Source organism: Lithobates pipiens, unplaced genomic scaffold (genome assembly GCF_037356315.1).
Source record: "Lithobates pipiens isolate NorthernLeopardFrog02 unplaced genomic scaffold, aLitPip1_a1.2 Scaffold_27, whole genome shotgun sequence".
In the NCBI taxonomy this organism is placed as follows: Eukaryota; Metazoa; Chordata; class Amphibia; order Anura; family Ranidae; genus Lithobates; species Lithobates pipiens.
The window spans coordinates 21,097,152-21,165,946 of record NW_027507788.1 but is presented as its reverse complement, the minus strand read 5'-3'; the positions used below and the strand labels follow the sequence as shown (position 1 = coordinate 21,165,946).

Sequence of the window (68,795 nt, the reverse complement as noted above, 5' to 3'; positions counted from 1 at the left end):
ACCATCTATGGCCGGCTTGATGGTCTATCCTGTAGGATTTATATTTATGCTTTAACTGATCTCACTCCAGTGTTCATATTTTTCTATCATGCTAGTGGGTAGGAAACAAAAGTAGAACATAGGGGTTAATTTACTAAAGGCAAATAGACTATGCACTTTGCAATTGCTCCAGAGCTTAGTAAATGAGGTAAGGCTTCACTTTGTAAAGAATACCCAATGACCTGCAAGGAAAATTTACAAAAAAAAATGCAGTTTTGCTTGCACATGATTGGATGATGGAAGTCAGCAGAGCTTCTGATCATTTACTAAGCTCTGAAGCAACTGCTCTTCGAAAGTGAACAGTCTCGTTGCCTTTAGTAAATCAACCCCTCTATCTCTTATGCCATCTTTCCTGACAATTTAGCACCAGAGACAATAAATTGATCATGATAATCATATGCGCTAGCAAAATCAAAACCCAAGAAACAGATTATCAGTCCTTAGCAGTGGCGGCTGGTGTTATTTTTCTTTAGGGGGGACGGCAAACAGCCACCTCCTCAGTCGGTCGGCGGCTGCGGCGGTGGCAACCCCCTGGAGGACAGTCGGGAAATCAAAGCACCGCACTTACCCCATCTAGGAAGCAGGCAAGCGGTCAGCATGTCTGGTGTTTCTTCCTCCTTCTATGCTGTGGATTACAGCAGCTTCCACCGTGCATCCCCCCTCCTCCTCCTAGGAGTCCAATAGGATCAACTGACTTTTCAGCCAATCGGGAAATGGGTATTAGACCCGCAGAGAAACGATTCAGCGTTAGAAAAGTGAACATTCATTTGCTTTTCTAACACACCTGGGTGGACTCCGAATGCAAGCTCTGCGCCACGAGTCACCCTATTTTGAAACCTATTAGAGCCTATGGCTCTAATCAAGTGCTTCAAAAAAACAAAAAAAAACCACCACTGACCACTGTAATTCATGCGCCTAAAAGGGGACGGACGCATGAATAGAGGGTGACCGCGGCGGTCGTGGATAGATTCATGCTATGTATGGATCCATCCATTATATATATATATATATATATATATATATATATATATATATATATATATATATATATATATATTTAGGCAGTGCCCATGTGCCCTTAATGGGGGTCCTTAGACATGGAGTTGATTTTCTAAAGGCAAATAGACTGTTGCCCTCTGCAAGTGCAGTTGCTCCAGATCTTAGTAAATGATCAGAAGTTCTGCTGACTTCCATCATCCAATCATGTGCAAGCAAAAATGCATTTTTTTTTTCCTTGCATGTGATTGGGTATTATTTGTGAAGCCTTACCTCATATACTAAGCTCTGGAGCAACTGCATTTTGTATGCGCACGGGAGTGGCGTCTCGCAGCTCCGCCGCTGTCATTCGGCAAAGCCGCGATGACGTCACTACCGCGCATGCGCACGGGAGTCGACAAATGCGGCAGCTCCATTCTTGGAAATGCCGCGCTTAGTGCGCCTGCGCGCCGCTGTCTACGGCACATGCGCCCGCGTTTTCGGGCAAATATCTCCTAAACCATATAGGTTTAGGAGATATTGCTTGGACCTACAGGTAAGCCTTAATCTAGGCTTACCTGTAGGTCAAAGTGGTTTGTAAGGGTTTACAACCACTTTAAGGGCTGAACACAGTTTTGAAGCTTTTAACATGTGATAGTAAAACTGTACAGATCATCGCCGCTACTTATTATTTATAACTTGTTTTTTTTCAGGACAAGTTAAACTTTCATTTGGTGGTAAAAAGTAATGAGTATATCCCTTTTTTATTATTATTATCAAAGGAATATTGGCACAAAATAGTACAAAAAAAAAAAAAAAAAAATATATATATATATATATATATATATATATATATATATATATATATATATATTTTTTTTTTTTTAACCACTTGCTTACCGGACATTTAAACCCCTTTCCTGTCCAGACCAATTTTTAGCTTTCAGCGCTGATGCACTTTAAATGACAATTGCGCGGTCATACAACACTGTACCCAAATGATTTTTATAGTTTTTTATGCCCCACAAATAGAGCTTTCTTTTGGTGGCATTTGATCACCTCTGAGGTTTTTATTGTTTGTTAAAAAAATTTAAAAAGACCGAATTTACATTTTATTTTTATTTTTTTGTTATAAAATTTTGCAAACGGGTAATTTTTCTCCTTATTTGATGTACACTGATGAGGCGGCAGTGATGGGCACCGATAGGTGGCAGTGATGGGCACTGATGGGTGGCAATAATGGGCACTGATCGGTTACACTGATAGACAGCCCTGCTAGGTGGCACTGATTGGCACCACTGGTGCGCATTGATAGGTGGCACTGGTGGGCATTGTGGGCAGCGGCAGGTGGCACTGGCAGGGAGTACTGGTGGCACAGATGAGGTATAATTGCCTCTTCCTCTTGGGGACGGATGTCCCTTGCAGATAAGCCAGGTGATCGGCTATTTTTTCTCCTCACGCTGTTACCGTGAGGAGAAAAAAAAAAACGATTACCTAACTTTTGTTTACATCATGCGATCAGCTGTCATTGGCTGACAGCTGATCACGTGATAAGGGGCCGGGACCGCACTAGAGGCACACACTAGAGATGTGCATGATGGAAACTATGGATGGGCGAACGGTTCGGCCCGAGCATTTGTCTGTTTGGCCATTTGCCGGACACCCAAATTTGCAGGGTGTTCCCCCCGACGAACACCCTACAATAACTGAGTGCTGCACAGTGCATTCTGCGCCCTGATTGGGCAAAACTTTGCCCAATCAGGCACAGTGTAAGCTGGTTGTTAACCACTTCAGCCCTGGGAAGATTTGGCTGCTGAATGACCGGGGCCATTTTTTTGCGATTCGGCACTGCGACGCTTTAACTGACAATTGCGCGGTTGTGCGAAGTTGCACCCAAAAAAAGACGCCATTTTTTTCCCACAAAGAGAACTTTCTTTTGGTGGTATTTGATCATCTCTGCGGTTTTTATCTTTTGCGCTATAAACAAAAAAAGAGAGACAATTTTAAAAACAAACACAGTATTTTGTACTTTTTGCTATAATAAATACCTCCATTTTTTTTTTTAAAGCACATTTTTTCCCAGTTTAGGCCGATATGTATTCCTCTACATATTTTTGGTAATAAAAATTGCAATAAGCATATATTGATTGGTTTGCGCAAAAGTTATAGCATCTACAAAATAGGGGATAGATTTATAGCATTTTTATTATTATTATTTTTTTTTTACTAGTAATGGTGGCAATCTGCGATTTTTATCGAGACTTCGACATTATGGCGGACACATCAGACACTTTTGACACCTTTTTTGGACCATTCACATTTATACAGTGATCAGTGCTATAAAAATGCACAGATTATTGTAAATATGTCACAGGCAGGGAAGGGGTTAACACTAGAGGGCGATCAAGGGGTTAAGTGTGTTCCCTGTGTGTGTTCTAACTGAAGGGGGGAGGGGACTGGCCTAGAGGAAATGACAAGTCATGATTCCTAGCTATCAGGAACTCAAGATCCATCTCTCCGAACAGAACAGAACAGGGATTTGTGTGATTACAAACACACGTCCCTGTTCTGCCTCTCGTGCTCGCAATCGCTCGAGCCCAGTGGTCACCGTGACTCCCGGTCACGAGCATCGCCACCCCTGCCCCCGGTGGCGCACGCCTGCTATCCCACTTAAAAGGACTGACGTATAGCTACGATGGTTCGCGGGACCGTGCCGACCTGCCACTGTATAATGACGACCGGTTAAGCGGTTAAGGAGTTTGGCCGAGAATCCAGCGGCGGCATCCTTGACAACCAATGACTCATCAGCTGTCAATGGGTTTCTCCGCTGATAGCTGAATAAAAAAAAAACAGTGACGGTAAAAAAAAAGAAGAATAAAACAGTATGGGGGCCTGCAGGCCTGGTATGGATCTGGAGGGGACTCCCACCCCAAAATCCATACCAGACCCTTATCTGGGTATGGCAGGTCAGGAAATGAGGGGGAGATCGAGTGGCCCCCCTCCTGAACATCCTCCTGGGCTGTGGTTGTCGGGGTCTGTGGGATTATTAGAATCTGGAAGCTCACTATAACAAAGGGGCCCCCAGATCCCGCCCTCCCCCATGTGAATGGGTATCGGGCCCATCATACCCTTACCCATTCATCAAAAAAGTGTACAAAAGTAATAACCACACAAGACAATTTTTGACAAATCCTTTATTAAAAAATAAAATGTGGTTATTATTTTTGTTCACTTTTTTGGTGAACGGGTAGGGGTACAAAGAACCCAAACCCTCCTCCCCCGCTCCACCCAAGACCTTCTGCTCACTAGTTCCCTTGTCTCCTCCTCCCATGCTCATCTCCAGGACTTCTCCAGAGCCTCTCCCATCCTCTGGAACTCACTTCCCCAATCTGTCCGGTTATCTCTTACACTGTCCACTTTTAGGTGACCCCTGAAAGCTCATCTCTTCAGGGAGGCCTATCCCGCCTCTCCAGCTAACAACCAAATCTTCTACTACCCTCATCAGTTCATCCCTCACAGTCCCTACTTTTTGTTTCACCACCCCTTCCCTCTTAGATTGTAAGCTCACAGGGCCTCTCAAACCCTCTTTTTTTTAAGTTGTACTGTTGGTGTAATGTCTCCCTTTATATTGTAAAGCGCTGCGCAAACTGTTTGCACTATATATATCCTGTATAGTGATGGCCGAACGGTTCGCCCGGCGGTCGTTTCGCAGCGAATTTCGGTCGTTCGCGGTCCGCTCGTTCGCTCGCTTTTTTCTGTCGTTCGCCCCGGCGGACTTACGTGTTTAATGTGTAAAAGAACTTTGACCTATGATGACACGTCTATCATGGGGTACAGGACAGCCAATTGAGACATGACAGCACATGGACACTAGGACATTCCCCCTAACCTATAAATACACCCGATCCGGTGGCCATTTTACATTCTTTCTTCTGTCACTATAGGGAAAGGTTGCTGTGTGGAGTAGGGACAGATAAAACGCTAGCTATTTGGTACACAAAAGTTCTTTTCAGGACTGGTATAGGTGTTAGGTGTATATAGGTTTGCTGTGCTACTGATTCTTGCAGCAGCCTGAGTGTCTTTTGTCAGTTTAGAGAAAGGGAAAGGACGGTGTGTGCTACAGGGAGAGTCAGTTTAGTCGTCATCATCATTATCATCATCATTAGCTGTTACTATCAGGTCCACAAAAGATCTATTCCAGTAACCACTAATTGTTCCAGGCTCCTCTTTTTTGCCACTTTGTATAGGGACAGGAAGGAAGCAGTGTGTCAGGCAGTGAGGGTCAGTTTAAACACTTGCTGTTACTATTAGTTCCACAAAGGTTCTTTTCAGGACTGGTATCAGTGGTATGGTAATAGGCTTGTACACGTATAATATTCTTTCTTCCAAATATAGAAAGAATATTATACTTGACTGCTGCCCTTCTGCTGCAGTCTGCTAATCATTCACAACTCACTTGTTCCACAAAGCTCTTTATCAGGACTGGTAACTTGGTCTGTGTAGGGTGCTACAGTACATAGGGTTGAGTGAGGTACAGTCTGCTGTTCTGTAAGGACCACTATCGGTCCACAATAGATAGGGTTGAGGTGCACCACTGCTGACCGCTGCCCTATACTGCAGCAGTCCTTCATTGGTATAGGGACTGACGTACAGTCTGCTAATCACTAACACACAACCTGCTTGGTCCACAAAAGTTCCTATAAGGACTGGTAACTTGGTCTAGGGTGCTACAGTACATAGGGTTGAGTGCGGTACAGTCTGCTGTTCTGTAAGGACCGCTATCGGTCCACAATAGATAGGGTTGAGGTGCACCACTGCTGACCACTGCCCTATACTGCAGCAGTCCTTCATTGGTATAGGGACTGATGTACAGTCTGCTAATCACTAACACACAACCTGCTCTGTCCACAAAAGTTCCTATAAGGACTGGTAACTTGGTCTAGGGTGCTACAGTACATAGGGTTGAGTGCGGTACAGTCTGCTGTTCTGTAAGGACCGCTATCGGTCCACAATAGATAGGGTTGAGGTGCACCACTGCTGACTGCTGCCCTATACTGCAGCAGTCCTTCATTGGTATAGGGACTGACGTACAGTCTGCTAATCACTAACACACAACCTACTTGGTCCACAAAAGTTCCTATAAGGACTGGTAACTTGGTCTAGGGTGCTACAGTACACAGGGTTGAGTGCGGTACAGTCTGCTGTTCTGAAAGGACCGCTATCGGTCCACAATAGATAGGGTTGAGGTGCACCACTGCTGACCGCTGCCCTATACTGCAACAGTCCTTCATTGGTATAGGGACTGACGTACAGTCTGCTAATCACTCACACACAACCTACTTGGTCCACAAAAGTCCTTATAAGGACTGGTAACTTGGTCTAGGGTGCTACAGTACATAGGGTTGAGTGAGGTACAGTCTGCTATTCTATAAGGACTGGTATCGGTCCACAATTCATAGGGTTGAGGTGCACTACTGCTGACCGCTGCCCTATACTGCAGCAGTCCTTCATTGGTATAGGGACTGAGAGCTTTGTCACAGGGTCATTTAAAAAATGACAGGCAGAGGAAGAGGCAGGCCCTTCCGCAGGGGTGGTAGGGGTAGGGCAGGAGCAACAGGCTTGAGCCAAAGTGGGAAGTTGCAGAAGGTGCGTTCAATTACTTTAAAGGACGCACCAGACTTGGTTGAATGGCTCGCTCAGCCTTACTCTTCTGCACCCTCCTCATCCTCTCGATCTGCACCCTCTTCTTCACTCTCTGCTATGTACACCCCCAAAGACACTACCACCAACAACACCACCACAACCACCACCACCACCACATACCTTCCGCTTGAGTCACTGGAATTATTTTCCGATCCATATCAAGAGGACATTTCTGATGCGCAGCCACTCTTGGTATTGGATCAGGAAGAGGAGGTAGCAACAACCGCTACTCAGCAGTCTGACGACAGTACCCAGATCAGCCCAAGGAGGAGGTTGGTCCCCGGTGTTGCTGTCTACTCCGAGATCTCTACTTATAGCGGTGGGGAAGGTGACGTTGATGATGACGTGTCTAGTGATGTCACGTGGGTGCCCACAAGAGAGGAAGAGGAGGGGAGTTCAGAGGGAGATATGGACCAGCAGATAGGGAGGAGAAGCAGGAATAACTTACATTGCACAGGAGGGACAAAGCAGACTGCAAATGTATCAGGAGCGAGTCATCGACCATGTACGGTCACATCTGGTGCTCCCAGGACACCGGCACATGGCTCCGCAGTGTGGGCTTTTTTTAACGTGTCCGCTGCTGACAATAGCGTTGCCATCTGCAATCTTTGCAGTCAACGCATTAGTCGCGGTAAGCCCAACACTCACCTAGGGACGACCGCCTTAAGAAGGCACATGAGCAGCCATCACCGAGCCCAGTGGGAGCAACGGAACACACAAAGCCACACTGCAGGCTCTCACTGTCCAGCCTCGTCTTCTACTTCTACTTCTCCTCTCTCCTCACAATTGTCCTCCACTCCACCTTCCATCACGCCAAGCTCACGTTTTTCTGCAAAAAGGCAGGCTTCTGTGGGCCTAATGTTCGAGCGTAAAAAAATGATGACGCCGGATAACCCTCTTGCCCAACGGTTGACGGCTGGCTTGTCAGAACTCATAGCCCACCAACTACTGCCATATAAACTGGTGGACTCGGAGGCCTTTCGCAAATTTGTGGCCATTGGAACACCACAATGGAAGGTCCCAGGAAGGAAGTATTTCTCAGAGAAGGGCATCCCAGAGCTATATGGCCATGTTCAGCGGCAAGTGAATGTATCTCTGGCACACAGTGTCGGTGCCAAGATACATCTGACCACAGACACGTGGTCTAGCAAACACGGGCAGGGAAGGTATATCACTTTTACTGCCCACTGGGTGAACCTTCTGACGGCCGTCAAGCATGTAACCCGTGGCACCCGTGTAGATTTGGTTTTACCGCCACGGATTGCATGCAGGCCTGACTCTTCTTCTCCTCCTCCTCCTACTCCATCCTCCTCCCTCTCCTCCTCAGCTGCCTCCTCCTTTTCCGCTGCTAGCGTCTCTTCCGCTGCACCGCCCAAGCTCCCCAGAACCTATTCCACATGCCAGGTGAGACGTTGCCATGCCGTTCTGCGTCTGTTGTGCCTGGAAGCCAAGAGCCACACTGGCCCGGCACTCCTTTCAGCTTTGCGTTCACAGGCAGATCAGTGGCTAACACCGCTCAGTTTGACAGTTGGTAAAGTGGTGTGTGACAACGGTGCCAATCTGCTTAGCGCATTGAAACAGGGAAAAATCACGCACGTGCCATGCATGGCACACATCTTAAACTTGGTCGTGCAGCGATTCCTTGTCAAATACCCTGGGGTCCAGGACATCTTGCGGCAGGCAAGGAAAATCTCGGCCCATTTCAGAAGATCTTACACGGCCATGGCTCGCCTTGCTGACATTCAGCGGCGACACAATCTGCCGGTCAGACGTCTTATTTGCGATTGCCCGACGCGATGGAACTCAACCTTCTATATGCTTGATAGGCTGCTCCAGCAGAAACGTGCAGTTAACGTCTACCTGTATGAACTCTGCGAAAGAAACGGTTCTGGGGAGCTGGGGTTTTTTTCACCGCGCCAGTGGCTGCTCATGCGTGACGCATGCAGACTTCTGCGGCCATTTGAGGAGATCACCAAACTGGTCAGTCGCAGCCATGGCGCCATCAGTGACATGGTACCTTATGCCTTCTTTATGGAGCGTGCATTGCGTCGTGTCATTGATCAGGCTGTGGAGGAGCAGGAGCGGGAAGATGAGGAAGTCGCAATGCTGGATGAATTCCCAGGGGGGGCTACTCTATCTGAGACAAGTCAACAACAGGAGTCTGAAGAGGAGTCAGAGGAGGATGGAGCCGGGGCGGATGAGGAGGAGCAAGAAGAGCGTGCTTTAAACCTTTCTGGGATCCCTGTTGTGCGTGGATGGGGAGAGGAGAATGAAGAGGACGACATTATCCTGGATGATGAGCAGGAGCCAGGCCACCACACCGCTTCCACTTTAGTGCAAATGGGGGCCTTCATGCTCCAGTGTTTTAATAGGGACCCCCGTATAAAAAGCATAAGGGTCAAGGACCAGTACTGGGTGGCAACGTACTTAGACCCCCGGTACAAACACAAAATGGCAGAAATGTTACCGCCGTCGCAGAGGGCTGTCAGAATGCAGCACTTCCAGGCCTTGCTTCGAGAAATGCTGCATTCTGCTTTTGCGTGCGCTGGCAGAGGAGCAATTCCCACTCCCAGAGAAGGATTTGCGGGTACCAATCCAACAGCGCCTGCAAGAAGAGGCCGGTTTGAAGATGTGTTGGTGACTTCGGATATGAGGTCATTCTTTCAGCTGACCCATCGACAGGTGTCATCCGGATCCAGCATCAGGGAACGCCTAGACTGTCAGGTGTCCGACTACATTGGGTTAACGGCCGATGTGGACGCTCTGAGGAGTGATGAACCCCTGGACTACTGGGTGGGCAGGCTTGACCTCTGGCCAGAGCTTGCCCAATTTGCAATCGAACTGTTGGCTTGCCCCTCATCCAGTGTCCTGTCCGTAAGGACGTTCAGCGCAGCAGGGGGGATCGTGACCGATAAGCGTACTCGCCTAGCTCACGACAGTGTTAACTACCTCACATTTATAAAAATGAATGAGGCATGGATCTCGGAGGAATTCAACACATGTGACCAGTAGACCATGTATATGTCTATAAACAATTTTTTTAATCAAGCACACAGACCTTCTTTCTTCATTTGGCTCACTTCCTTGTCCCAAAAAAGCACACCGTACTATATGCCCCTACCCTCCTCTTTGAAGAGGTTGAGCAGTGTCATATTTCTACTGGGGCTGCTTATGAGGGGATCACACCATCCCTGTGCTGTGCTGACCTCCTCCTGGGGGTTCTTATTATGAGGGGATCACACCATCCCTGTGCTGTGCTGACTTCCTCCTGGGGGTTCTTATTATGAGGGGATCACACCATCCCTGTGCTGTGCTGTGCTGAGTTTCTCCTGGGCTTGCTTACTATGAGGGGATCACACCATCCCTGTGCTGTGCTGACTTCCTCCTGGGGGTTCTTATTATGAGGGGATCACACCATCCCTGTGCTGTGCTGAGTTTCTCCTGGGCCTGCTTAGTGCTTACTATGAGGGGATCACACCATCCCTGTGCTGTGCTGACTTCCTCCTGGGGGTTCTTATTATGAGGGGATCACACCATCCCTGTGCTGTGCTGACTTCCTCCTGGGGCTGCTTACGGTGCTGCTGTCAGTGCTGTATATCACGGTGCTGGTGTGAGTGCTTAATGTCACGGTGCTGCTGTCAGTGCTGTATGTCACGCTTCTGATGTCAGTGCTCTCTATCACGGTGCTGTTGTCAGTGCTGTATATCACGGTGCTGATGTCAGTGCTGTATGTCACGCTGCTGATGTCAGTGCTCTCTATCACGGTGCTGCTGTCAGTGCTGTATATCACGGTGCTGATGTCAGTGCTTAATGTCACGCTTCTGATGTCAGTGCCCTCTATCACGGTGCTGCTGTCAGTGCTGTATATCACGGTGCTGATGTCAGTGCTTAATGTCACGCTTCTGATGTCAGTACTCTCTATCACGGTGTTGCTGTCAATGCTGTATGTCACGGTGCTGGTGTTAATGCTTTATGTCACGCTGCTGATGTCAGTGCCCTCTATCACGGTGCTGTTGTCAGATGTCTCTATCACGGTGCAGGTGTCATTGCTGTATGTCACGCTGCTGGTGATCATCTCCTGCACCCTCTTCTTTGCCTACCCTGGTCCCTGACCTTCCCTCTCCTCCATTGCCTTCATGCGCTCCACAGTCCTGAATTGTCAGAACAATTTCCCATATAAAAAAAGAATGCTTGTAATTATCGATCCCAAATTCACCTCATACATGTATTATGTCATTGGCCATGTGGTGGGACTATGTTTTCCCTGCTAATAATTACCTCGTGGCTGCAAATTCGACCTAAAGGTTTGAAATGTTCGCCTCCCATTGAAGTCAATGGGGCCCGCCGCGAACGTTCGGTTTCGCGAACGGTCGGCCTTGTTCGCGGTCCACGTTCGCGAAACGTCCCGTTGGAGGTTCGGGCCATCACTAATCCTGTATAATAATAATAATATAATAATATGTAGAAAAGCATGCTTGTTCTGTGTTGCATATTGCATTTTACCGAAAATTACAGTGCTGCAGACTGAAAAGGAAATGTCATTTTTAATATCATTCAATTATAATATGGCGCTATATATGCTATATTATTCTTTTTTTTATTTGCTTTTTTTTTTTTTTTTTTCTCGAAAGTGGAGTTACCCTTCAAGAACATTGATAACAGATGAAGTCATTAGTTGGGGAAATATTAATTGTGCTATACAGGCATACCTCACTTTTAAGTACACAATGGGGATTATTTACTAAAGCTGGAAAGTGCAAAATCAGGCTCACTTCTGCATAGAAACCAATCAGCTTCCAGGTTTTATTACCAACGCTTCATTGAACAAGCTGGGGTTAGAAGCTCATTGGTTTCTATGCAGATGTGAGCCTGATTTTGCACTTTCCAGCTTTAGTAAATACCCCCCTTTGAGTACTTAAAAGTGGGGTATGCCTGTATAGCGTTTCAGGGCTGGTTTAACGTCCGGAGGTTGATATTGCAGCTATTTTATTCTAGTGTAAGCTTCTATGTGGTTACTAAATACACTTCCTTTTCACACTTAACGTGACCAGAGAAGAATAGAGCACGAGAGAGAGCATAACTGGAAATAAGAACAACATATACAGGTATGTACTACTCCCTATTGTATTCAAGATTTAACAAGTTATGGAAAAGTTTTCCCCAGTGGGGCTTTAAAACAGCAATATGACAGAGTCAGATTAGTTATTCTTAATTAATATATAAAAAGTAATTTATTTAGCAAAAATTCTATTATCTAGCATAATTGAATACAGTATATACAATATAAAATCTGGTACAAAATTCCACTCTGCAATTAACAAATACATTTAAGAAAATTGTTACATTACATAATGTTGTATAGTATATGGGTCCCCGATGCGTTTCGACCTGTATGGTCTCTTCAGGGGGCCAAATGGATCTAGAAGATATGACATATATTCAAAATTTGAGGAGACATGTCGTTGTTAGTCACCATATACTACAACTATACAACATTATGTAATGTAACAATGTGCTTAAATGTATTTGTTAATTGGAGAGTGGAATTTATATTGTATTTTGTACCAGATTTTATATTGTATATACTGTATTCAATTATACTAGATATTAGAAATTTTTCTAAATAAATTATTTTTTATATATCAATTAAGAATAACTAATCTGACTCTGTCATATTGCTGTTTTAAAGCCCCACTGGGGAAAACTTTTTTGGCCTTTAGATGTTCATTAACCACTTCAGCCCCGGACCATTTAGCTGGCTTAAGACCAGACCACTTTTTTCGATTCGGCACTGCGTCGCTTTAACTGACAATTGCTCGGTCGTGAGGTGTGGCTCCCAAACACAAATGACGTCCTTTCTTTCCCACAAATTGAGCTTTCTTTTGGTGGTATTTGATCACCCCTGCGTTTTTTATTTTTTGCGCTATAAACAAAAATAGAGCGACAATTTTGAAAAAAACGCATTATTTTTTACTTTTTGTTATAATAAATATCCCCCAAAAATATATAAAAAAAAGTTTTCCCTCAGTTTAGGCCGATACGTATTCTTCTACATATTTTTGGTAAAAAAAATCGCAATAAGCGATTATTGATTGGTTTGCGCAAAAGTTATAGTGTTTACAAAATAGGGGATAGTTTTATGACATTTTTATTAATATTTTTTTTTTACTAGTAATGGTGGCGATCAGCGATGTTTATTGTGACTGCGACATTATGGCGGACACATCGGACATTTTTGACACATTTTTGGGACCATTGTCATTTATACAGCAATCAATGCTATACAAATGCAGTCATTCCTGTGTAAATGACACTGGCAGTGAAGGGGTTAACCAGGGGGTGGCAGTGTAGGGGTTAAGTGTTCCTAGGGGCGTGTTACTAACTGTTGGGGCCTGGGCTTTCTTATAGTGAACACTGATCTCTGCTCCAATCACAAGGAGCAGAGATCAGCTTCACTTGTTGCTAGGCAGAGCTGGGAGATGCTATTTACAACGGCATCTCCTAGTTCAGCCACCCCGTGAGACGATTGTGGGTATGCCCGCGGCGATTGAGTCCGCGGGACCCGCGACCGGACTCACGGGGGTCTCGACCGGCACGCAAGTGCACCGCCGCCGGCACCCTCACGATGGCATGGCGGCAAATTTAAAGGGACATACAGGTATGCCCATTTGCCTACCCATGCCATTCTGCCGACGTACATCGGTGCGTGCCTGTCGGGAAGTGGTTAAGCACTTGCCTACCTGAGCAATTGTTTCTAAAATCTGCAATTTTTGCTAGAAATTACTCTCTAGAATGAATCCCCCTCCCAAAAAAAAAGTAAATATTGTCTGGGAGCAGAGACCCTGGAGAATAAAATGGGGGTATAAATTATAAAGTCCAGTGCTACCCTATCCGGTGTATTAAAAGTGGTTAACTGCTGTTAGCACCGATTAGCTACTCCGTGGCTAATGTGTAATGAATGTCAAATAGTGTGGGTGCTGCATCGTTGATGTAAGTTATCTCACTGTGATCAATATGCACAATACATGATATAAGTGCCAAAAAACTATATATAATTCCTAAAGCAATCATTTAACATAAATAATCCATTAAAATGATGCTTATCTCTGTGTGTGAGTCCACAGGCATATCTGAAAACAAGTGTATTTTTTGGCATGTATTGTATTGTATATTATCCACTTTCAGACTGGAACAATTTGCTGGTCAAAGACCAGACCACTTTTTGCGATTCGGCACTGCGTCGCTTTAACTGACAATTGCGTGGTCGTGCGACGTGGCTCCCAAACAAAATTGACGTCCTTTTTTTCCCACAAATAGAGCTTTCTTTTGGTGGTATTTGATCACCCCTGCGGTTTTTATTTTTTGCGCTATAAACAAAAATAGAGCGACAATTTTGAAAAAAACGCATTATTTTTTACTTTTTGTTATAATAAATATCCCCCAAAAATATATAAAAAAACATTTTTTTCCCTCAGTTTAGGCCGATACGTATTCTTCTACATATTTTTGGTAAAAAAAATCGCAATAAGCGATTATTGATTGGTTTGCGCAAAAGTTATAGCGTTTACAAAATAGGGATAGTTTTATAGCATTTTTATTAATAATTTTTTATTATTTTTTTTTTTACTAGTAATGGCGGCGATCAGCGATTTTTATTGTGACTGCGACATTATGGCAGACACATCGGACATTTTTGACACATTTTTGGGACCATTGTCATTTATACAGTAATCACTGCTATATAAATGCAGTGATTCCTGTGTAAATGACACTGGCAGTGAAAGGGTTAACCAGTGGGTGGTAGTGTAGGGGTTAAGTGTTCCTAGGGGAGTGTTACTAACTGTGGGGGGGTTGGGCTTTCATTTAGTGTACACTGATCTCTGCTCCAATCACATGGAGCAGAGATCAGCGTCACTAGTTGCTAGGCAGAATAGACAAATGTTGTTTACACAGCATTTGCTCTATTCGGACGCTCCGTGAGATGATCGCGGGGATGCCCGCGGCGATCGAGTCCGCGGGTCCCGCGCCCGGACTCACGGGGGTCCCGACCAGCGCGGGAGCGCGCCGCCGGCGGCGCGCTCCCGATGGCAGGGCGGCAGCGAATATTGGACGTACCTGTACGCCAATATGCCTGCCCGTGCCATTCTGTCGATGTACATCGTCGTGCGCTGGTCGGGAAGTGGTTATCAAACACTTATTGTTAGTTGAAAATACAGTAAAAATTATTTTAGTGCAAACAAACATTATCCCACTTTTTTGGTAAGATATAAAAGATGGGGTCGTGTCAAGTAAATAGATATCAAACCTCTTGTGAAATCCCCAAAAAAACTTTGGTACCCAAAATTCTCCACTGGCAATGTTTTAAAATCCATTTACAGTTCAGAATTAGCCATGAATCATGGCCCTGGAATTATTGTTCTCTCTCTCTCCAACATTTACAAAGATACCTCATGTGTGGTGCATGTGATGTTTACATACACACTCTCCTCCTATACTGTGCTTTTTTTTATATAGGGTGTGTACAGGGGTGAGACCCTTGCTCCTGTACCACTAGGGGGTGCTTATCCTAACAGATGTTACATCCTCAAGAAGGGGGCAGGATGGACCTGTGAAAACTATTATAAGCTTTTGGCATAGATTGCACCACATGTACAAATGGCCTAAAGGTATGGGAGGATCATAAATGCATATTTTTAAAATTGGATTTCATTAGAATTCTGAAATAGTGTTATAACGGTGAACTAACCATTTAAGGGTCGATTCACTAATGCCGCGTACACATGACCGGACTTTCCGGGCAGAAAAGGTACGGCGGAATCATTTCATCGGATATTCCATCATATGTGGGCTTCAGCTGACTTTTTTTTTTTTTTCAAAAAATCTGATGGACCTAGAAATAGAACATGTTTTAAATCTTTCCGACGGAATCGATCCATATCGGTAAAACCGTTTGTCTGTATGCTATTCCGATGGACCAAATACGACGCAAGGGCAGCTATTGGCTTCTGGCTATTGAAGTTCCTTTTATAGTCCCGTCGTACGTCATCACGTTAGACACAAACAGACTTTGGTGTGCTCATGTATAGGCAAGTCCGTTTGGTCGGAGCTCCCTCGGAAAAACCGCCAGAGTTTATTCTGACGTAAAGTCTGGTAGTGTGTATGCGGCATTAGAGTTAAATAATCACAAAAAAATCGCAAAATACCGCATGCGGTAAATAAGTTGTGAGAATACAATTCACAAAGAATTTTGCAATAGATAATGAAAGCAGTATTTTCGAGCATTCAGTAATTACCGCATTTTCCCATGCGCTAATTTATTGCATGTGTCAAAGGTTAAGGTTTGTTTAACCACCTCAGTACAGTGCACTTAAACCCCCTTCCTGACCAGATCAATTTTCAGCTTTCAGCGCTCTCACAGTTTGAATGACTCAGTCATGCAATACTGCACCCATATGAAACTTGCGTCATTTTTTCCACACAAATAAAGCTGTCTTTTAGTGGTATTTAATCACTAGTGTTTATTTTTTATTTTTTGTGCTATAAATAAATAAAAAAAAACGTAAATTTTGTGAAAAAAATTCAGTTTTCTTTGTTTCTGTCATAAAATTGCTAATTAGTAATTTTTCTTCATATATTTTGGCCAAAATTTATACTGCTATATATCTTTGGTAAAAAATAACCCAGATTAGTATATATTATTTGGTCTTTGTGAAAGTTATAGAGTCTACAAACTATGGTGCCAATCACTGAAAATTGATCATATCTGATCAGGCCTTCAGTACATCAGGTGTATCTCATTTCTTGAGACACTAACAAGTCAGGAAAGTACAAATACCCCCCGAATGACCCCTTTTTAGAAAGTAGACATTCCAAGGTATTAAGTAAGTAGCATGGTGAGTTTTTGCAAGTTGTCATTTTTCCCCACAATTCTTTGCAAGATGAAGATTTTTTATTTTATTTTTTTACAAAATTGTCATATTATCAGGTTATTTCTCACACACAGCATATGCATACAACAAATTACAGCCCAAAATACATTCTTCTACTCTTTCTTAGTACGGCGATACCACATGTGTGAGACTTTTACACAGCCTGGCCACATAGAGAGCACCAACATTGAAGTAGTACCTTCAAGCGCTCTACGAGCAAAAATGATGCATCTCATTTTACAGCCACCTATTACATTTGTGAAGGCCCTGGAGTACCAGGACAATGGAATTGCCCATAAAATGACCCCATTTTGGAAAGCAAACACCCCAACGTATAATCTGTGAGGCATACTGAGTCTTTTGAACAGTTCATTTTTTTTCCAGAAATTTTTGGAAAATGTGGAAAAAAAGTAAAACGCATTTTTTTTTACACAAAGTTGTCAATTTATAAGATATTTCTGACACATAGCATGTATATAGCAAAAATTACACCCCAAAACACATTCTGCTACCCCTCCCGAGTATGGCAATACCACATGTGTAGGACTTTTACACAGCCTGATCACATAGAGAGGCCGGACATTGAAGTAGTACCTTCAGGCTTTCTAGGAGCATAAATGACACATCTCATTTCAATCCTACCCATCACACTTTTGAAGGTCCTGGAGCGCCAGGACAATGGACAAGCCACACCCCCAATCGCCGCTCTTCACGTGCCCTTGTCAACAGCTATCAAAGTACCTGTCATCACCCATCAAAGTACCTGTCATCACCCATCACAGCCCATCTGAGTACCCGAGTACCTGTCCCAGCCCATCTGAGTACCCGAGTACCCGAGTACCTGAGTACCTTTCACAGTCCATCTGAGTATCCGAGTACCTGTCGCAGTCCATCTGAGTATGCGAGTACCTGAGTACCTGTCAGCCCATCTGAATACCCGAGTACCTGAGTACCTGTCACAGCCCATCTGAGTACCTGAGTACCTGTCACAGTCCATCTGAGTACCTGAGTACCTGTCACAGCCCATCTGAGTACCGGTCCCAGCCCATCTGAGTACCCGAGTACCTGTCCCAGACCATCTGAGTACCCGAGTACCTGTCACAGCCCATCTGAGTTCCCAAATACCTTAGTACCTGTCACAGTCCATCTGAGTACCCGAGTAGCCGAGTACCTGTCACAGCCCATCTGAGTACCTGAGTACCTGTCACAGTCCATCCGAGTACTTGTCACAGTTCATCTGAGTACTCGAGTACCTGTCCAAGCTCAACTGAGTACCCGAGTACCTGAGCACCTGTCACAGTCTATCTGAGTACCTCTCACAGTTCATCTGAATACCCGAATACCTGTCACAGTTCATCTGAGTACCCGAATACCTGTCACAGTCCATCAGAGTACCCGAGTACCTGTCACCAGCCCATTGGAGTACCCGAGTACCTGTCACCAGCCCATCGGAGTAACGGAGTACCTGTCTCCAGCCCATCAGAGTACTCGAGTACCTATTTGCAGCCCATGCCTCATAGAATACACGTTGAGGTGTTTGCTTTCCAAAATGGGGTAATTTTGGGGGTAATTCCATTGTCCTGGTGCTGCAGGACCTTCAAAAGTGTGATAGGTAGGAATGAAATTAGATGTCTAATTTATGCTCCTAGAACGTCAGAAGGTACTACTTCAATGTTGGGCCATTGTATATCCCCAGGCTGTGTAAAAGTCTCACACATGTGGTAACCCCATACTCAGGAGGAGTAACAGAATGTGTTTTGGGGTGTAATTTTTGCTATATATATGCTATGTGTTAGAAATATCTTATAAATAGACAACTTAGTGTAAAAAAAAAAAAAAAAATGTAATTTTCTTTCCACGTTTTCTGAAGACTCGTGTAAAAAAATTAACCATTCAAAAGACTCCTAATGCTTCATAGAATATACTTTGGGGTGTTTGTTTTCCAAAATGGGGTCATTTTGTGGGTAATTCCATTGTCCTGGTGCTCCAGGGCCTTCACAAATGTAATAGGTTGTTAGGAAATTCGAGGTGTAATTTATGCTCCTAGAACGTCTGACGGTGCACCCTGCATGTTGGACCTCTCTGTGTGGCCAGCCTGTGTAAAAGTCACCCACATGTGGTATCGCCATACTCAGGATGAGTAGCAGAATGTATTTTGGGGTGTAATTTTTGCTATGTACATGCTTTGAGTTAGAAATATATTATATTTCTTATTATAATAAACTGACCACTTTGTGTAAAAAAATATGTTTTAATTTTCTTTCCACGTGTTCCGAAGTCTTGTGGAAAAAAATTAACTGTTCAAAAGACTCATTATGCCTCATAGAATAGGTGTTGGGGTGTTTGCTCTCCAAAATTGGGTAATTTTGTGGGTAATTTCATTGTCCTGGTGCTCCAGGGCCTTCACAAATGTAATAGGTTGTTAGGAAATTAGAGGTGTCATCCTGCATGTTGGACCTCTGTGGCCAGCCTGTGTAAAAGTCCATACTCGGGAAGAGTTGCAGAATGTATTTTGGGGTGTAATTGGAAGTATACATATGCTGTGTATGAGAAAAAACTTGTTATTATGACAATTTTGTAAAAAAAAAACAAAAAAAACATTCTTCTTTTTCCCAAGAATTGGAGACAAGGAACTTCAAAAAACTCACCATGCCTCTTAATAAATACCTTGGACTGTCTACTTTTCAAAAAGGGGTCATTTAGGGGGTATTTGTACTTTCCTGACATTTCAGAGCCTCAAGAAATGAGATAGGCCGTCAGTGCATCAGGTGTGATCAGATGTAATAAATTTTCAATGATTTGCACCATAGTTTGTAGACTCTATAACTTTCAAAGAGATTAAATAATATCCAATAATTTGGGTTATTTTTACCAAAAAGATGTAGCAGTATAAATTTTGGCCCAAATTTATGAACAAAAATGACTTATTTGCAAAAAATTTTTTTTTCAAAATTTCCGCTTTTTTTCACTTATGTCGCAAAAAAATAAAAAACCCAGTGGTGATTAAATACCACCAAAAGAAAGCTCTATTTGTATGAAAATTTTTTAAAAATTTTGTTTAGGTACAGTGTTGCATGACTGAGTAATTGGCATTCAAAATGTGAGAGCGCTGAAAGCTAAAAATTGGTCTGGGAAAGGAAGGGTGTATAAATGCCTTGTATTGAAGTGGTTAAATAATAAAACATATCATACTTACCTCCATTGTGCAGCTCGTTTTGCACAGAGTGGCCCTGATCCACGTCTTCTGGGGTCCCCCCGGTGGCTCTCGCAGCTCCTCCTCACATTAGATAACCCCCTCGGAGAAACGCTCTCCTGGGCGGTTACTCTGTGGGTGCACTCCCAAGTCCATCATTCAGCATCCATAGCCTCCAAATGTATGAATCAGCCCCACCCCCTGGCACCTGCATCATTGGATTTCTTTGACAGCAGAGGGAATCTATGGATGTGCTGCTAACAATCTATCCAATCAGGACACGAGACACCGGCAAGAGCTGGAGTGCTTGTTCTCGGCAAGAGCTGGTGTGCTTGTTCTCGTTGCACAAATTTTAGGGCTCGGGTAAGTATAAGGGGGCTCGGGGACATTGCTGTATTAAAAAAAATTCACCGTAATGCATATGCATTAAGGGTAAAAACGGAGAGGGTTTACAACCCCTTTATGGGGGCAAATCCTTCCGAGGCTTAGTGGTTAAATTGCAAAAGATTGCATTTGAAAAGCTCCATAGCTGTTAACTCCCTCTCACTCCAACAGTAAATACCGCAATGGTTACCGCCACCAAAAGGGTAATGTTAAATATCAAACCTTTTTTGAGTTCCTGTTCCTTTTGGGAATTGGACTTGCTTACTGCGATATTTACCGACCATTTTTTTTATTACCGCAAAATCTTTATTTTTATGAATTGGACTTTATTTACCACATGCAATAATTTATGCAAACGAGTAACGTGATACCCTTATTGCATGCGGTAATGTTTAGTGAATCGACCCCTTAAAGTTATAAAAAGAAAAATACAGGAACAAAATGTGTACATAACATCAACATTCATAATCTTTTTCTCTATGCAGGCTGAATTTGTTTCTCTAAAATTGTATTGCAGTAAACACCGTGATGAGCTTGAGTGATATGGACAAGTTCCTGTTGGTTCTCTTCGTCTCTTTTTTACTGAGTGAGTTTTCAAGCAATCTTAATTTTATTAAATGTATTTTTTTTCTTTTTATAAACCACCGCTAGGATGAGCTATAAGAAACAGTATGGGGGCTTTTTTTTATATTCTGGGCTACTTTTCAATCATATAGACCAGGGTTGTCCAACCTTTTAACCATCCTGGGGCAAAGAGGAAGAAGAGGACGGGCCACACATAAAATAAGGAGAGCTGGTGAGCAGAAAAACTCAAAAGCAAATCACAAGTTAACGATCACTGATATAGATAATATATATCTTGATTGTGCTACAGATCTATGGAAAAGGAGTTGCTGCCCACATCCCTATATCAGATATGAAATAGAATAATTTCCTCTATGGGACTTTAAAAGGCCAAAACTCCTTGACAATCAAAATGTATTTGAAATATATTCATCTTTTTTTATTAGAAAAGTTAAAAGTTAAGAAATATAACTTTAAAAGTCAAAGTCGGATGCATAAATATTATACAGGTGAAATAGCAAAAGGAAACATGTATATACAAAAAAAGTAACCACTTTAACTCTGACAACTTTGTCAAACCTGACAAAATTAAAGTGCTTACTTTGTATATACCTTTACTTTTGATATTTCACCTGTATAATATTTATGTATCCGACTTTGACTTTTAAAGTTATATTTCTTAACTTTTAACTCTTCTAATAAAAAAAGATGAATATATTTCAAATACATTTTGATTGGCAAGGAGTTTTGGCCTTAGAGGAAATTGTTCTATTTCATAATTGATATAGAAAATGTACCTGCCTGATTATTAAAACTTCATTTTTTGTGTAATATTTTTTATTAGAAAAGTAAAGGAGAGTAACATAAAGCTTGTGTAATATTTGGGACATTGTTCTTGATAAACTAACACATCAGTATCTGGTTTGATGGATAAAGAAGGAATTCTCAAAGTGCTCCTCAGATATTTTGGTTCTAATTTCGCACTTCATGTTCTTCAACCTTGAAAATACTTGCTCACAAGTGCTGCCGAAAACTGATGACATGAATAGGGCACGATTGTGAAGAGTGGGATATTTTTCTTTGGGAAGATACAATTTATGAAAGTCCACTTAAGAGATACTGTCATTTTTTTCTTTGGACGTAAACGCATTTTTACAAAAAGTAAAAAAAAAAGAAAAAGAAAAATTTTGAAGTAAGTTTACGATTTTGCATTGGGAGGCATTCATAGCCGTCTTTATAGGAAGTATTCTGTACATCAGGGGTGTCAAACTCAATTAAATTGTGGGCCGTATCAGCATTGGTTGGCCTCAAAGGGCTGGCTGTATCTGTAAGACTAAATATTCACAGCATCCCCTGCCCCCCTTACATCAGGTGTCAAGAGTCCCCCACCATCAGAAGTCAAGTGTCCCCCACCATCAGAAGTCAAGTGTCCCCCACTCTCCGCTACATTACTGTGCACCCCCCTTACCTTGTGCTGCTGTGGGGCGGAGCTGGGAATCAGAAAGTGCAGTGTCTAGAGCAGGGATCTGCAATTAGCGGACCTCCAGCTGTTGCAAAACTACAAGTCCCATCATGCCTCTGCCTCTGGGTGTCATGCTTGTGGCTGTCAGAACCTTGCTATGCCTCATGGGAATTGTAGTTCTGCAACAGCTGGAGGTCCGCTAATTGCATATCCCCGGTCTAGAGGATGATCAGAGGAGGGCTGGACTCTACTGAATGCTGAGACCAGGGGAGGTGAAGAGGAGAGGGTGCTGCGGCTGCACAGAGAGGCATAGGATCTGAAGGAAGTGTTCTGTCTTCCCCTTTGCTGTTGATTGCTGAGACGGGGAAGGTGGGGGGAGGCAGATTTAAGTCTCTTCATAGCTGCATGGAGAAGTGTTGGATCCGGCAAAGGAGTTCTCTCTGCTACTGACTGCTGAGACAAGGTGAGGGCGAGACTAGAGGGTGTCACAGCTACAGAAGAGGTATGAGGGCCACATAAAATGGCCTGGATGATCGGATTCTGCCTTTTTAAAAAAAAAATGTGTACATAATAAAGAAAGGTTGGAAATTTTCAGCCTAATTTTATGGATATTTGTCATATCTGCACAACAAATGTTTTATACATACAGGAGGTCCCTTATATTTGAACTCAGGGCAAAATAAACAATGGCATATAGCAATGGTTCTTAACCTCAGTCCTCGAGTACCTCCAGCAGGCCATGGTTTCAGGTTTTCCTTTACTTTGCACAGCTGCCTTAAATCAATTTAAATGACATGGTATTGATAGAGCTATTTTATTTAAGGGAAGTTCCCAAAACATGGTCCGTTGGGGGTACTTGAAGATTGAGGTTGAGCAGGGCCGTCTTTAATATTGATTGGACCCTGGGCAAAAATGTTCTTAGGCCCCCCCCATGCAATTTCGCTCTCCACCTTCTCTGGGACATACAATAAATAGCAGCTAGACTTAAAATCAGGTTACTGTATCAGTTCAGGCAGCGATTGTGATTGGTTGCCAGAGGTTACAGCATATCATTACTGCTTACTGACTGGTTGCTAGAGGTTACAGCACTCCTTAAGGCTCACTGATTAGTTACTAGAGGTTGCAGCACATTTCTGCTTGTTAATTGGCTGCTAGAGATTACTGTATAGTAATACTGCTCACTGGTTGTGATAGGTTACAGCACATCTTCTCCTCACTGCAGGGGGGCATGATATACCTATGAATGCTGCCTTTATTTACATATCAATGCCGTTGGCCTCAGCTAGTGATGGAAGAACTTCCAACGGGACGTTTCGCAAACGCGGACCGCAAACGCGGCCGATAGTTCGCGAACCGTAACGTTCACGGCGGGCACCATTGACTTCAATGAGAGGCGAACTTTGCAAACCTACAGGTAAAATTTGCAGCCACAAAATAATACTGGCCAATGACATAACACATGTATGAGGTGAATGTGGAATCGACAACTACAAGCATTCTTTTTTTATATGTGAAATTGTGACAATTCAGGACTGTGGAGCGCATGAAGGCAATGGAGGAGAGGGAAGGTCAGGGTAGGCAAAGAAGAGGGTGCAGGAGATGATCACCAGTAGCGTGACATACAGCAATGACACCTGCACCGTGATATACAGCACTGACATCAGCAGCGTGACATACAGCAATGACACCTGCACCGTGATAGAGTGATCTGACACCAGCACCGTTATAGAGAGCACTGACATCAGCAGTATGACATAAAGCACTGACACCAGCACCGTGATATACAGCACTGACACCTGCACCGTAAGCAGCCCCAGGAGGAAGTCAGCATAGAACAGGGATGCTGGGAGCCCCTCATAATATGCACAACAGAGGTAGAGCCCCAGGAGGAAGTCAGCAGAGCACATGGATGGTGGAAGCGCCTCATAATGAGCAGCCCCAGGAGGAAGTCAGCACAGCACAGGGATGGTGGGAGCCCCTCATAATAAGCAGCCCCAGGAGGAAGTCAGCACAGCACAGGGATGGTGAACTTTACAAACCTACAGGTCATATTTGCAGCCACAAAATAATTACTAGCTGTGCACACATAGTCCCACCACATGGCCAATGACATAACACATGTATGAGGGGAATCTGGGATCCACAACTACAAGCATTCTTTTATAATATGTGAAATTCTGACAATTCAGGACTCTTGAGACAATGGAGGAAAGGGAAGGTCAGGGGAGGCAAAGAAGAGGGTGCAGAAGATGATCACCAGCACCAGCACCATGATATAGAGCACTGACACCTGCACCGTGATAGAGTGATCTGACACCAGCACCGTGACAGAGAGCACTAACATCAGCAGCGTGACATAAAGCACTGACACCAGCACCGTGATATACCAGTCCTTAAGGAATAGCAGACTGTACCTCACTCAACCCTATATACTGTAGTACCCTAGACCTTACCAGTCCTTATAAGGACCTTTGTGGAACAAGTAGGTTGTGAATGATTAGCAGACTGTACCTCAGTCCCTATACTGATAAAGGACTACTGCAGCAGTAGGGCAGCAGTCAGCAGTAGTGCACCTAAAACTTATATATTGTGGAACTATACCAGTCCTTAAAGAGGAAGTAAACCCTGATGGGTTTACTTCCTCTTTTTTTCCCTGCAAAGGTAAAGCATAATGGACTACTATGCATCGCATAGTAGCTCATTATGTGTCACTTACCTGACACAGGAGCCAGCGAAGTCGCCGCTGTCACCTGTAGTCCGCCGCATCCATCTTGGTTGTGGCGTCTCTCGCAGCTCCGACGAATGACAGCGGAGAAGCCGCGATGACGTCACTCCCGCGCATGCGCACGGGAGTCGCGTCTCGGAGCTCCGACGCTGCCATTCGCCGGAGCCGCGATGACGTCACTCCCGCGCATGCGCACGGGAGTAGACAAATTTGGCAAATCCATTCTTGGACTTGCCGCATTTAGTGCGCCTGCGCGCCGCTGTCTACGGCGCATGCGCCGTAGACAGCGGTGCCCATTTTCGGGCAAATATCTCCTAAACCATATAGGTTTAGGAGATATTACTTGGACCTACAGGTAAGCCTTAATCTAGGCTTACCTGTAGGTCAAAGTTGTTTGGAAGGGTTTACTTCCATTTTAAGGAATAGCAGACTATACCTCACCCAACCCTATGTACTGTAGTACCCTAGACCTTATCAGTCCTTATAAGGACCTTTGTGGAACTAGTAGGTTGTGAATGATTAGCAGACTGTACCTCAGTCCCTATACTGATAAAGGACTAGTGCAGCAGAAAGGCAGCAGTCAGCAGTAGTTCACCCCAACCCTATATAAATTGTTGACCTATACCAGTCCTTAAGGAATAGCAGACTGTACCTCACCCAACCCTATGTACTGTAGTACCCTATACCTTACCATTCCTTATAAGGACCTTTGTGGAACTAGTAGGTTGTGAATGATTAGCAGACTGTACCTCAGTCCCTATACAGATAAAGGACTGCTGCAGCAGTAGGGCAGCAGTCAGCAGTAGTGCACCTCAACCCTATATATTGTGGACCTATACCAGTCCTTAAGGAATAGCAAACTGTACCTCACTCAACCCTATGTACTGTAGTACCCTAGACCTTACCAGTCCTTATAAGGACCTTTGTGTAACAAGTAGGTTGTGAATGATTAGCAGACTGTACCTTATTCCCTATACTGATAAAGGACTGCTGCAGCAGTATGGCAGCAGTCAGCAGTAGTGCACCTAAAACTTATATATTGTGGACCTATACCAGTCCTTAAGGAATGGCAGACTATACCTCACCCAACCCTATGTACTGTAGTACCCTAGACCTTACCAGTCCTTATAAGGACCTTTGTGGAACAAGTAGGTTGTGAATGATTAGCAGACTGTACCTCAGTCCCTATACTGATAAAGGACTACTGCAGCAGAAGGGCAGTAGTCAGCAGTAGTGCACCTCAACCCTATATATTGTGGACCTAAACCAGTCCTTAAGGAATACCAGACTGTACCTCACTCAACCCTATGTACTGTAGTACCCTACACCTTACCAGTCCTTATAAGGACCTTTGTGGAACAAGTAGGTTGTGAATGATTAGCAGACTGTACCTTAGTCCTTATACTGATAAAGGACTACTGCAGCAGAAGGGCAGCAGACAGCAGTAGTGCACCTCAACCCTATATATTGTGGACCTAAACCAGTCCTTAAGGAATAGCAGACTGTTCCTCACCCAACCTTATGTACTGTAGTACCCTAGACCTTACCAGTCCTTATAAGGACCTTTGTGGAACTAGTAGGTTGTGAGTGATTAGCAGACTGTACCTCAGTCCCTATACTGATAAAGGACTGCTGCAGCAGTAGGGCAGCAGTCAGCAGTAGTGCACCTCAACTCTATATATTGTGGACGTATACCAGTCCTTAAGGAATAGCAGACTGTACCTCACTCAACCGTATGTACTGTAGTACCCTAGACCTTACCAGTCCTTATAAGGACCTTTGTGGAACAAGTAGGCTGTGAATGATTAGCAGACTGTATCTCAGTCCCTATACTGATAAAGGACTGCTGCAGCAGTATGGCAGTAGTCAGCAGTAGTGCACCTCAACCCTATATATTGTGGACCTATACCAGTCCTTAAAGAGGAAGTAAACCCCTTCAAACCACTTTGACCTACAGGTAAGCCTAGATTAAGGCTTACCTGTAGGTCCAAGCAATATCTCCTAAACCTATATGGTTTAGGAGATATTTGCCCGAAAATGGGCACCGCTGTCTATGGCGCATGCACCGTAGACAGCGGCGCGCAGGCGCACTAAATGCGGCAAGTCCAAGAATGGATTTGCCTAATTTGTCGACTCCCGTGCGCATGCGCGGGAGTGACGTCATCGCGGCTTCGCCAAATGGCAGCGGCGGAGCTGCGAGACGCGACTCCCGTGCGCATGCGCGGGAGTGATGTCATCGCGGCTTCGCCGCTGTCATTCGTCGGAGCTGCGAGACGCCACCAGCAAGATGGATGCGGCGGACTACAGGGATCAGCGGCGACTTCGCTGGCTCCTGTGTCAGGTAAGTGACACATAATGAGCTACTATGCGATGCATAGTAGTCCATTATGCTTTACCTTTGCAGGGAAAAAAAGAGGAAGTAAACCCATCAGGGTTTACTTCCTCTTTAAGGAATAGCAGACGGTACCTCACTCAACCCTTTGTACTGTAGTACCCTAGACCTTGCCAGTCCTTATAAGGACCTTTGTGGAACTAGTAGGTTGTGAATGATTAGCAGACTGTACCTCAGTCCCTATACTGATAAAGGACTAGTGCAGCAGAAAGGCAGCAGTCAGCAGTAGTGCACCTCAACCCTATATAAATTGTTGACCTATACCAGTCCTTAAGGAATAGCAGACTGTACCTCACCCAACCCTATGTACTGTAGTACCCTATACCTTTCCAGTCCTTATAAGGACCTTTGTGGAACTAGTAGGTTGTGAATGATAAGCAGACTGTACCTTAGTCCCTATACTGATAAAGGACTGCTGCAGCAGTAGGGCAGCAGTCAGCAGTAGTGCACCTCAACCCTATATATTGTGAATCTGTCAGGAAATGTTCCATCCGCTGATAATATCTGTCTCTTGGCGTGCAGTACTGAGGTCCACCAGCAGGTGTCTCCTGTCAGTTTTGAGCTGTCAGGAGAGCTTTTCCCTGCTGATGCTATATCATCTTTGGGCCGCAGTACTGGCGTCCACCAGCGGATGGATCCTGGCAGTATGGAGCAGGCAGCACCTCCTGCAATCAGGTGTCACTTGAGGCCAATCACAGGCCTATAAATAGCTGGCAAGCAGTCATATGTTTGCCTCGGTATTGTTCCTTGTGCCCTGACCTGCTGCTTGCGATCCTGAACCTGTTCCTGTACCCTGAACCTGTGACCCGTGGCTCTGATCCTGTTTCCCTGTCCTGGTCCCAACCCTGTCCCACCTGTTACCATTATTCCTGTCCTGAAGTCTGATCCATCCATCCTCTCCCTGTCCTGTGTTCCTTACCCCATTTGCTGATCTCCCCGTGTATGACCTTGGCCTGGCTTGTGACTCTGATTCTGGACTGCCCTTGTTTATTTGCTGATCCTCTGTGTATGACCCTGGCCTGCCTATCGTTTACGGTACTTGCATTTCCCATTTATTGTACATATCTGTCTGTTGTTGTTTGGGGGTCTTTGTTGGTTGGTTTATTGCACTGTGTGGTTGTATTCATATTATTCACTTTCTTTAATAAATCATATTTCACTTATACACGTTTGGGTTTCCTCTGTTGCAGTCCACACAGTTTTTGGTCTTATCTGATACGTGACAGAATCTATACCAGTCCTTAAGGAATAACAGATTGTACCTCACTCAACGCTATGTACTGTAGTACCCTAGACCTTACCAGTCCTTATAAGGACCTTTGTGGAACAAGTCGGTTGTGAATGATTAGCAGACTGTACCTTAGTCCCTATACTGATAAAGGACTGCTGCAGCAGTATGGCAGCAGTCAGCAGTAGTGCACCTCAAACTTATATATTGTGGACCTATACCAGTCCTTAAGGAATAGCAGACTGTACCTCACTCAACCGTATGTACTGTAGTACCCTAGACCTTACCAGTCCTTATAAGGACCTTTGTGGAACAAGTAGGTTGTGAATGATTAGCAGACTGTACCTCAGTCCCTATACTGATAAAGGACTGCTGCAGCAGTAGGGCAGCAGTCAGCAGTAGTGTACCTCAACTCTATATATTGTAGACCTATACCAGTCCTTAATGAATAGCAGACTGTACCTCATTCAACCCTATGTACTGTAGTACCCTAGACCCTACCAGTCCTTATAAGGACCTTTGTGGAACAAGTGGGTTGTGAATGATTAGCAGACTGTACCTCAGTCCCTATACTGATAAAGGACTACTGCAGCAGAAGGGCAGCAGTCAACAATAGTGCACCTCAACCCTATATAAATTATGGACCTATACCAGTCCTTAAGGAATAGCAGACTGTACCTCACCCAACCCTATGTACTGTAGTACCCTAGACCTTATGGTCCTTATAAGGACCTTTGTGGAACTAGTAGGTTGTGAATGATTAGCAGACTGTACCTCAGTCCCTATACTGATAAAGGACTACTGCAGCAGTAGGGCAGCAGTTAGCAGTAGTGCACCTCAACCCTATATATTGTGGACCTATACCAGTCCTTAAGGAATAGCAGACTGTACCTCACCCAACCCTATGTACTGTAGTACCCTAGACCTTACCAGTCCTTATAAGGACCTTTGTGGAATACGTAGGCTGTGAATGATTAGCAGACTGTACCTCAGTCCCTATACTGATAAAGGACTGCTGCAGCAGTAGGGCAGCAGTCAGCAGTAGTGCACCTCAACTCTATATATTGTGGACGTATACCAGTCCTTAAGGGATAGCAGACTGTACCTCACTCAACCGTATGTACTGTAGTACCCTAGACCTTACCAGTCCTTATAAGGACCTTTGTGGAACAAATAGGTTGTGAATGATTAGCAGACTGTACCTCAGTCCCTATACTGATAAAGGACTGCTGCAGCAGTAGGGCAGCAGTCAGCAGTAGTGCACCTCAACTCTATATATTGTGGACCTATACCGGTCCCTAAGGAATAGCAGACTGTACCTCACTCAACCCTATGTACTGTAGAACCCTTTACCTTACCAGTCCTTATAAGGACCTTTGTGGAACAAGTAGGTTGTGAATGATTAGCAGACTGTATCTCAGTCCCTATACTGATAAAGGACTGCTGCAGCAGTATGGCAGCAGTCAGCAGTAGTGCACCTCAACCCTATATATTGTGGACCTATACCAGTCCTTAAGGAATAGCAGACTGTACCTCACTCAACCCTATGTACTGTAGTACCCTAGACCTTACCAGTCCTTATAAGGACCTTTGTGAAACAAGTAGGTTGTGGATGATTAGCAAACTGTACCTCAGTCCCTATACTGATAAAGAACTACTGCAGCAAAAGGGCAGCAGTCAGCAGTAGTGCACCTCAACCCTATATAAATTGTGGACCTATACCAGTCCTTAACCACTTTCAGACCGGACCATTTTGCTGGTAAATGACCAGAGGTCTTTTTACACTTTGGCACTGCGCTGCTTTAACTGGTAATTGCGCGGTCATGCAATGTTGTACCCAAACAAAATTTGCGTCCTTTTCTTCCCACAAATAGAGCTTTCTTTTGATGGTATTTGATTGCCTCTGCGATTTTTATTTTTTGCGATATAAACGTAAAAAGACCGCAAATTTTGAAAAAAAATGATATTTTCTACTTTTTGTTATTAGAAAAATCCAATAAACTCAATTTTAGTCATACATTTAGGCCAAAATGTATTCAGCCACATGTCTTTGGTAAAAAAAAAGTCAATAATTGTATATTTATTGGTTTGCGCAAAAGTTGTCACATCTACAAACTAAGGTACGTTTTCTGGAATTTACGCAGCTTTTAGTTTACGACTGCCTATCTCATTTCTTGAGGTGCTAAAATGGCAGGGCAGTACAAAACCCCCCCAAATGACCCCATTTTGGAAAGTAGACCCCCTAAGGAAATTGATAAGAGGCATGTTGAGCCCATTGAATATTTTATTTTTTTGCCTCAAGCGATTGAATAATGACAAAAAAAAAATTTTTTTTTTTTTTTTACACAAAGTTGTCACTAAATGATATATTGCTCACACATGCTATGGGCGTATGTGAAATGACACCCCAAAATAAATTCTGCTGCTTCTCCTGAGTACGGGGATACCACATATGTGGGACTTTTTGGGAGCCTAGCCGCGTACGGGGCCCCGAAAACCAAGCACCGCCTTCAGGCTTTCTAAGGGCGTACATTTTTGAGTTCACTTCTCACTACCTATTACAGTTTTGAAGGCCATAAAATGCCAAGATGGCACAAAACCCCCACAAATGACCCCATTTTAGAAAGTAGACACCCCAAGCTATTTGCTGAGAGGCATGTTGAGTTCATGGAATATTTTATATTTTGCCACAAGTTGCGGGAAAATTACAAACTTTTTTTTTTTTTTTTTTTTTTTCACAAAGTTGTCACTAAATGATATATTGCTCACACATGCCATGGGCATATGTGAAATGACACCCCAAAATAAATTCTGCTGCTTCTCCTGAGTACGGGGATACCACATATGTGGGACTTTTTGGGAGCCTAGCCGCGTACGGGGCCCCGAAAACCAAGCACCGCCTTCAGGCTTTCTAAGGGCGTAAATTTTTGAGTTCACTTCTCACTACCTATTACAGTTTTGAAGGCCATAAAATGCCAAGATGGCACAAAACCCCCACAAATGACCCCATTTTAGAAAGTAGACACCCCAAGCTATTTGCTGAGAGGCATGTTGAGTCCATGGAATATTTTATATTTTGCCACAAGTTGCGGGAAAATTACAAACTTTTTTTTTTTTTTTTTTTTTTCACAAAGTTGTCACTAAATGATATATTGCTCACGCATGCCATGGGCATATGTGAAATGACACCCCAAAATAAATTCTGCTGCTTCTCCTGAGTACGGGGATACCACATATGTGGGACTTTTTGGGAGCCTAGCCGCGTACGGGGCCCCGAAAACCAAGCACCGCCTTCAGGCTTTCTAAGGGCGTTACAGTTTTGAAGGCCATAAAATGCCAAGATGGCACAAACCCCCCCCAAATGACCCCATTTTGGAAAGTAGACACCCCTAAATTTAGGGGTACACTAGTGAGACTAGGTAATAAATGGCGGGTGCCCTGAAACTATAAAAAAAATAACTAACCAATCAGCGTCACCTGTAACAGTTATATGGTGATCACTGGTGAAAGGGTTAACTAGGGGGCAATCAGGGGGCTTTATGCGGTAGTATATGGGGGTCCCTGGCGCTATAAAAAGCTGCGGCGAACCTAAATACCTACCTGCCTAACTAGCGTCACCTGTGACACTAATACAGCGATCAGAAAAACGATCGCTTATTAGGCTGGGTTCACACTGGAGCGATGCGGGAACGCCACGAATGCGCGGCGGGTTCCCGCATCGCATGCCTCCCGGCGGCAGTTCACACTGCCCTATGCGAACTGCTGGGAGTGTCAGTGAAATGTTACTGACACCCCCAGATCAGTTCGCATATCGCAGTGCGATCTGCAAACTCGGATCGCATGGTGTGAACACCCATGCGATCCGATTCTGCTGCGGGCCAAAAAAAGGGTCCCGTGCGAATTTGCGGCGGGTGCGGCGGGTGTGGCGGGTGCGGCGAATGGCTGAACTCGAATCGCACAGAGATCGGATGTGATTTGCACTGCAGTGCGGTGCGAATCACATCCGTTCTCAAACCGCTGCAATGTGAACCCAGCCTTAGTGACACTGGCGACGGGGGGTGATCACGGGGTTAAACCTTTATTGGGGGGGTTAGGGGGGTACCTTAGAACTAAAGGGGGCTAACCCTAACTGCCCTAACAGTTATTAGTCACAAATGACACCCGCCGGGTGATCAGGGGGTTAAACCTTTATTAGGTAATAAATGGCGGGTGCCCTGAAACTATAAAAAAATAACTAACCAACCAGCGTCACCTGTAACAGTTATATGGTGATCACAGGTGAAAGGGTTAACTAGGGGGCAATCAGGGGGCTTTATGCGGTAGTATATGGGGGTCCCTGGCGCTATAAAAAGCTGCGGCGAACCTAAATACCTACCTGCCTAACTAGCGTCACCTGTGACACTAATACGGCGATCAGAAAAATGATCGCTTATTAGGCTGGGTTCACACTGGAGCGATGCGGAAACGCCACGAATGCGCGGCGGGTTCCCGCATCGCATGCCTCCCGGCGGCAGTTCACACTGCCCTATGCGAACTGCTGGGAGTGTCAGTGAAATGTTACTGACACCCCCAGATCAGTTCGCATATCGCAGTGCGATCTGCAAACTCGGATCGCATGGTGTGAACACCCATGCGATCCGATTCTGCTGCGGGCCAAAAAAAGGGTCCCGTGCGAATTTGCGGCGGGTGCGGCGGGTGTGGCGGGTGCGGCGGGTGCGGCGAATGGCTGAACTCGAATCGCACAGAGATCGGATGTGATTTGCACTGCAGTGCGGTGCGAATCACATTCGTTCTCATAAACCGCTGCAATGTGAACCCAGCCTTAGTGACACTGGCGACGGGGGGTGATCACGGGGTTAAACCTTTATTGGGGGGGTTAGGGGGGTACATTAGAACTAAAGGGGGCTAACTCTAACTGCCCTAACAGTTATTACAGTCACAAATGACACCAATGCAAAAAAAAAAAAAAAAAAAAAAAAAATGACATTGGTGTCACTGTGACTGGGGGGCAGGGGTAATTGGGGGGGTGATCGGGGGGTAAAGGGGGGGTGTGAGTGTGCCTGGCATGTTCTACTGTGTGTGTAGAGTGTTGGTGCAACTTACTGATCCGCTCTCCTCCGTGTCGGAACGAAAAATACCGACACGGAGGAGAGAATACATCACTTCCTCTCCTGTGTTTACATTACAGGAGAGGAAGTGATGTCACCGGGGATTTCTATTCGTCGGGAGCGATCGCGAGGGGGTGGCCATGAATGAATGGCCGTCCCCTCGTCCGGGATCGCTCCCGTACGAATACCGACCGCCGCAGGCACCGGGCGGGGGCCCGATCGGGCCCCCGACCCGCGGGAGGCAAGGGACGTACATGTATGTCCTTATGCCTGCCCGTGCCATTGTACCGACGTACATCGGCGTGCGGCGGTCGGCAACTGGTTAAGGAATAGCAGACTATACCTCACCCAACCCTATGTACTGCAGTACCCTAGACCTTACTAGTCCTTATAAGGACCTTTGTGGACCAAGTAGGTTGTGAATGATTAGCAGACTGTACCTCAGTCCCTATATTGATAAAGGACTACTGCAGCAGAAGGGCAGCAGTCAGCAGTAGTGCACCTCAACCCTATATAAATTGTGGACCTATACCAGTCCTTAAGGAATAGCAGACTGTACCTCACTCAACCCTATGCACTGTAGTATCCTAGACCTTACCAGTCCTTATAAGGACCTTTGTGGAACAAGTAGGCTGTGAATGATTAGCAGACTGTACCTCAGCCCCTATACTGATAAAGGACTACTGCAGCAGAAGGGCATAAGTGAAGTATAATATTCTTTATATATTTGGAAGAAAGAATATTATACGTGTACAAGCCTATTACCATACCAGTCCTGAAAAGAACCTTTGTGGACCTAATAGTAACAGCTACTGATTAAACTGACTGTTCCTCACTGCCTCACACACTGCTTCCTGCCTGTCCCTACTTAAACTGACAAAACAGAGGCTGCTGGAACAATAACTTGAATAGCACTTTTGTGGACCTAATAGTAACAGCTAATGATTAAACTGACTGTCCCTGCAGCACACAGCGTCCTGTCCCTTTCTCTACACTAACAAAAGACACTCAGGCTGCTGCAACAATCACTAGCACAGCACTGCCTCAAACCTATATCCTGAACTACACCTAACACCTATACCATGATACCAGTCCTTAAAATAACTTTTGTGGACCTAATAGCTAGCGATTTGGGTCACTGAAGTCTCTCCCTGTTCCACACAGCAACCTTTCCCTATAGTGACAGAAGAAAGAGTGTAAAATGGCCGCCGGATCGGGTGTATTTATAAGTTAGGGGGAATGTCCAAGTGTCCATGTGCTGTAATGTCTCAATTGGCTGTCCTGTACCCCATGATGGATGTGTCATCATAGGTCAAAGTTCTTTTACACAGTAGACACAGAAGTCTGCCGGGCGAACTGCGGCAATAGTCCGCCGAACGGGCGGACAGCGAACAGCCGAAATTTGCCGCGAAACGACCGCCGGGCGAACCGTTCGGCCATCCCTAGCCTCAGCTATTTACATATGCATGTGACTGCTATTTACATATGAATGCCAGTATTTACATGTAAACACAGGTCTGCAGGTGAGTCATCTGTACACAACAATAGGGCAGAGCTGGGCAGCATTAGTAGCAGCACAGGACTAAAACTTCAAGGGAATGTAAACTGGGATAGTTGGAAAGTATGAGGCAGCTGCTTTGGGCCCCACAACAATGACAGGGCCCTGGGCAGCTGCCCATTTTGCCCTGCCTTAAAGATGGCCCTGAGCTTGAGAACTACTGGCATATAGGATGCAGTCTGTCAGTAGAATTAACACAGCAGTCCTTGTTTTTCAGAGTTTCTCCTGCAACATAGTTGTATGACCTATTGATCTGGCCACTAAGTGAGTTATTTTCCAGCTTCATTTAGGCAAGGTTTCCTTAACCGCCTACCGACTGTATAACTTAGATATATGCCAGCAAGGCGTCTCTGCTGCTCAGGATCACGTACCTAGTATGTGATCCTGCACTTCAAGGTTTGGGCCGCGTGTGCGTGCCACCAGCGACCCACTATCACTGTGATTAGACACAGTGGGGGCTGATCAGTGGGTCCGGTGGACTCAATGTCCTCCGGGACCAGCCGATTGTTCGGGACACAAGCAGAACGGCACTCTGCCAATGTAAACAAGGCAGATTTTCATTCTGTCAGTAGGGAAGGTATTGATCCCTTGTTCTTGCAAAGCAGGGACATGGATCAATGCCCTCCACTAGTAAAACCACCTCCCACACAGTGACCAAGCACTGGCTATGAAATATATATAAAAAAGCGCTATCAGCCTATATCAAGAAATATACATCCTAATAAACAGTGTCTATTGTATCAATGTTAAGAGAAAACAAAAAACATAAAATCTAAAAGTACTCAGGTGCTTCAGTGAAATGTGTAATGGTGCTCCAAAACTTTTAAATCGGTGAAGTAGCTCCCCTTTAGTGTCTCCACTCATCAAAATTATTGGATCCTCAGCTTCGCAGTCTGGGATCAAAAAGGCATTGATCAAATGATCTGGGGATATCCTGGATGGTCGCTCAGTAAAATCTTGCAGGGAGACTTTTTAAGACAGGAAGGATATACCACACTCCATAGATGGGGAAACAGAGAGAGAACTCATAGTGAAATAACGTTTGGCATCAATTATCAAGTGCATTCAATACGCAACTTACAGGATTTTTGGCAAAAACAGGCATCAGTAAGAAAATCATCTAAGTTCACCGCTGAATGGCGTGTGTTCTGTGCAGATGGAAATTTTTGCCAATGGTTTAACCATGAACCAGGAATTACGTTGACGCGTTTTGCCAGTCTTCCAGGGCATCATCAAGGACTTGGCTAGGCACACAGTTAACCCTTTGATTGCCACTGATGTTAACCCCTTCTTAGTACAGTGACAGTGCATATTTTAGCACCAATCACTGTAGTAGTGTCACTGGTTCCCACAAATGTGTCAAAAGCATCAGGTAGTTCTTAATTTGTCTGCTGCAATGTTGTAATCCCAGTATAAGTCGCTGATCACCGCCACTACTAGTAAAAAATAAATAAAAATTCCATAAATATATCCAATAGTTTGTAGATGATAAAACTTTTGAGCAAACCAAACAATATACACTTATTGTGATATTTTTTTTTATTTTTTTTACCAAAAACATTTAGCAGAATGCATAATGGTCTAATGTGATGAATAAATGAAATATTTTACATATTTGTTTATTTTATTATACAGCAGAAAGTAAAAAATATTGTTATTTGTTTTCAAATTTGTTGGTCTTTTCTTTGTTTAAAAAATAAACCCCGCGAAGGGGGTCAAATACGAACAAAAAAAAGCTCTATTTGTGGGGAAAAAAATACATACATTTTATTTGGGTACAGCGTTGCATGGCCTTACAATTGTCAGTTAAAGTAATGCAGTGCCGTATCGCAAAAAATGGTCTGGTCATGGAGGGGGGTAAATCCTCCGGAGCTGAAGTGGTTAATACATAAGGACCCCCTGCCCATGTTAATAGTGACAATAAATAATAAAAAAAAAAATCTAAGGCGGAAAAGTTGATAACTATGCTCTCCTCACCCAGAGCTTCTGCTCAGATTACCTAAGCGAGAGTGACAACATGATTCTTACAGCAAGATCCTAGGGAGTGCCCAGTATCCCAATTGTTGTGAGATAAAGCTCCTGCTCAGCATTCCTGGGGATCTTGTGGGAAGGATAAGGAAGTCATCCCCTGGGGTACAGTCCCCAGATATAAGGTATATTTTCCCCACATTAACTTTAATGCCCCAATTTATTATGGGGTTGTGGGCCCTGATGTAATAAGTGGAAATTGATTTTTAGGTCAGTTTTAAGATTCATAATAAGAATTCCATGCGTAATAAGGTGATTCATTTTGCAACCCATTTACCAAGTGCAATGATTGAACAGTTGAGTGACGTGAAAGCTACAGTTTTTCTTAAACAAAATGTTTTAATCTTTTTTCAGATACTACCTTTGGAGTTGACCATTCCAAATACAGAGTAATTGTGCAACGTGAAATCAGGGTGCAGAAAGGACTATGTGTGTACATTCCATGCAGATTTACTGTGGAGTTTGGACCAACAATAGAATCCTACGGAATCTGGTACAGGGGCGATCCAAACGGAGAAGTTGTATCTTCTCAAAACCCTTCTAAGACTTCTCCACAAAATCCGGGACGGATCTTCTTTACAGGAGACGCATCAAAGTTGGACTGCTCCATGTCTATAAATGATGTTCAGTCTAGTGATGGTGATCAACCTTATTTATTTAGACTTCAAGATGTTGGAGAAGGAAGCTACAACTATTTTTATTACAGGATCCAATTAACTGTTACTGGTGAGTTCAGCTATTACAATTAAAATATTATTATCAAAAACAATGAACCTGTATTTTTGATTTTCTATTTGGATTTGCTGTAGCTCCCTTAATGAGGAGATCTTAGCCCTTGTACACACGATCGGAGATTCCGACGGAATGTGTCCGATTGAAGCGTTTTGTCGGATATTCCGACTGTGTGTGGTATGCATCGGATTGTTTCCATCGGAAAATATCCGTCGGACCAAATTTTCCAACTTGCCGGAAATATTTTCCGACAAAATGCTCCGATCGGACATACTCCAATCATGTGTAGAGAATTCCGATCGGACAAAGTGCCACGAATGCTCAGATCAAATTCCTACATCAAAGCTATTGGCTACTAGCCTGAACGTAGTCCCGTCGTAACAAAATAACGTCATCACGTTCTGAACGTTCGGATTTTCCGACAACTTAGTCCGACCGTGTGTATGCAACAGTTTCGGGCAAAATCCAATGGATTTGGTTGTCCGAATCTCCGACCGTGTGTACAAAGGCTTATAGAGGTGTTGTATGGGCAACTATACACTTCCACAGTTGAGAAGAAGGCTATAAAGGATTGAAGCCTATTTTATTACAGATTCCTATGTCTCTCTGGGGATTTTTTTTTCTTTTGTTACAGGAAAAGTTTGAAATGTTGACTTCTTTAAGTATATAAATGATGTTCAGTTGATATTGATAAACAGTTTTTTCAAACTTTAAGGTGATGTACATAGCTACATCTTGAATTACAAGATTCAGTTGTTATGTTACTGGTGAGTTATTATTAGTAAGTAAAAGAGATTATCAAATTAAGTTTTCCTTTTTATAATTTTTATAATTTCCTGGTCTATTGTTTGCTCCCTGTGATTTCTAGAGAGCCTCTTTGGCTCTCCCGCCACCCACTAATCTCTGCATATGTAAGTACCTGTTGGGTGATCTGGGGATGGCTGGATGCCACCTACCATGAGGGGAACACTAGCCATACTTTAGACTCCACCCTCAGGGAAAGGGGTGATAACAAGGTAAGGGGTCTACTTCCATGCCCCATGTTAGCTTGTGAGTAGGGTCTAAACTAGGGATGAGCTGAATGTACCTAGGCTCAGTTGGAGGCGGGTGCATTACTAAAGTTAGGGTGCTGAATCTAAACCCCATAGAAGTATACAGGAGTTGAATGTTAACTGTTTAGTGACCAGCTGCCATCATTATACTGCGGTAGGTTGGCACGATCCTGTAAGCCATCGTAGCTTTTCATTGGCTCGCGGGATCAGGATAGCAGGCGCATGCACGCTGGGGGTGCCGATGCTCGTGGCCGATGGTCACAATGACCGCCGGCCAAGAGTGATCGTGGGCACGAGAGGCAGAACAGGGATGAGTGTGTAAATACACACACATTCCTGTTCTGTGAAGAGTGACATTGTGAGTTCCTAATAGCTAGGAACCACGATCTGTCATCTCCTCTAGTCAGTCCCATCCCCCAACAGTTGGAAACACACAAAGGGAACACAATTAACCCCTTGATCGCCCCCTAGAGTTAACCCCTTCCCTGCCTTCCCCGAGCCACCCCCATCAAATCATTCTCTACAGCTATTACCTTTTGTACCACCACCCCCTCTCTACAAGCCGGGCCCTTCTGTACCTTTTGTATTGAACTGTATTGAACCCCCATACATTGTAAAGCGCTGTGTAAGCTGTTGGCGCTATATAAATCGTGTATAATAATAATCATAATTTTTACAGTAATCAGTGCATTTTTATAGCACTGATCACTGTATAAATGACAATGGTCCCAAACATGTGTCAAGTGTCCGATATGTCCGCCATAATGTCGCAGTCCCAATAAAAATCTCAGATCGCCACCATTACTAGTAAAAAAAATAATAATAATACAAATGCTATAAATCTATCCCCTATTTTTTAAACGCTATAACTTTTGTGCAAACCAATCAATATCAGCTTACAGGCATACCCCACTTTTATGTACACAATGGGGGTTTACTTACTAAAGCTGTAAAGTGCAAAATCAGGCTCACTTCTGCATAGAAACCAAATGAGCTTCCAGGTTTTATTACCAAAGCTTAATTGAAGAAACTGGGGTTAGAAGCTCATTGGTTTCTTTGCAGAAGTGAGCCTTATTTTGCACTTTCCAGCTTTAGTAAATAAACCCCATTGTGTACTTAAAAGTGAGGTATGCCTGTATTGCAACTTTTTTTACCACAAATATGTAGAAGAATACGTATCAGCCTAAACTGAGAAAACATTTGCTTTTTAAAACAAAAAGAAAAATGGGGATATTTATTATAGCAAAATGTACAAAATATTGTGTTTTTTTTTTTCAAAATTGTCGCTCTTTTTTGTTTATAGCACAAAAAATAAAAACCGCCGCGGCAATCAAATACCAACCAAAAGAAAACTCTATTTGTGAGAAAAAAAGGACATCAATTTTGTTTGGGTGCAATGTCAAATGACTGCCCAATTGTCAGTTAAAGCGACGCAGTGCCGAATCGAAAAAAAATGGCCCGGTCATTCAGCAGCCAATTCTTCCGGGGCTGAAGTGGTTAAAAAACAGTCATGACCGTAGTCTAGTCTAATAAGAGGAATTGTTAAACAAATGTCATGGGGGGCTTGTCCCTGTCCTAGGGAAGCTGTACCACGGGTTTTTTTTTTCTTCTAAATTCTGTTTAGTGGTGGGCAGCGACTTTTATAATACTTTAAGGGAAACATTAAATTGCTACAAAAAAAAAATGTATTCCTAATTTAAGAAAGTCCCTTCTATTGCTCTCAGCCTTCTCTCTTTTTCTCTTCTGAGATAGACTATGGGATTTGTAGTATTTATAAAGCAGACTACAGGGCTATTAAAGCGGAGTTCCACCCAAAAGTGTAACTTCTGCTAATCTGATTCCCCCCCACCTTTCGGGGGGAGGTGGAGCGAGTACCTGTTTTTCGCAGGTACGCAGCCCCCACTTCTGTTCAATTTTGCAGCGGCAAAGTATGTCAGAAGTCCGGCCTCCTCCTTCCTCCTCCTTCCCCTGCGGTCTCTCCAATGTAAAAGCCGCAAAGGGTCAGTAAGGCCCCTTTCACGCTGGGGCGGGGGCAGTGTCGGGGGTAAAACAGCTATTTTTAGCGCCACTTTACAGTCGTCTTAGCGGCAGTATTTGGCCGCTAGCGGGCGGTTTTAACTACCGCTATCAGCCAAAAAAGGGTTAAAACCACATGCAAAGCGCCGCTGCAGCAGCACTATGCCGGCGGTATAGCCGTGCTGTCTCATTGATTTTAATGGGCAGGAGAGGTTCAACGTTCCAAAGATGCTGCTAGCAGATGCCTAGAGGCGATTCAGTTCGCATTGTGCGCTATACAAGTATTTCATTCATTCATTCAGGATGTTTTTCAACGCCCTGCCAGCGCACCGCTCCACTGTGAAAGCCCTTTGGGGCTTTTACATTGGAGAGACCGCAGGGGCTGTTTTAGGGCACTTTGCAGGCTCTATTTTTAGCACTGTATCGCCTGTAAAGTGCCCCCCCCAGTGTGGAAGGGGCCTAAGAGAGTGCAGTGTACTGCTCGCATGCACAGTAGGGACCTGGCTGTGAAGCCGGAATGTTCCCTTACCGGCAACGGCGGTGGCAGCACCCGAAAGCTGATGGAAACATTGGCTGGGGGACCCACACCCCTGGATTCCAGGACAGGTAAGTGTCCTAATATTAAAAGTCAGCAGCTACAGTATGTGTCAGATTACCAGCTCTGTTTACATCACATGATCAGCTGTCAATAGACGTACTCCCAGCAAACCAGGTCCGTGCTGTAGCAGTCATTCGGCTATAGCGCAGATCTGAACAGATTAAAAGCCTTAATAGGTTACCACTTTAGATTTACAGAGGAGGTCTTCCCATGATCTGACATTCACGGCGATACCATACATGTGTGAGACGATCGTTGTTTGCGTGCGTGTGGGACCAAAGCGTGCGTCCGTCTTTTCATGCACGAGCACGGGAAGATATCGGCACTATACTTTTTTTTATATTATTCAGTTATTTTATTTTTTACACTGTTGCTTTCATTTTTTATTGTATTTTTTTTGATCACTTTTATTGCTATCACAAGGAATGTAAACATATAATTTATAAAACCCCAAATCCCTCCTCTGCACCAAGATCCATGTTTTTGAATGCTTTTTATTTTTTTATTTTTTTTAAAATAGTGCTGATTGTTTCAGAGTAAACCAGAAGTGATGTTCTGTCATAGGTTCCGGGCTACTAATACAAACATACAATCAGTTGCTTGGCTGGTTGGCCAGTCGGTGGGTGCGCCAGCTGGCCTCTCGGGTCTCCCAGTGGGACTGAAGAACCTCAAAAAGCCGTGGATGGTTGGGGGGGGGGGGGGCATAATCCCCTCCCGCCGCTTTCAAAAGGAATCTAGCACTTATTTAGCCATTTATAAGAGAGCCGACCATCAGCTCTAAAGAATTATACCAGGGTAATGCCTGCAGCTGCAAGCATCATCCTGGTATTACCACCAAAAGTCCAGTGACGTACGTGTACTTCGCTGGATGGGAATCGGTTAACCATTTTCCAACTGCCTTCCCCATATATACTGCAGCAAGGTGGCTTGGCTTCGCAAAAACCTGTACTTCGATCTGTGCATATGGTACTGCAGGAGCTCACCCATGGGTCCGCCAGACTCAATGTCTGCTAGACACCTGCAATCATGGTGAAGAGAGGCAGAACTATGTAAACAAAGCGGATCCTCATTCTGACAGGGGAGAAGAGAGAGATCAGCTGTTCCCAGTGATAAGGAACAGCGATCTCTCTCTACTCCCTGTCAGTCCATCCCCCTGACAGTTAGAAACACCTCCCTAGAGAACACTTAACCCCTTGATCGCCCCCTAGTGTTAACCCCCTTTCCTGCCAGTGCAATTTATATAGTGACAGTGCATTTTTCTAGCACTGATCACTGTATTGGTGTCACTGGTCACCAAAAAGTGTCACTTAGTGTCAGATTTGTCTGCCGCAATGCCGCAGTCTCACTAAAAATCGCTGATCGCCGCCATTAATAGTAAAAACAATTAAAAAAATGAAAAGTCCATAAATCTTTCCCCTATTTTGTAGATGCTATAACTTTTGTGCAAACCAATCAATATATGCTTATTGGGATTTTTTTACCAACAATATGTAGAAGAATACATATTGGCCTAAACTGACGAAGAAATTATTTTTTTTGGGATATGTATTATAGCAGAAAGTATTTTTTTCAAAATTGTCGGTCTTATTTTGCTTGCTAACAGCATAGAGACCGAACTGTCAAAGACAGCTCTCTTGATTTGGAGCCGGCAGGTCCAGCCCCTGATTACCGTATATACTCGAGTATAAGCCGAGATTTTCAGCCCTTTTTTTAGGCTGAAAGTGCCCCCCTCGGCTTATACTCGAGTCACCGCCGTCTGCCTACCTGATCAGGCATGTCATGTAGACAGACGGTGGCCAGCGTGTCATAAAAACATACAGCGGCCATTCCAGTATTTAAAAGCCGCGCCTCCTCCTCGTCTGATAGGCAGAACACTCAATTTCCCAGCAGTCAGTTTTCAGCCTATCACGGACATCCGCCTCCTCCTCATACCTCAGACGAGGATGAGAAGATGTCCGTGATAGGCTGAAAACTGCTGGGAAATTGAGTGTTCTGCCTATCACAGACGAAGAGGAGGCGCGGCTTTTGAATACTGGAATGGCCGCCGTATGTTTTTATGACACACTGATCATGCAGATGGGCACACGGAGGAATGCACAGGACACAAAGGATGAAGATTAGCACAGGTAGGCTGCAATGGACACAGGGAGGTATACACAGGACACAGTGAGGTAGGCAGATCGCACAGGACACAGGGAGGTAGGCAGATCTGCACAGGACACAGGGAGGCATACAGAGGACACAGTGAGGTAGGCAGATCTGCACAGGACACAGGGAGGCATGCAATAGACACAGTGAGACATGCAGCTGCAGATGGGCATTGTTGACTCTCTTTGCCACTTACAGTAGCTGCTGCATTTCCCACCCCCGGCTTATACTCGAGTCAATAAGTTTTCCCAATTTTTGTGGTAAATTAGGGGCCTTGGTTTATATTTGGATCGACCTATACTCGAGTATATACGGTATGTGATCACAATGATAGCCAATCATATTGGTCGCATGATTAAGTAGACTTTCCCACCTTCTGGGTGTAATAGAGCAGATAACGGGACACCTGGGCAGACAAGAAGGGGTTAAATTGGTAATTGCTTACTTCTGTAAACAAAGAGATGGTGATCTACTGTGGAAAATATCATACCGATTAAAAACAAGAGTACTTAATGAAAAAAGGAATAAGAAAGGGTAAAGCTAGAGTGTTATGTTCACTTAATAGGTTCCTCTATTTTTCAATTAGAACTGACGGACAAACCAGTGATCACCCCGGTGACGGCGTTATTGGCTGATAAGGAGGTGACATTGACCTGTGAAAGTCCTGGAAGATGCATTGGCTCTGCTCCTCTGATAACCTGGAATAGTGGACGAGTACAGGGGACAAGTGTCACCTATCAGACCATCCATCCAGATGGCAACAAGATATACTACTCCAATATCACATTCATTCCATCCAAGCAAGACCACCTGTCACCCTTAACTTGTATTGTGAACTTCAAAGCAAGTTCTACATCAACCAGCACCCAGATCATTTTAAATGTTGAATGTAAGTACATTTTTATTTATCTTGCCCTTTAATCTGTCAGTATTCAGAAACAATTGTATTGTTTGTTTTTTTGTTAGAAGAAAAAATTAAAGAAAAGGGGATAAAATTAGATATTTCCAATTTTTGCCATTTTTTTCATAAGCTCAAAAAAAGCTAGAAAAAAAATGCTGGATGAAAAATGCTGATAATCGCATTTTTTGTCCCAGCTTCTAGTAGCATTTTAGTAGCTTTCAGAATCAATTAGAAGCTTTTAGGAGCATTAGCATTTTATTAGAATTTTTACAGTACATGAAAAAAAAAAAAAGATGTTAGGCCGCGTACACACGGGCGGACTGTTCGCTCAACTTTGTCCGCTGAACAGTGTTTCAGCGGACAGTCCACTCGTGTGTGGGCTTCAGCGGACAGTTTCAGCGGACAGTTTGACGAACAAAGTTTTTCGGAAATTCCGAAAAACTGTCCGCTGAAACTTGGTTTGAGTGGACAGTCCGCCCGTGTGTGGGCCAGTCCGCTGTACTTTCGAAATGAGCGAACTGTTCCCGCCCGAAGGAAAGTCTGCTCATTTCGAGCGCGTCTCCAGGTAGGCGGGGACCGCGAAGGAGACGTCGCGGGCCCCGCCGCCTGGTATGGACTTAAAGGGGAACCCCAACGCCGAAAAAATCGGCGTGGGGGTTCCCCCAAAGTCCACAACAGACCCTTGTCCGAGCACGCTACCCGGCCGGCCAGGAAAGGGGGGCGAGCGAGCGCGGCCCCCCTCCTGAGCCGTACCAGGCCGCGTGCCCTCAACATGTGACATATACCATGTGACACCGCCCCATTGTCACTATATAAGTGGCCGCGCAGTGCGGCTCTGGCATTCCGGCCGGAGAGAGAGACATGTCAACATCTCCTGGAGAAGAAGAAGAAGAACAAGAAGAAGAACGGAAGGCGACCGGAAGGCGACCGGAAGGCGACAGCGGCGACAGAAGACTCTAAAAGAGCTATAAGAAGGCGCGGTGGCCCGGCAGAAGAACGGAAGGCGGCGACAGAAGACCGGGCCACCGCCTGTAAAAGAGATATAAGAAGGCGCGGTGGCCCGGCAGAAGAACCGAAGAGGGGGACAAGACCCCCGAAGATGGAAGACCCCCGGAGCAATAAAATATTTTATCTCGTGTGTTGTGTTTTTTTTGGGTACTTTTATTTTACAGGTGAATGGGTAGGGGTACATTGTACCCCATACTCATTCACATAGGGTGGGGGGCCGGTATCTGGGGGCCCCCTTATTAAAGGGGGCTCCCAGATTCCGATAAGCCCCCCGCCCGCAGACCCCGACAACCAACGGCCAGGGTTGTCGGGAAGAGGCCCTTGTCCTCATCAACATGGGGACAAGGTGCTTTGGGGTGGGGGGGCCGCACGGCCCCCCCTTCCCCAAGGCACCCCCATGTTGAGGGCATGCAGGAGGTACGGCTCAGGAGGGGGGCTGCGCTCGCTCGCCCCCTTTCCTGGCCGGCCGGGTAGCGTGCTCGGACAAGGGTCTGTTGTGGACTTTGGGGGAACCCCCACGCCGATTTCTTTGGCGTTGGGGTTCCCCTTTAAGTCCATTCCAGGCGGCGGAGCCCGCAATGTCTCCGTCGCGGGCCCCGCCTACCTTGACACGCGCTCGAAATGAGCGGACTGTTCCCTCGTGTGTGGGTGAGTCCATTCATTTCAAAAGTTGCGCGGACTTAGTACGACGAACTAAGTCCGCTCAAAAAAAGTGCCGTGTGTGGGCAAGTTCGTTCATTCAAAAGTTTGAGCGGACTGTTTGACGAACTTAGTTTCGGCAGACAGTCCGCCCGTGTGTACGCCGCCTCAGTATCATTTTAGTAGCTTTTATACCGCGTACACGCGATCGGACTTTCCGGCAGACTTGGTCCGGCAGACCGGAATCCGTCGGACAATGCGATCGTGTGTGGGCTCCAGCGGACTTTTTTTTCCCCCAAAAGTCAGACGGACCTAGAAATAAAACAAATCTATAAGACAGACTCAAGTCCGAAGGACTAAAAATAGTGAAAACTGTTCATCTGTGTGCTGGTGCGATGGACCAAACTCAACGCAAGGGCAGAGATTGGCTACTGGCCATTGAACTTCCTTGTTTAGTCCCGTTCACCTCATCACCTTCAAAACGAACGGACTTAGTCCAATCGTGTGTGGCCAAGTCTGTTCGTTCAGAAAGTCTGTCGGACCTTCGCTGAAAGTCTGTCGGGAAGACCATCGGACCTAGTCCGTCGAAATGTCCGGTCGTGTGTATGCGGCATTAGAAGCAATTATGAGCATTCAGCATTTTTTTCTGCTGGAAAAACACTCCAAGAAACTCTACAAATTGTTTTTTTATACTCCTAGATGCCAAAGCTCCAAAAATGCTACTAGCCTAAAATAATGTGCAAGGACACATAGGATAACACTATTCAGCTTCCAGGAGCTTAAAAAAATGCTAATGTGCATGGAGCCTTAAAGCGGAGTTCCTTCTGATAGCCTAAGGCCAGTTGACTACAAGTGGTCTACATGGTCACACATGTTTGTATGACAGGATTGGTTAACAAAAATGATTCAATCATCTCTATGGTGCATGGAAAAATGTTTGGTTGTTTTAATTTCTAACTCATTTTACTTTTCTCCCTACCTTTTGGTTTTGGTTTTGTTTTGCTTTGTTCTATCTTCATACTAGCATTGCCACATACATTGCCTGAGCACATAACCAATTAAGAATTTACAGTAGTAAGTTCCAAGATTGACACGTGTTGTGCAACTGATTATCATCTATTGTGTTTTTTTATTGTCTCACTTTGTCTTGGTGATTACTATGTGGAACAAATTATGGCAATGCTGGTTGTTTGTCTTAGGTTGTGTTATCTTTCAAAATTGTTCAATAAAAATTATTGGAACATAAAGTGGAGTTACATCCAAAAGTGGAAGCTCTGCTTATTTGATTCCTCCCCCCCTCCTGTGCCACATTTGGCACCTTTCATTTGGCTGCCGGGCCAATTAGAAAGAGCAGCGCACTTCGCACATGTACAGTAGGGTGACGGCATTGAAGCCTTTAGGTATTGTCATTAGTGGAGATGGCGGAGGCAGCACCAAACAGCCTATCCCTAGATCGGCTGGGGTGCCAACGTTACGGGCTCCCTGGACAGGTAAGTGTCCAGATATTAAATGTCGGCAGCTACAGTATTTGTAGCTGCTGACTTTTTTTTCCCAGGCTTGAACACCTCTTTAATGAGTGTCCTCTCCTACCTGGGTAGTGTAAAGTACCGTCTCTAGTTATCGGACAATAACTTAAAGCAGGGCTGAAAATTTCAAGTCATGAGCTACTAGCCAGGCCTTAGGGGCTATTCGCCACCAGTTGCCCCACCCCTAATTCTGCCCCTAAACATGCCCTCGTAAATATCTCATGAAATTACACATGCAGAATTAAGTTACAAAAATAAATATTAACAACAACTTTATCAGTGCCTATCAGTGCCCAGGAATGCAGTCTATCAGTGCGGCTTATCAGTGCCCACCATTGTGGCTTATCAGTGTCCATCAGTGCCCATCAATGCAGCCTGATCAATGCCCCTCAATGCAGCCTCACCAGTGCCCATCAGCTCAGCCTCATCAGACAGGAAAATGTGGTTGGTTATCAGGCTGGTTAGTAAGTTGAGAAAGGAATTTCTTTTTTTGCTCCTCCCTGTACACCTCTACCTCCAACACCTCCCCCAGTGCACCTCTACCTCCAACGCATGCCCCAGTACACCTCTACCTCCAACACCTCCCCCAGTATACCTCTACCTCCAATGCCTCCCCCAATACAACTCTACCTCCAGTGCCTCCCCCAGTACACCTCTACCCCCAATGCCTCCCCCGGCCCTCCAATGCATCTCCCTTCCCCTAGCACACCTCTACCTCTAAATCCTCTTCCCAGCATATCTCTGCCTCCTTACCCCCCCCCCCCCAGCATACCTGTGCTTTTAAAGACCCCCCAGCACACCTTGTCTTCCAACCTCCCCTCTCCAGCACACCTATGCCTCTAACCCCCCCCCCCCCCCAATCCAACGCATCTATTCTTTCAATTTCCCCCCAAGCCATTATACCTATGGCTTAAATTCCACTCCACCCAATCCATCATACCTATGCCTCCAAATCCACCCCCTCCCCTCAAATCTATCAAACCTATGCCTTCAATTTCACCCCCCCATCTTTTATACATATGCTTCCAATTCCACCCCCCTTCCCCCAATCTATCATATGGTATGATAGATTGGGGAGGGGGTGGAATTGGAAGCACATGTGTGATAGAGTGGGGGCAGGGTGGAATTGGAGGCTTAGGTATGATTCAGACCTATGCCTTTAATTCCACAATAAAAAATCTTTTACGCCTACTGAAAGCCCGCAATGTGAGCCTTATCAGGGCGGGGATGTGCGGCAGGAGGGAGGTGGAGGGGGCAGTTCCAGGCGGCTGTTTGACTCCTTTTGAAATGGCCGTGCTGGGAGCCCCTGCATGGCTGGGGGCACTGGCTGAACATTCTCGGACATCACAGCCCCGCAACACTCGCAATACTCATTATTTCACTGGAAAAATGCGAGCAGGTGAGTGAAAATATTGAGAGCTGGCTTAAAGCATCCTAATGACATCCATGAATTAAAGCAAGATTGGCACTACTGCTTCTTTAAAAGGTCAACTCAGATGCTCCACAGGACTTTCTGCAGTATTTATTAGTAGGGATCAGTGAGTCAATTAGGGAGAGTTGGACTGGGTCATGGATCTGAATTTATCACTGGAGATGGATGCCCCGTGACTCATGAATGTCCAAAAAGTGAACCTAGTCATTATTATGTGCACATGCTGCAATTAGATATGTGTAATTAGTTTAGTTCCAAATTTGTTTTTCGTCAAAATTCGACAAATTCGTTCATTCGTAAATATTCAAATTAATGAAAACCTGTTTAACAAATTTTTCCAAACATTCATAAATTCTAAAATTCGTAAATCTGAAAATCTGAAAATCTTTAAATGGCAAAGGTCTCAATTCCCCTCATAAGCGGGTCAAAGCCTTCCAGTCCTTTGTCTCTCTAAAGATAGGAATTGTGGCCTTCCAGGAAACCCATTTTGCTACACGGTCATACCCACAGGTATTCTTGGCCTCTGCAAACACTAAGCACTGGAGGGGTATTGTTAGCCTTCCATTATTCAATGTCCTTCATACCTCATGCCGAGATCAAGGACCCGGATGGTCGCTATAAGATTATAGTTGGTCTCCTTCAAGACATTAAGGTAACATTGGTCTCACATTATGCACCTAATGATAACTCAAATCCCTTCTTGTCCTGCTTCAAAATTTGGACGTATCACAGCAGTCAAAATTACCTTACCCCCCCAATATCATATACTTCTTTAGAGTACTACCCATATCAATTCCCTCATACTTTTTCCAAGGCCTCCAACATCATGCTCATGAGTATATCTGGGGCTCTATCAAGCCAAGGGTCCCTAGGTCTATTCTCCAAAGTGGTACCTTTTAGGGAGGCTTGGATGTACCACATTTCCTTAAATATTACCAATCAGCCCAACTGACCCAAATTACACTATATCATGCTACTGAGGAAGTGCCTATATGGGTGGGACTAGAGGTTGTACACTTAAGCCGGTGTTGGTTTCTAATATCATCTGTATACGTTGTAAAGACAGAGGGCTTTTAACCAATCCTGTCACACAACATTCTCTCTCCCTGTGGGATAAGCTGAAGCTTCCCTTTTAAGTTAATCTCTCCTCATTGCCGTTAGTTTTATTCTATATTTCCACACAGCCTTCTATCCTGCCTACTCTGACCCCGCTTTGTTTAGGTTATGACAAACTCTGAACGCAACTTGTCCACTGACTCAGGCCTAAAATCTTTTCCTGTGTTCCAAGAGCAAGAGGGGGAGGGGACTGACTAGAGAAAGTGACGGATCGTGGTTCCTAGCTAATAGGAACACACGATCTGTCAATCCTCTCAGAACAGAAATGGGATGTGTGTGTTTGCACACACTCCCCCCTGTTCTGTCTCTCGTGCTCGCGATTGCTCATGGCTGGTGGCCATCTCAACCGTCGGCCACGAGCATCATCACTCCCACTGTGCAGCGGGCGCACACGCGCCTGCTATCCCGATCCCGTGAGCTGACGTAAAGCTACGACGGTTCGTAGGATTGTGCTGACCTGCCGCAGTAAAATGACGGCGGCTGCTCGGCAATCGGTTAATGAAGTGCTTCTTTAAAGTAGGTGCAGACAAAATGTTAGCTCTATGTCTTTGTGCAGAAAAGCATACTGTACATAACAACAACTTCAGTTTTTAAAAATGATGCACTGATGTTTATATGAATCTATGAGACTCTCACTTGTACAAAAAATAAATATAAATTAAAAAAGGACTGGGACATATGTGTGAGGGGCATACAGCCAATAGGCTCAGGTTATATTAAAGTGATTGTAAAGGCTCTTTTTTTTTTAAATAGAAAACATGATATACTTACCTGTGCAGTGGTTTTGCACAGAGCAGCTCTGATCATCCGTTTCTTCGGTCACCCAACGCCGTTCCAGGTTCCTCCCTCCACCCGAGTAAGCTACTTGCTCTGGGGGCAACCTGAACAGACCTGCTCCAGAGCCAGGGCCCCACCTCCTCTCCCACTGCTGTCTCAATCAATGAGGAAGGAGAATCCCCGGACAGCTGAGGCTCTAGTGCACATAGCTGGAGGGTCTCAGGCTCAGGTAAATATTAGGGGGGCAGGGGGAGCTGCTGCACACAGAAGGGTTTTCCCCCTTATGCATACAATGCATGAAGGTAAAAAACCTTGAGCCTTTAGAACCACTTTAAGTCTGCCCCTTTAAACCCCTTCCACTGTCAATGCAGTGAGGCCTCATCCACCGTTTGCCCTAAGCACTATGTGACCCTAATAATTCTTATCCTTCAAATGCCCAGGGATGTCCCAGATGTTTAAACATTCTAGCAGTGTCCCTGTCCAGCAGTTTATAAAGCTCTAACATTTTTCTTTTCTTTTTAGATGCTCCTCGGACACCGCAGATCAGTTGTTCCATGACTACAGGTACCATTGTTATTGTTAAACCTTCCTCACTGCTGTAATAAAATTAAAGCTTAAAGGAGCTATTATGATAATTTTATGATTTACTTAAGGATTGGTTCATCTTTAGGAGCATATTACACCCCTCTCTCCAAATTACAATAAAATGTTGAATGAAAGCCCTGTGTTAATGCCCCTTACTTTCCACCAGCATAAATTATTCGTTCGGCTAGAGGACACACGGAGATGTGAGTGCAATATGTTTTAAATTTTATAATTAAAGTTGAAATGGTTTTACACTATGTTGGTTTCATATACCTTTTTTGAATACACAATAATCGAGGAATTGCTAACGGGAGAGCGTATTAAGGAGTGGTTATCCATTGAATGAACCGAAGGCGTATTGTGACGTTTAAGTCTGGTGAGTGGCCATTTCATAAGGTGGTGGTGGCACGAATAATTTATGCTGGTGGAAAGAAAGGCGCATGAACACAGAAGGATTTGGGCTTTGATTCAACATTTTATTGTAATTTGGAGATTGGACTGTATCCACACAACGGTGGGGGGAGGTTCGGACACAAGAATAAGGACCGTTGCATTTGAGGACTATTGCGGTATTTTATTGTGGCATATTTTTTGTTTAGAATTTTTATAACATTTTTTTGATTCATCTTTTATTTGGGAGTTTGTTTAACACTTTGAGTGGTCTCCAGTGGGAGTATCACAATATTATTATACATTGTGAATAACTGTAATGATGGATAGAAATTAATAATTCTTTGGTATATAATTATATCACATGCACTATAGAAATTCTGGGTAGCACGAGAAGTAAGAGGAGGCGCAATCCCCAAACATAGTTCATCCACCCAGAACAGGCCTCGCCGTGGTTGACCAAAGAAGTTTAGTGCACGTGCTCAGCGTCATATCCAGAGGTTGTCTTTGGGAAATAGACGTATGAGTGCTGCCAGGATTACTGCAGAGGTTGAAGGGGTGGGGGGGTCAGCCTGTCAGTGCTCAGACAATACGCCGCACACTGCATCAAATTGGTCTGCATGGCTGGTGTCCTAGAAGGAAGCCTCTTCTAAGCAGCAAACAGCAAAGAAAAAAAAAAAAAAAAAAGAACACAGAAGCCAAATCTTGGTATCCGTAGGAGAGGGGGCCCCTTTTGCCCTTAATTCTGTGACATTTCTTCTCTTTTCTAACTTTACCATATTTTCTTAAACATTTTGGCATTCCCCCTTTTATTATAGATGAGTCTTTCCATTCTTATTGTTTTAATAAACTCCCCCGCCCATTCTACCTGGGTTGGTGGGCTCGCCGCCAGCCATCTTCTTGCTATCAATTTCCGTGCAAGAAAAAGACATCTAATTATGGCTGTTTGCTTCCCACCTATACTCCTATTTTTCTCCATACAGCTCAATAAACATATTTTAGGGTCCAAACCAAGAGATAAGCCAAATGTCTTATTTATTTTATCCACAACTTCCCTCCAGTATCTATTCAATTTGGGGCACCTCCACATCATTTGAATTAGGTCTCCCTCTGGGTCCCTGCATCTTGGGCATCTAGCATTTATCTTCCACCCATAAAGAAATCATTTCTGAGGTGTTTTCTTCTTTTCAAATATTTTATTGAATATAATGCAATAAAAAGAGTCATACAATAGATTTATAGTTAAGTATAATGTATAAAAGTGTGAAATGAGGCTTCTCAGTATATTAACAGGAGGTGAATACTATAATAACAGTCATGTAATTTGGGGTATATTAGTTTAACACATTTTAGCTAAAGATAAACATGTATAAAGTTTAATAACTGGATTAGATACATAGTAAAAATTGTAGTTTCAAAGTTTGGGGTTGGAGGAGATTTGGTATAATATAGGGTAAAAGAAAGGTTGTTACCAGGAAGGTATAGAGAGGTAAGTAGATAATTCAGGGCCAAGATCCAACCATGTGGCTTGGTTATTCCCTGAATAAAAGATACTTAATTAAACCATCCCTAAAATCTCTATTTCTGAGGTGTTTTATATGCTCTATGTAGTAACATCAGGTAGGACATTGATTGTGATGGTGACAGAGTTGCTTAAAGGGCCCATCTCCAAGATATACTTCCATGGTTCATTGGATATATCTCCCAGGTCTACCTACTATGGAGCTCCTCATTTCCCTTTATCACTCTGTCACAAATACCCTCATATATAAATGAGATTAAACCTCTAAATACATCAGCATCAATTATCTTCCAAAGAAAATGTGCCTCACTAGGAAGAATAATTCTAATCAGGAATCAAACGAATGCAAACATGTACCGAAAACATTATTTATTAGTGCTGTGTGCACAGTGAGGGCAGTGTGCACTACATACAAAATAGAATACAATTGTATACAGAACTTACATATTTCTTTTATACTTTCCATGTGACAACACTGAAGAAATTACACTTTGCTACAATGTAAAGTAATGAGTGTAGAGCTTGGCTGAAGGTAGAAGCTGATTGGCTTCCATGCAGAGCTGCACCAGATTTTGCACTCACCAGCTTTAGTAAATCAGCCCCACTGTCAATAATAAAGTCAACCAGCCGATATCATCTGTCCTTCCCAATCATGCTACTAGTATGTGTATAAAAAACATATGTTACTAAATTAACCTCCCTGGCGGTACGATTATTTCGGATTTTAGGTGCTAAAAGCGGTACCATTATTTTGCATGAAAATTTGGCGTTTTATATTGTAGTCCTGCAATTCTTAGGAATAACTCACTTAAATCTGTCCAAACCAGAGTCTAGCAGACATCACGGGTATAATAAAGTTTGAAAAATGAAATCATAAATTATAATATAATAAATAATTATAAATAATTGTACCAAATAATAATATAACAATAATAAAAATTATTCAATAATGTAATCACATCAAAAACACTGAAATTTGCTCAGTTGCAGAATTGTCACTGTCATTACTTTTCAGTATTTGATGATGGATCTCCCCACAAATCGCTATCGCTAAATTCTGCAAGTTATTCTAATTTATTATCGCTGTTTTCTAGCTGGTCTAAAACCATTTTTGATGTAAAAGGACAGTTTTGGTTGCTATGGACAATCTCCAGTTTCCAGGCATAAAGAACAGTTTTTATTACATAAAACTGCATGCAGGACACTGGGCAGACCACTAGGGACAACGGGGATGTGAAATATTTACATACAGCAATGTAATCTGTAAGATTACATTATACTGTATGTTTACTGTTTATTTCACTTTTTGAATTTGGCGCCGATCTCCGTCCCCGTGCGTCGCAACGCTCGCAGGGCACGGAGATCGGCGATGTGATGCATCGAGCGAGACACGGCTCGCTCGTACAGCAGGGAGACAACGCTGGATCCGAGGGAGAAGGTAAGAAAACCTCCTCCTGGATCCAGCGATGCAGTCCCGAGTCTGGCTCGGGGATACCGCTTTTGGTATGAAAATTCCACCCCGAGCCAGACTCGGGAATACCGTCAGGGGGGTTAATGAATGAACAAATGAATGACCTTTATAACTGACATATGTATACTCTATTTACATCTTCCATCCAGACTGTACCATTGATGAACATAACACAATTTATGTCCAAGAAGGATCAGCACTTTCTCTGAGATGTTTTGCTGAAAGTTTTCCGGAAGCCACAATAACATGGCTAATTCCTAGAAACCTGAACAACACATCTCCAACTGGGAAAATTGACCTTCATGACATCTCATCCAGGGATCATGGATTATATACTTGCAAAGCCGCGAATGTACATGGAACTTCAATTACCTCTTTAACAGTAAAGATGTTCTGTAAGTAAAAATAACTACTGCATTTAAAATACAAACTTTATTGGGGTTAGGTCCAATTTTTTGTATTTTTAAGTGGAATATTTTTTAAACTTTTTTTTTTTCCATCTATCTAACCGGTATATACTGTATAGATGAAACACTAGTGTGCTACTATTGTGAGAACAGGCAAAAAATTGTTTGGCTCATGTTTAAAATGGATGTAAACCCTCACATATACCCAGGGAAGTGAGCAGCCTCAGATGATACACAAAGATTAACAAAAAATCTTCCTACATAAGTTTTACATGTATATCTGCTGTCTTCAGCTTTATAAATTCTTTAGAAAGTGTTACAGATTTTCTCTTCCTGTTCAGCACTGGGAGTGGATTATTGGCATACAGCCAAGACAGCTGATTGGAGGAACGGCACCCACCCCGTCTCTGCATTGGTAAAGGAAGGCAGAAATGTGTAGAGCTCTGCTGTGAATCAAGCAGCTCTGTGTTAATCTATTTATAGCAAGTGACCTCCCACAACACAAACTTCAGGCTGTTTTTATCTCCCATGTCGGAGAACTTGTCAGAAGTTGTCAAGCTGATAACAGAGCTACGGGACAGAAGAAATACATGGGACTCAGTGCTTTGGAGAGAGATAAAAAAGAAACTACAGATATATGTATCTGTATATAGGATATATGCCTGGTCAAATTTGATGAATTGGGTTTACACCCAATCTAACCGGTTCCAGACCAGCCGCCGAAGTTATACTGCGGCAGGTTGGCTCTCCTCGGTGCACCCGCGGTGATCGGATTGGCTTCAGAACCAATCAGTCTCCAGGCCTAGGCCAATGATTTCGAGCCTGGACCTGGTGATCGGTTCTGGCAAATGGGAGACTGTCCCCTGGCTTTACAGGCAGGGGAAGTGATGTCATCTCCCTCTCTGGAATTCTGCGTTAGCCCCTAGGCAGTGTCAGATTAGTGCCAGTAGCGCTAACCCACACACACACACACCATACACCTCCCTTAGTAGTATAGTGTGAAGTGATCAATATATTTGATCTGATCAGATCTATACTAGCGTCCCAAATAGTTTAGGGTTCCCAAAAATGCAGCATTAGTGAGATCAGTCCAGATACCTGTTAGCACCTGCGTTTAGCCCCTCCGCCCAGCCCACCCAAGTGCAGTATCAATCCATCACTGTCACTTACAAAATACATAACTGCAGCCTTTGCAGAGTCAGACCTGATCCCTGCGAACACCAACAGTGTTTTTGGTAGCGTTTGAAGCAGTCGCTGACAATCACGTCCTCCACTAGTTGTACCAGTAAATTTAGAGGCCAAAATGTCCAATCGAAGGTACACTAGTGAAGAGGCCTACATATTTCTGAGAATGACAGATGAGAGTAAAGAGGAAGTCTGCCATCTATTCAGATTCAGATTCAAACCTGTAGACAGCAGCGGCACCCTGACAGATAGCTCTGATGACAGAGTAGTGGTCCCTGTCAAAGTCAGGTGTATCTGACCCTTTTCTTCTGCTGTTGTTGGGGTGCACAAACCTGCAGGGCTCTCGTATGGTGCAGAGAGCCAGTACTAGTGCCGCTCATCCTTCTGGTGAACTGGCAAGCACCAGCGGCCTAGTACATTCTGGTCATACATCCAGCACTGCAGTAACACTTGGTGATGTGGCAAGTCCCATAAGTGCAGTTCAAGCTGGTGCGGTGGCTAGCACAAGTAATGTCCTGCAGCCAACAAGAAGACAAACACAGGCCCATCGAGCCTATAGTGCCCTTCCCGCTGCATTTGCCAATCCGAATTGGGAGCCCACCACTTCTGCAGTGCCTGTACTTCCTCCATTCACTGGCCAACCTGGAATTCAGGTGCAATTTTATTTGCTATTTTCCACATAAGATCTCTATAGATCTATTGTGGACCAAAGCAATTTGAATGCTGGTCAATTCATCTCCGCTAATTCCCAGTTGGCCCTTACCAGAGATTGGAAACCTATTATGGTATCCGAATTTAAGACCTCCCTGGGCCTATGTAGTCATATTGATCCACTGACCCAATTCATCATATGCCCGTGTTCTCTGCTTACATGACCAGGACACGATACAAGCAGATCTTTCAATTCATGCACTTCAAAGAAAATGCAATCTGTCATCCTCGGGGTGACCCTGGATTTGATCTGCTCTACAAAATTCAGCCCCTCGTAAACCACTTCAACCAACAGTTTGCAGCCTTATTTACTATCGATCAAGTTGTCTGTGTTGATGAGTCCCTGATTAAAATTTCTGGCCGTTTGTCTATCAAACAGTATCTTCCCAGTAAGCATGCCAGATAAGGGGTCAAGATGTATAAGCTCTGTGACAGGGCAACAGGCTATACATATAGTTTTATGGTTTACAAGGGAAGATATAGTCACATGGAGCGGAGAGCTGCCCAGACTACATAGGGAGTGCTGGTACGATTGTGTGGGACATGGTGTCACCCTTATTTGTACGTGGACAATTATTACACAAACGTGCCACTTTTTAGTCACCTTTTTGATTGTGGAATTGGCGCATGTGACACCGTGCAATCTATTAGCCGGGGCTTCACCCAACGGCTTGCAGAGTCCCGACTTGGACGGGGGGAGAGAACCTGCTTGAGAAGTAATAATTTGCTTGCAGTGAAGTGGAGGAATAATGGGAATCTTTTTGTTCTGTCCTCCCTTCATACAGATACAACAGCCCAAATTCCAACGGTGACTGGTGTTGTGGAGAAATCTCTCTGTCCATGAATACAGCCTTAACATGAGAGGGGTAGACCTCAATTGACCAGATATTGGCACTGTACTTAATTGCTCGTAAGGCTAGAGGCTGGTACAAAAAATGTCTGTATATTTATTCCAGTTGGATCTCATGAACGCTTATGTGCTATACAAAGCTTCAGAATGAACTGGATCCTTCGTAAAATTCCAGGAAGAGATCATCACAGCCCTTCTGTTTCCAGACGGTGCTGTGGCCCAACTTCTCAATCCAAATGCAGTGAGCCACCTGCATGAGAGGTATTTTCCATATGTCTTCCCTGATACACCTGCCCAAAGAACACCCCAAAGAAGATGTTGCGTCTGCAGAAAACGTGGATTTAGGCGCCACATGCTTTTATTGTCCTTCCTGCCCTGACCAACCTGGTCTCTGCATTGGTGACTGTTTCAAACGCTACCACACACTACTGTAGTATTAGCGTAGGGTACAGCACTACACAGTCCTAGTGCACACTTACACAGGGTCTCGAAAGATGAGATGGCCATCACATTTTGAGAGACCCTAATGTGGTATGTTTACAGTTCCAGTTTACAGTTTATACAAAAGTGCAACAAAAAACCCCCACAAAAAACACAAAAAAAAGCCAAATAGAGTTGTTGTTTTATTTTTCTTCTCTCTCTGTTGTTCTCTCTCTTATGTTTGCTCTCTATTGTTCTATATCTATTGTTCTCTCTTAATTGTTACTGTATTTTAGAACTGTAATGTTTTATTTTTACTGTGTTTTATTGTATTTGCTTTTCAGGTATGGTATGTCTTATGCCACGTACACACGATCAAACTATCTAGCGGAAAAGTCCGCCGGACAATCCGCCTGTGTGTGGGCTCCAGTGGACTTTTTTTTACCCAAAAGTCCGACACACTTAGAAAGTAGTTTTGACTCAAAAACTGTCCACCGGACTCACGTCCGGCGGACAATCCGGCCGTCTGTGTGCTAGTCCGCCGGGCTTTTGAAATGAATGGACTTTCCCCGCGCACAGAGGAAAGTCCGTTCATTTTGAACATGGCTCCAGGTAACCCGGGTTTAGCGAAGGAGGTCAATGTCACTGGCCCTGTCACCTGGTATGGATTTAAAGGGGAAGCCCTATGCCAAAAAAAAGGTGTGGGGGTCCCCCCCTGGGTCCATATCAGACCCTTATCCGAGCACGTCCGGTCAGGAAAGGGGGTGGGGACGAGTGAGCACCCCCCCCTCCTGAGCCGTACCAGGTTGTGTGCCCTCAACATGGGGGGGTGCTTTGGGGAAGGGGGGCCGTGTGGCCCCCACCCCAAAGCACCTTGTCCTAATGTTGCTGAGGACAAGGGCCTCTTCCCGACAACCCTGGCCATTGGTTGTCGGGGTCTGCGGGCAGGGGCTTATCTGAATCCGGGAGCCCCCTTTAATAAGGGGGCCCCTAGATACCGGCCCCCCACCCTAGGCGAATGAGTATGGGGTATAATGTACCCCTACACATTCACCTGTGAAAAAATGTAAATAAAACACAACACACCAGGGTTTAAAATAATTTATTGCACAGCTCCGGGGGGTCTTCTTCCGTCTTGGGGGGTCTTCTCGCCGGATTCCTCCACTATCTTCTGCTCTTTTACTAGCTCTTTCACTAGCGGAGGAGCCCGGCTTTCTTCTTTGTTGCTGCCGCCGCCGTCCGGGGGTCTTCTCCTGACTTCGGGGGTCTTGTTCCCCTCTTCGGTTCTTCTTGCCAGGCCTCCGCTACTTCTCCGCGGCATTACCGTTATACTGTAATGTTACTTTGTTTTATTGTTAACCATTATTTGCTTAGCAGGTATGCCATTCAGCTGCAGCACGGGTTAATTTATTCTAACAGCAACGATGTTTGCTCCCAGCATATGTAAAGCTGTGACTCCAGCACTGTAGGAGGTGATTTCACCACCACAATTAAAAAAAAGAGCATATATGCCAAAGCATGAGGGCAAGGGTGGAGGGGCGATTTGCTCTTAACATTAGGGGAGGATTTCCCCCATGCTTCGGCATATTATTTTTAGGCACAGTTTGTGATAAAAAAACTAAGTTGTTTTATTGAGTTAATGTTTATTGTTACCATTGTTTGCTTTTCAGGTACGCCATTCAGCTACAGCACTAATTTATTTATCTTGACAGCAACAGAGTTTGCTCTCACTGATTTAAATATATAGTGACTCCAGCGCTGTAGGAGGTGATTTCCCACCACAGTTAAAAAAATAAAAATAAAATAGTGCATGTATGCCCATCATTAGGAGTGGGTGGAGGAAGGGCCGTATTCTAATGGTGAGCATACCCACCGATCAATCTCTTTTTGTCTGTCAGCATGAAAAAAGGAACATTACAATATATGCTCAACAAGGATCAGCAAAGTACTGGTATGTTGCTGGATTTTGAGTGGTTATACCAGAATGATGCCTTCAAATTTAGGCATCATCTTGGTATCATTCTTTTCAGCTAAAAGCACCCATCCCCCCCGTGCTCACATGCAAAGGCAAGCGCAAGCGTTGGTCTCGTGTGTCATGCTGGCAAGGGGTATCTGGTGGAAGATGGAGATGGAGTGCTGAGGAGCCTGTCAGTGGCCTTGAAGGCCCTCTAGGTCTGGGGGGGGGGGGGGCTACAGGCTGAAGTCTCAGACTGGCTCAGAAAGGATCCCTTCAAAAAAGTGGTTTGACTGGAACCAGCACCTGGGAGCAAGTAAAGGACAGTGTACATCTGTGTGTGTAGGTTTAAACCCTAAACCTTAGGGTTTAATATTGGGTTGACCCACCCTTTGCAGCTATAACAGCTTAAACTCTCCTGGGAAGGCTGTCCACAAGGTTTAGGAGTGTGTCTATGGGAATGTTTGACCATTGTTCCAGAAGCACAATTGTGAGGTCAGGCACTGATGTTGGACAAGAAGCTCTGGCTTGCAGTCTCCTCTCTAATTCATCCCAAAGGAGATCTATTGGGTTGAGGTCTGTGCAGTCCAGTCAAGTTCCTCCACCTCAAACACGCTCATCCATGTCTTTATGGACCTTGCTTTGTGCACTGGTCCAAATCATTTGGTGGAGAGGGGATTATGGTGTGGGGTTCTTTTTCAGGGGTTGGGATTGGCCCCTTAGTTTCAGTGAAGGGAACTCTTAAGGTGTCAGTATACCAAGACATATTGGACAATTTCATGCTCCCAACTTTGTGGGAACAGTTTGGGGATGGCCCCTTCTTGTACCAACATGACTGCACATCAGTGCCATAGGCGAGTGCACGGGGTGTGCCTGGACACAAACTAATCACCTGTGCCAGCTGTCTCCCGAGATTTGCCTGTGGGAGTCCTGTGAAAAGCTGCATCCAATGAGTGTGCAGCCCCTGCTGTCTGTGAGACGGTTTCACATTGAGCCGATATTGACGCTTGCCAGAGCCACTCAGTGTGTGAATCTGTCATGTAATGTAATTGCATGCAGAGAGAGACCTGCTGTCAAAAATCAGCGTTGATGTCGGGTTGGGTGGGACCCAGCAGCTATCAAACACCAACCAATGGGGTGGGGTCTGGGTGGGCTGCTACATGTATATGGCCCGCTCCTTTCTTAAGCAGTCCAATCATTGGCTGGTGTTTGATAGCTGCTGGGTCCCGCCCACCCCCGACATCACTGCTGAATTTTGACAGCTTTACTTTCTCTGCATGCAGTTATGTTACATTTTCACACACTGAGCAGCTCTACAAGCGTCAATATTGGCTCAGTGTAAAATTCCCTCTCCTCTGCCAGTGCCAATCTGTGCCACCTGTCAGTGCCAATAAATGTTTCCAATCAGTGTCACATGTCAGTGCCAATCAGTGCCACCAGACAGTGCCAATGCTTCCAATCAATGCCACCTATCAGTGCTGCCAATCAATAACCATCAGTACCACTTATCAGTGTTGCCAATCAGTGCCACTAAATGCTGCCAATCAGTGCTGCCTATCAAATTTATCCGAAGGTATGAATTATCCAAAATAACAAATGCTGCATCTAAACAAATGGAACAGAACAAACTATTAATAAATAATAATAATATAACATTTTTATTATTATTATTGTTATCAATTTGTTACTTTCCTTTTGTTAGAATGGAGTGTAACAAATAGATACGACATTTGTTATTTTGGATAATTAAAACAGCCAAATTTGAAAGGCAATTCCAATACCTATAAATTAATAGTAAGTAATAGTTAAGATATTATTAGTTATTATATCAGATTTTCGCACTTTCAAGTTTTGATTTTTGAATTTAAAATTTTCGAATTTCTGAATTTTCGAATATTCAAATTTATGAATATTGGGAAAAATTAATCAAACGGGTATTTGTTAATTCGGATATTTTTCCGAAATTAACAAATTTGTCAAAATTCATTAAAAAACGTATTCGGAACTAAACTAATTGCACACGTCTACTACTAAAAAAAAACCTCCCAGTTGCTGTTTCTCCATCACCTCTCCCTCCTGTATCGATCCAGCAGTGTGTCCGGCTGCAGGTCTTCCCTCCCTTCTCACCTCTCTCATAAGCTTGGCTGAGAGCAGCAGGAGCCATTGTCTACTGCTACTGACAGTCAAATCCTGAGGATAGGGGGATAGGGCCGAGCCTCATTGTGTGTGGCTATAGGCGCACACTGTCCAGTTTGGGAGTGAGCCCACACATGCGTCCCCATCATAGGAGTTCTATGGTGGTGCACAGAGAAGAGAAGGAGCCTAGAGTGTTGACTGTAGAAGAGAAGGTTTGGGGGCGTTCTGTGCAATACCATTGCATAGAGCAAGTAAGTAAAATATATTATTTCAGTTTAAAAATGATCTTATAACCACTTTAAGCAAAACTGCAGTAAAATTTGAAATAGTTAAAACTGTGTTGAGATTGTTGTTGAATGCTGTCTATTTTTTGTTTTTGTAGCTTGTAGGTGCATGGATAATCAAATAATAATTGGGATTGTAATTGGTAACATCGTTGTTTTGCTTTCGCTTGGACTGGGAGTCTTCTGCTTCATCAAGAGACACGTGAAAATGGAAAAAGACAGTAAAATAAACTTTATTTTTCCTCTTATCTCTAATGTTTTTGTTCAAACCCACCTAAAGAAATAGATATGCAGTGAAATAGATGCTGTACTAATGACTGTAAGAGCCTTGGGGGGGGGGGGGGGGGGGTAATCAGGGGAGATCTGGATCATTTACAGATCTCCTGTTGAGAAATATAGAGATTTATTTATTTAGATTTATTTTCTCTTTCCCATTTTTTTTCTGATGGGGGTATATTTATTTAGGAAGATTTTTTTTTTTTTGGGGGGGGGGGATACTACAATATAACTCATGACTGGGATAATTTTGTAAGGTCACAACACACACATGTAGGTGGTGGATGGAAGATGGTTGGAGGGGGTAAAGGAGGGGGCTTCATGTACACGACTGCTGGTAAACGGACGTTTAGGAGCGGTTGGGTGTTTTTTTCAGCTGCCCCTGAACTCTCCTCTATGTTATCTTATCAGTACACGTTACAGTTAAGTTTAGAAGCATTTTTTGGAAAGAAAAAAAAATGCGTTCAGGACTGATGTTTAGAGGCATTTAAAATGCCAAATGCCTGTAACAGCTTGTAAACGTGTATAAATGTGGTAACTCCTTTAGCCACGTTTTGTTTGGTTTTTAATGGAGATACATTTGACTACTTAAAAAAAAAAAGTCTCTAAATGCAAAACGCGGCTAAACAAATGTTTTAAAACGTTGGTTATTATCTGTCAAGTTAACCACTTGCCAGTTGTACAGCGGCAAAATGGCACGGCTTGGCAAAACGACGTTATGTAAAGTCGCTTCGGCCTGTGGCCACTGGGGGGGGGGGAGGCGCGTGCGCTCACCCCGAGCTGATGTGAGTGCCTGGTGGTCACGATCATCGCCTGGCTCCCGCGATTGCCGCTGACACATAGAGAACCGGGATCTGTGTGTGTAAACACACAGTTTCCGGTTCTCTGAGGGGAGAACAGACAGATCGTCTGTTCATAGAGTATGAACAGCGATCTGTCATCTCCTCTGCACAGTCCCCTCCCACCTTCTATTAGAACACACTAGGGAACACACCCTTGAGCGCCCCCCAGTGTTAACCCCTTCACTGCCAGTGATATACATTTGCATTTACAGCAATGCATTTTTATAGCACTGATCGCTGTATTAATGCCAATGGTCCCAAAAACGTGTCAAAAGTGTCAGATGTGTCTTCCCTAATGTCGCAGTCCTGATAAAAATCGCAGATCGTCGCCATTACTAGTAAAAAATAATAATAATAAAAATGCCATAAAACTATCCCCTATTTTGTAGACGCTATAACTTTTGTGCAAACCAATCAATATACGCTTATTGCAATTTTTTTTAACAAAAATATGTAGAAGAATACGTATCGGCCTAAACTAAAGAAAAAAATAGTTTTTTTTTATATATTTTTGAGGGATATTTATTATAGAAAAAAGTAAAAAAGAAAAAAAAAAAAATGTTCTTTCAAAATTGCTGCTCTTTTTTTGTTTGTAGCACAAAAAAATAAAAACTGCAGAGGTGATCAAATACCACCAAAAGAAAGCTTTTGTGGGGGGGAAAAAAAGGAAGTTAATTTCGTTTGGGTGAAATGTTGCATGTCAGTGACGAAGAGCAAAAAGTGCTCTGGTCAGAAAGAGGGCAAAATATTCCGGTGCTGAAGCGGTTAAATCATTCAGGAGAGGTTTTAAAACATCCCATGTACATTAAGCCTAAGGGAAAGGTAGGTAGAATAGGTTGTGTAGGCAGAATAGGTTGTGTAGGCAGGATAGGTTGTGTAGGCAGGATAGGTTGTGTAGGCAGGATAGGTTGTGTAGGCAGGATAGGTTGTGTAGGCAGGATAGGTTGTGTAGGTGGCATAGGTTGTGTAGGTAGGATAGGTTGTGTAGGTAGGAAGGTCTAGTAAATATAAATAATACATTTCTTTTATTTTTTTAAGTGAACTCTCTCTGGTAAGCATAGGTGAAACATCAAGTGTTTAAAAAGCAGGGGTTATCTTCTATTTTGTTACTTTTTAGGGGGAATGAACAGTGTTGTTACAATAAAAGACAAGGGATATTTGTAACTACACTTTTTTTGTATGTATGTTTGTTAGTGTCTTCCATTTTGTGTCTTGTCTGAGTTTTTAATGTACTGTATTAAGTACGATGTGATGTATATTTACTGTTTCTTTTATTTGTTCATTTTATCTATTTTGTCTGGTTTGTATCAGAAATCAATAAAAAAAGCATTATTATTATTTTTTTTTCTCATAAGGTGGCACAAAGCGGGTAATTTACAGAAACCATCTAAAATATTTTTGCTATTTTCCAAACAGGCCAAAAATGAACAGAGAATTTTCAGTGTGATAGTCAACAGGTGGGAATCAGTGTTTTGCACGAAAATAAGTCAATGCATTGATTTTCATATCAGCCCCAATTTAAAGCCAAGTCTTTATTTAGCACTCATATACATTGACTACTTATTTATAGAATGGGGTAGGTTTAGAACTTCTGTTGGGTTTTTATTACTTTCTTTTTTCAGTGTTTTTCATAGTTTCCCATCTCAATAACAATGGTTGTCTGGATAAGAATTGAGCATGCATCTCCCTAGTGGGGACCCAGACAGCAAAGAAAAATAAAATAAAACTACGATTCTAACCCTTTCGCATTCTGTCAAAATTGACAGAGTAAAAATGATTCACCTGTGTTCACCTACAGCATTTATAGCTATATCTTGTATATAGACTTACAAAGGTCTACTAAAAAAAAAAAAAAGAAAATTGAGGGTTTCAGAAACTTTTCTTTGGTATTTTAGGAACTGAAAGCAACGATTTTCAACTCCACGATGCAAAAGGAACCGAATCTGTATACCAGGTATGATTGCAGATGTCAAAAATGAAAGAAAAACAAAGAGGGTGCACCAGCCATGTGCATTATCCTTAGGTGATATTTATTGGAAAGATAAGAAGAAAACTACTCACAAACAATAATAAAAGTTCTTACCATATGAGTGATCAACAAGTAACAGCATCCAATCACAGATGAACGAAAATTCATAATTAACGAAAAGTTAACAGATCTAAAAGTTAAAACCCCAGGAAGTCATCACAGGGATGGTGGGAACCCCACATAATGATAAATTCATCATAACGAAAATTGTTACGAAAAGTTAATGAACCTAAAAGTTAAAACCCTAGGAAGTTAGCACATGGATGCTGGGAACCCTATGGGAATTTCCGTGCTTATGAATTTCATACGGAATACGAAATTCCGTTAACGAATTTTGCAATTTCGGATCCAAACAGAAACATGACTGGTGTTTTGTTCACCAATCAGAGGAAGTCAGCACAGCACAGGGATGGTGGGACCCCCTCATAATGATAAATTCATCATAAAAAACTTTTGTTATTTTAATGAAAAGTTTACGAATCTAACAAAAATTCGTATTTCGTACGAATCCAAATTGAATTTCGGACGAATCTGAATAGAATTTCGTACACGAATTACGATTTTCTTGCTGTACGGAACGAAACAAACTTTTTGACGGTGCCCATGTCTAGTGTATATTGCTTACAACACATATTGTTATCTAACTGCTAGCAACACATATTTTTGTTACAAAACATGTTTGCATCATTTTGCAATGCTGACAGAGGAATACAGAATATACCTAATTAATTAACATAGCAAATTATCCCTATACTATGGAAGAGCCCTGGGGCCATCAAAAAAAAAAAAAAATACAGAATTACATTTTGAAAAAAAAAAAAATAAGAATTCTGAGTTTGAAAGTCAGAATTCTGACTTTCAATCTCAGAATTCTGAGTTTAAAACTCAGAATTCTGACATTTAATCTCAGAATTCTGTAAAAAAAAAATTTTTTTTACATTTACAATTCTGACTTTGAAAGTCAGAATTCTGAGATTAAAAGTCAGAATTCTGAGTTTGAAAGTCAGAATTCTGAGTTTGAAAGTCAGAATTCTGAGATTAAAAGTCAGAATTCTGACTTTGAAAGTCAGAATTCTGAGATTAAAAGTCAGAATTCTGAGTTTTAAACTCAGAATTTTGAGATTGAAAGTCAGAATTCTGACTTTCAAACTCAGAATTCTTAATTTTTTTTTTTTTTCAAAATGTAATTTTTTTTTTTTTTTTGATGGCCCCAGGGCTCTTCCATACTATACAACACCTATTGAGGTTTTTTTTTTTTTTTTTTTTTTTTTTTTAAAGAATATATAATAAAAATGTTATAGAATTGCCCAAACGGTTGTTCTTTAAATTCATTTTTTTTCCCTTAAAGAATCTTAATAGACCCACAGATTCCATCTATGACAACATCCAAAGTGCAAAACAATGAGAATCTACCAGGAGAGATGACTGGTCTACACTGGAAGAATCATTTTCTGTTGTACTCTGAAATACCAAGGCACAGCAATCTTAATCATTTTACATACTAAAGATGGTTTCAGATTTTCCTAAAATATTATAGACTTCTCTTTTTTTTTCTATAGTAATGTTATTGCAAACTGATCTCATGCTGTACTTCATCCATGCTTTAATATTGTAAAAAAGTGAAATTGCAGCATCTTTATTTATCGCGCCGGAGAGATATGACCCCGATTTCTGCTCTGAAAATAGAACAGGAAAGTAAATCTCCCCCAGAATGAATGAAAATACTATCTTTGACTGTTGTCACCAGAACAGCTGTCCAGATTGGGAGATTATTCCATGTCTTATATGTTTCTACTAACAGCACCACATATAATGAATTTATTTGTATATGCTTTAGCTTTTACACTATATGTATTTTATAACAACAGTAAAAATGCAATTATAAATTAATCTGTACAGCTTTGTATTTTTATATACTTTCATTGTTACTATTATGACATAATACTTTTATATAATTCACATGAATTTATAACGGTTCTTAAAACTATTAATTAAAATTATGCCTGTTTGACATTTTAGGTTTGGCTTGCGTTTGTTTAGATATTATGAGTGAATATTTGGAGTTTCATGTAGTAGATTTGTTTGCTAAAGGGTATACACTTATGCCGCGTACACACGATCAGACTTAGCCTGGCGGATTGTCCGAAGGACTTTGCAGCTGAGGTCTGCCGGACTTTCAAGCGAACGGACTTGGCCACACACGATCACTCCAAAAGTCCGGCGGACTCTAACGTAATGACGTAGAATAAGGAAGTTCATAGCCAGTAGCCAATAGCTGCCCTAGCGTCGGTTTTAGTCCACCGGACTAGCACACAGACTAACATATTGTCCGCTAAAAGCGGAGTCTGGCGGACAATTTTAAAGCAAGTCCTATTTCTAAGTCTGAAACAACTAATCGATTAATTTCATAATCGATTACCATTTTCACAATTGATTAATGGGCCAGTAACACAAGGGGGTTAAAAAAAAAAAACTAAAATGAGCCCTTTATAGTACAACA

General features: G+C 43.5%; 1 protein-coding gene across 1 annotated transcript; it reads left to right on the top strand.

Moving 5' to 3' along the window:
• Positions 1–37,528: 37,528 nt before the first annotated feature.
• LOC143933380 (sialic acid-binding Ig-like lectin 12) lies at positions 37,529–68,185 on the top strand. Its single transcript, XM_077456247.1, has 8 exons — positions 37,529–37,532; positions 37,643–38,014; positions 44,421–44,723; positions 51,756–51,797; positions 55,351–55,596; positions 63,247–63,369; positions 66,162–66,220; positions 67,644–68,185. Exons 1-8 carry the CDS (start codon positions 37,529–37,531, stop codon positions 67,698–67,700), a joined length of 1,206 nt encoding a protein of 401 aa, XP_077312373.1. The 3' UTR covers positions 67,701–68,185.
• Positions 68,186–68,795: the final 610 nt, after the last annotated feature.

Excerpts from the sequence above, each read along its gene's own strand:
- LOC143933380 (XM_077456247.1), top strand. Across the intron at positions 38,015-44,420 it reads GATCCAATTAACTGTTACTG|AACTGACGGACAAACCAGTG; the intron begins GTGAGTTCAGCT and ends TTTTTCAATTAG. Across the intron at positions 44,724-51,755 it reads GATCATTTTAAATGTTGAAT|ATGCTCCTCGGACACCGCAG; the intron begins GTAAGTACATTT and ends TTTTCTTTTTAG.